Source organism: Engystomops pustulosus, chromosome 4, assembly GCF_040894005.1.
Source record: "Engystomops pustulosus chromosome 4, aEngPut4.maternal, whole genome shotgun sequence".
Classification (NCBI taxonomy): Eukaryota; Metazoa; Chordata; class Amphibia; order Anura; family Leptodactylidae; genus Engystomops; species Engystomops pustulosus.
The window spans coordinates 133,794,409-133,866,497 of record NC_092414.1 but is presented as its reverse complement, the minus strand read 5'-3'; the positions used below and the strand labels follow the sequence as shown (position 1 = coordinate 133,866,497).

Genomic DNA, 72,089 nt, shown 5'->3' with positions numbered 1-72,089 from the left:
TGTGTCATCTGCTAGTCAGCCCCCTGCCCAGGACCCCGACCCAAACACCTCCCGTGCGAAAACCCCATCTTCGCCTCCACGATCCTCCACAGCATCCACCAGCGTTCAGCTCTCCATACCCCAGACGCTGGAGCGCAAAAGGAAGTATAGCGCAAGCCACCCACACGCCCAAGCCCTCAACGTCCACATCTCCAAGTTGCTTAGCCTGGAGATGCTGCCCTATAGGCTGGTAGAGACCGAGTCCTTTCAAAACCTCATGGCGGCGGCCCCTCGGTATTCGGTCCCCAGCCACCACTACTTTTCCCGATGTGCCGTCCCAGCCCTGCACAAGCACGTGTCAGAGAACATCATCCGTGCCCTGACCAACGCCGTTTCTGACAAGGTCCACCTGACCACGGACACGTGGACGAGTGCTGCCGGGCAGGGCCACTATATATCGCTGACGGCACATTGGGTTAACTTGGTGGAGGCTGGGACCGAGTCTGACCCTGGGGCTGGTCATATACTGCCGACGCCGAGGATTGCGGGGCCTACCTCAGTCAAGGTCTCAAAGGCCTACTATGCCTCCTCCTCCTCCCACCCCTCCTCCACCTCCTCCTCCTCCGCATTACCATCCGTGGGCATGGCTCCATCAGTCAGTAGCTCTAGGCACAGCAACAGTGCCGTCGCTAAGCGACAACAGGCGGTGCTCAAACTGCTGAGCCTAGGCGATAAAAGGCACACCGCCCAAGAGCTATTACAGGGCATCACGGCGCAGACTGATCTGTGGCTGGCACCGCTGAACCTGTAGCCAGGCATGGTTGTGTGTGACAACGGACGTAACCTGGTGGCGGCTCTGCAACTCTGCCTGGCCCATGTGTTAAATCTCATAGTTCAGCGTTTCCTCAAGACATACCCCAATCTGTCTGATTTGCTCACAAAGGTGCGCCGCATCTGTGCGCATTTCAGGAAGTCCAGCACAGATGCTGCCACTCTCAGGGCAGCGCAGCGCCGCCTCCAACTGCCCGCTCACCGACTGTTGGGCGACGTGCCCACGAGGTGGAATTAACCATGTTATCCACAGTTTACCAGCAGCGCAGAGCGATTGTAGACTGCCAGATGTCAACTTCCACCAGTGAGGGGAGTGAATTCTTGCGAGTTGGGACTCTGGCGCATATGGCAGATTTCATGCTAGGCTGCCTATCCCGTGACCCTCGCGTTCAAAGAATTTATTCCAGCACCGATTACTGGGTATTCACTCTCCTGGACCCACGGTACAAGCAAAATCTTTCCACTCTCATCCTGGAGAGGAAAGGAGTGTGAGAATGCATGAATACCAGCAGGCCCTGGTGCACAAGCTGAAACAGTATTTCCCTTCTGACAGCGCTAGCGGCAGAGGGCGTACTTCTGCGGGACAAGTAGCGAGGGAGAGTAGGCGAGCAGGCAGGTTTTCCAGCACTGGCAGGGGTACGCTTTACAAGGCTTTTGCCAGTTTTATGTCACCCCAGCAAGACACTGTCACCTGTCCTTAGTCTCAGCAGAGTAGGGCTGATCTTTACAGAAAGATGGTGAGGGAGTACGTAGCTGACCATACCATCGTCCTAAATGATCACACAGCTTCCTACAACTACTGGGTTTCAAAGCTGGACATGTGGCACGAACTGGCGCTGTACGCCATGGCGGTTCTTGCCTGCCCTGCCGCTAGTTTTATCCGAGCAGGTTTTCGGTGCAGCTGGTGGCATAATCACCGATAAGCGTACACGCCTGTCGACTGACAGCGCTGACAGGCTGATGCTTATCAAGATGAATAAAGCCTGGATTTCTCCGGATTTTCATTCTCCACCAGGTGAAAGAAGCTCAACCTGAATAATGTATGCACTCCTCCTCCTCATTGTCCTCCTTCTCCTCCTCGTTGTACACTAAAGCAGAGGAAACTGGCTATTTTTTGCCAGGGCCAACTGGCTCTAGCTATAGTACTCTATGTATTTAATTTTTCTGGAGGGCCACCTACCCGGTCCTCTGTTTTAAGCAATTTTTGGGAGTGCCACATACAGGCACTCAATCTATTTAATTTTTCTGGAGGACCACCTACCTGCTCCTCTGGTTTGAAAACTTTTTTGGACTGCCACATACAGGCACTCAATTTATTTAATTTTTCTGCGCTTCAGCGCTTCTTGCGCATCTGTTTACATTCCCCTCACCCGTCATAACCCAAACTTATAAGAACGCTACTACACTTGATCTTATACAAAAGGTTCTTAGAAGTGCTGTTTGGGGAGTAACCTAGAGACAGGGGCTTAGATTGGCGAAAGCTCGCCTGGCAGCGGAGTGCCAGCTCCATCTCAAGGTCCAACTAACATAGTTTTAACTGCAGTACCTTTAATCTACTACTAGTTCACTGCCTCCATACATGGTCCCCTTATCAAACGAGCTGTGTCAGGCAGAATTTTGGGTTGTTTTCATGGATTCCACATCAAACTTGTTAACTTTGTCACCACCCTGCTGTGTAATCCACAAAATATACTGGCAAACTTTTATCATTTACCGATATTATTTCAGCGCTTCTTGCGCATCTGTTTACATTCCCCTCACCCGCCATAACCCAAACTTATAAGAACGCTACTACACTTGATCTTATACAAAAGGTTCTTAGAAGTGCTGTTTGGGGAGTAGCCTAGAGACAGGGGCTTGGATAGGCGAAAGCTCGCCTGGCAGCGGAGCGCCAGCTCCATCCCAAGATCCAACTAACATAGTTTTAACTGCAGCACCTTTAATCTACTACTAGTTCACTGCCTCCATACATCGTCCCCTTATCAAACGAGCTGTGTCAGGCAGAAATTTCAGGTGTTTCACCAGATACATAGTGGAACTCGGCCCATCTGTCGCCGCCATGCTGGAGACATGAAGTTGCAATCATAGCAGCGCAATATGGATGCCCCATACTGTCGCTCTTAATCATGGAACCATTTCTGTAAAAACAATTAAAAATAGAACCACTATGCTATTCCATTATTCCTAGGTGAAATATTCAAACGACCCGGCCTGCTTTGAAAATTATAATTTTTTCAAAGTAAACGCTTCTGGCCCCCAGGCCCATTTTGGGTGGGGAGGAGCAGAGAGACAGGGGCTTGGACAGGCGAAATCTCGCCTGGCAGTGGACCGCCAGCTCCATCCCAAGATTAGGCAGCCTCAGAGGCATCCATGCATGCTGCCCCTGCTGTTTCCTGTCCATTTTGCCTCCACGATCCTCCACAGTGTCCACCAATGTCTCATTTCAACTCTCTATACCCCAGACGCTGGAGCACGAGAGGATATGCAGCACATCATCCCCTTATCAAACGAGCTGTGTCAGGCAGAATTTTCAGGTGTTTCACCAGATACATAGTGGAACTCGGCCCATCTGTCGCCGCCATGCTGGAGACCTGAAGTTGCAATCATAGCAGCGCAATATGAATGCCCCATACTGTCGCTCTTAATCATGGAAGTCGTCTCCATGGCTGCCTCCACATGTCGTCCCCTTATCAAAAGAGCTGTGTCAGGCTCATTTTTCGGGTGTTTCACCAGATACGTTATGGAACTTGGTCACTATGTCGCCACCATGCTGTGTTATCGACTAAATATACCGTCAACCTTTTGTTCACATAGGAAATCATTTCAGCGCTTCTTGCTCACCTCCTTTGGTGAAGCCTGAGTCCATTTATGGTATGTCGCCATGACACTCTCTAGCCTGCTGCTGCTGCCTCTGCATGCCGTCTCCTATAGTGTCAGGGTCAATTATTGCATGTTTTAGATGCTATCTAGCCTCATTCGGTCACTCTGTCATGGCCATGCTGTTGCCCATAATTTTGGCATAATGGTACGATTAAGCAGCCTCAGAGGCATCCATGCATGCTGCCCCTGCTGTTTCCTGTCCATTTCCGTGGTGTTTCCATCCTTTTCTGAGGTTCCCAGGTGTTTGGCCAAGCTTCCCTGTGCAGAGCCTTGGTCCCCTTGAAAAATGCTCGAGTCTCCCATTGACTTCAATGGGGCTCGTTATTCGAGACGAGCACTCGAGCATCGGGAAAAGTTCGTCTCGAATAACGAGTACTCGAGCATTTTAATGCTCGCTCATCTCTAGTAGTGACCCATAGTAACTATGTTACTAGTTTGATAAGGGATAATATCAACTAATATTTATGTTTTTTTAACCCTCTCCTATCCAGAACAATCTAAGAACACACTTTCTCTCTTATTGCCTTTTATTTTGGGTTTTTTGCAAAAATTGAGTGATACGATGAACATTTGATCCTCTGTGCCTAATGTCGCTACATACTAACAACGCAACCCAAAATATGTCCATAAAGCTATATGTAACACCAAAAACACACACATGTTCCGAATAAATTATTTCACACCATCCACCATTATTTACACCTATGTTATGGCGTTCTCACTCAAATTCTTATGAACATGAAGGGTTCTGTTATTGTGCGACTAATATAATGGTGCACATCTAAATTGACTATCTCATTAGCTTGGTTTATGGATATATAGTTATTTTTTTCGGGTTACCATTGTGTAATGGAAAATACAAGGAAAGATCTATGTGAAGCCCAGTGCAATTTTCTGCAAAAATAGTTTGGTGTCCCCTGTGGATTTAACATTCCCTTTCCTGCAAATTTTGATGAATATACACATGTGGGGTATGTATGATCTCCTCACATCTTGCTGTTTTAGAAAAGTATGTTTTCTTTACAGAAGTATTCTGGATTTGTACATATTTTAGAGGAAATTTAGAATTTTCATGCAATTTTTGCATTTTATTGCTGTTTGCTGCAAAGTTGCATGAAGGTGGTAGCTTGTATGAATCTAAAAGATATTCTTGTTTACATGGTGATTTCTGGAAAAATTTGATTTTGACAGAATAGGAGCTTTTTATTTTGTGTGTGATATATTTTTAGCACATTTGTGGATAGCAATCAAATATGTCACAGTTTTTGTTTTAGCATTTCTTGTTGTGCATTGTGGTATATATAAATCTGCTCACTTTGTGTTATTAGTTTTAAATCCCTATTTGTGTGTAAACCTCCACTTCAATGTGAGTTTTATGTAAAATCTTTCGTTATCAAGGCATTTTCAATGCACTTTTTGTTTAATAATTTATGTTTGTCACAAAGTTACATGAGGGTGGTCAAATGTTAATCACCTGGTTGTCTACTTTCAAAATTATATAGGTTTTACGGGTGCCTTTACTTTTTAATCTGTTTTATTGATATATTTTGTAGGTTTTGACGGTCTTAAAATTTCTAGCTGAGAAGCAGATATTTAGTTATTTCAGTTTTAGTGATATTATGATTTATTTATGTGAACATACCATAATGAGGCATTTGTGAACTCTACACATGTCCATATAGTACATTTAGGAGATGTGAAGGTAAATATTTTCTGTTGAGAGCATATCTTTTGTCATCAAAGTCAAAGTTTAAGCATTTTTTATAAAATGTTTCAATTTGAATCAAAATTGCATGAAGGCACCTATGTCAATAAACTCTTTAATGCAATTTTGAAAATGGGGCAAGTGTCTGCTTTCAGAAAATATGTGGATTGCTGCGGTTTACTTTATTTTTCTGTAATTTCGATTTTTTTATTTTTTTTTGTAAATGTCAAAATTCTAAAAATTGCTGTGGCCAATAACGCAGCAAAATATACAGAAATGCCTGACAGTGAATAGGTTAATATCCCTTGGTTGAATTCCCGGGTGAAGATGCTTATCATCTATCTCCTGTCTATATCCATATGAGATGGATAACTAGACAGATAATCTGACTATTTATAGATCTCGCTTTTTCACTTTCTATTTTTCAATGAATCTTCTATTTCTCTTCTACTGTATTTATCTCTCATATCTATTTACTGTATATATAATCTACTTTATAGCTCTGCATCTAGAAATCTCTATCATCTTTCATATTTATCTTATATCATAATAATTATAATTAATATTTCTTTATTTATATAGTGCACACAGATTACGCAGCGCTACACAGAGCTTGCCAGATCAGTCCCTGTCCCCATGGGGCTCACAATCTATTCAACCTACCAGTAAGTTTTTGGAGTGTGGGAGGAAACCGGAGGACCTGGAGGAAACCCACACAAACACCGAGAACATACAAACTCTTTGCAGATTTTTACCAGCACTGCTAGGCTGTAGTGCTAGCTACTGAGCCAATGTGCTGCCCATCAATCTCTCTCATCTATCTATCTCCTATAAAATTCTCCCATATTACAGTTTATTTTACCATACTAAAGGGAGCCTCTTATTGACTGCGACTGGTCATAAAATAGTTTTATTTTGGGGCCCCACTTTTAGTTTTACCAGGGGCCCCATTTTGTCTAGAACCGGCCCTGCTGTCAGCCTTATGCATTCTGCTTTTTCAGCACAATCTAACAGGCACAAGCTGAAGGCAACCCTGAGGTCCTTGTAAGGACTGCCATGGAAATGACTGTGGCGCCTTAAGGGTTTAGCAGCCGGAATTGCTACTAATCGCAATCCCAGCTCAATGCAAACAAGTGAGTTTGCATAAAGCTGAGTTCACAAGATGTCATTGAATTTTGAAACACATTTCACGCACATTCAGAGAACTTCTCCTCAAACACAGGTATGCTTAGCCCTAAACGCTAAGCTAACCTAAGTAGTAAGAAGTGTTTTTTTTGACATGGCAACCAAACACAAGTGTTTAGATTTTAACAGATCCCCATTCATAGAGAAGTTATTTTTGGATGTGATTGAAATGTGTAAAAAAAAGCACAATTCAGTCACATCTTGTAAACATGACCTTATGGTCCAACACAAAGCAGGACCATATCCCCCTCATATTGTAGCCCTTCATATTGTGGCCCTCATCTTCCTCTCATATTGTGGCCTCTCATCTGCCACTCGTATTATGGTCTCTCATTGCCCAATCATGTTGTGGCTCCTCATCTCCCCTTATAATGTGACCTTTCACCTCCTCATTATATCTTACATACCTCACATTGTGCTCCCCCTCCTATTTAGGCTCCCTCTCAGTTCCCCCTCATATTGTAGCCCTCCTGCTTATGTTATTGCCACCCTTATGTTGCTAGCCACCTGAAATCCCCCTTATCCTGTAGGCGCCTCTCATCTCTATCTTATCTTGTGGGCCCCCTTCATATTGTGCAAGTATTCACCTTTCCCTATTCTCCTCTTCCTATGTTATGTGCAATGATGTCATCACTGTGCACCTGCTGGCCTCTACTGCATAAAGATGTAGCAGGGGAACAATGATGGTGCAGATTGCTGTAGGCTCCTTGCACCATTATCATATTCAACTCTATAACCATTGATAGAAAAAGACAGCAGCACTCATCCAGGTAAACTCCAAAATCTTTATTCGGTCTGTGCGGTAGTGCGGGGGGATGCCATCCACGGTACAGACTACGGACCACTTTGCACTATAGAGCGCATCCTCAAGCCAATGACGCCAACAGCCTGGGACAGTGAGGTCTAACTACCTCCGTCGTGGCTGGTGTCATTATGGTAATAAACTATACAAAAATGTGCCCTCCTGCATACAAATAGACATTGTGCAGTGACAGAAACTGACACCATTGTTAAAACCAGACAACATTATTGGTAAGACACCTTTAAAAGAAGCTACCACAGGTACCTACTCAAGTACCGTACATACTCATACCCGTACCTAATTTAAACTAAAAAAACTGGGAACACCTATTGACTCAAGTATAAGCCTAGGGTGGAAAATGCATTTGTCACAGCCTCCAACCAGTATATAGCCAGCCAACCCCCTGTCCCCCAGTATATAACCAGCAGCCACTGTCCCCAATAAATAGCCAGGAAGCCCCTGTCCCCAGCATATAGCCTTCCAGTATATAGCTAGCCAACCCCCTGCCCCCCAGTATATAACCAGCAGCCACTGTCACCAGTAAATAGCCAGGAAGCCCCTGTCCCCAGCATATAGCCTTCCAGCTCCCTGCCCGAGGTATGCCTAGCCTATAAGCACCTCCCCCAACACACAGGTCTTCTTCTTTCTCGGTGATGCTCCGGCTCGTCTCACAGAAAATGACTTCAGCAGCGGCCACCGCACCGACCATGATGTCATGTTGACGGCCGCATGGAGGGGCACCAAGCTGGAACATTTCTGAAGACCTGCAGGGGACGCATCGGTAAGGTGAGTACACTGTTTGTTTGTTTTTATTAATTTGAGTATAAGCCAAGTTAGGGTTTTTAAGCACACTTTTTGTGGTGTTGAAAAACTCGGCTCATACTTGAGTATATATTGTATATAAAAACATAAAGTTTTTATCGGCGCTTTCCCCCAGCGTCCTCTTATCCCCGGAGCACCTCTCTGGTTCCCGGCCATGCCAGCAGATGCACTTATATGCAATCTGCCAGCACAGAAACCATGACACGGCAATGTCGCCACCTGCTGACATCAAAGTTTCTGTGCCCGCAGATTTCATAGATGTGCATCTGCCCAGGAACCTGAAGACATTCAGGGAGAAGAGGATTCTGGTGGTCAGCACAGGTGGGTGAGTAGCATTATTTTTTTAAGGGGACACTATGCTGTGTATTAGATTAATGGGGGCACTCTGCTGGCCATTTTATTAATGGGGGCACTCTTCAAGGCATTATACTAATGGGGCATTCTGCAAGGTATTATACTAATGGGGCATTCTGCAAGGCATTATTCTAATGGGTGGCACTCTCTGCTGGGCATTATTCTAATGGGTGGCACTCTGCTGGGCATTATTCTAATGGGTGGCACTCTCTGCTGGGCATTATTCTAATGGGTGGCACTCTCTGCTGAGCATTATTCTAATGCGTGGCACTCTCTGCTGGGCATTATACTAATGTGGGGCACTCTCTGCTGAACATTATATTAATGGGGGCACTCTGCTGGACACTATATTAATGGGGGGCACTCTGATGGACATTTTATTAATAGGGGCACTCTGATGGATATTATATTAATTGGAGGGGTTGCTGTGGACATTTCATTCATGAGGGAGACTACTGGACATTTTATTAGAGAGTAGTGGCCACATTTCCCACCCTAGGCTTATACTGGAGTCAATAAGTTTTCCCAGTTTTTTGTGTTAAAATTAGCTTCCTTTGCTTATACTCTGGTAGGTTTATACTCGAATATGTACGGTATCCTCCTATATGCACATTATTTTGATATAAACAATACGGAATAAGTAAGGAAAGACATTTAAATAGGGTAAAGAGATCAATTATTGTGAGAGATCAAAAAAGCTCTAGTAATACACTCAGGTCATTCCGATCAATAAGACCCATTCGTCCTATGGTGTCGTAATTTATAATGCATATAGCTTCCTGACTTAATAGAGCAAGTGACCTGTCCCCCTTTCCTAATGTGAGTGGTCACCCCTAGTAGTCATATTCAACTCTATCTGCACCACATATATTAAATTCCCACTCACTGATAATTGATAAGCTAGCCCAATTTTCATCCAAATTTTTAAAAGTGGGCCGACTTGTGTGGAAACCCAAAATGTTGTGAAATGTTGTAAAAATCTACTTTACAAAGTGTTAAAGCCAGAATTCGCAATTTAATATCTATCTTACAAAAAATCCTTTTTTAGTCTTCTCAAAGGAGTTTGCACAAAAAAATTTTTAAATAAGGGTTCATCTGCCTAAATAGGAGAAGCCCCATGCATTATAATGGGAAAAATCTGTTGCTGAAAAAAAAATAGTCTTTTAGGGAAAGGGTTTTCTCAAAGCGCTGTTCTATGTCTGATCATGGGATTTAGCCTGCTGTAGAGTTTTATTGTATATACTGTATAGCAGTGTGATGCCTAATATTGGATGGCAAAAAGGATTTACAGCCACATAAGCCAATGCAATTGATTTTTTTAGGCAAACTTTAAGAACTGTACGTTCACTCACAATAGAATACTGTGTACACGATTCTTAGCCATATAACTGTGAAACTTTCTGACACACTAGATCTGTGTCAGTGCCATTTATTTTTAATCTATTCTAACTTGTGTCATACCTGCCTCACATAGCAACCAACATGTATAATAATAACACTAAAACAGGAACAGTTTAAACTACATATGTTACAGACGGTGTTCAGTATCAGGTTCACAATACTCTGACTTCATATTATTACTAAACCACTGTGATATGTGATCCCCTGCTTCTCTTCTTTATAGAAGACGGGTCTGAAAACCCAGTATTAACTTTGAACATTCTTTGTCTCGGAGAGGCCTGAATCCATCCTATCAGACGTTTGCTTCCTGCTGGGCAGAGCGCTTGTACACTTTCTTCTCTTCAGAATGGGCAACTCAGACTAGGCTGTGACTGGATTTTAAATTAAGTTCTATTGAGATTTTTTTTTAAGAGCTTTTCCATGAAACAAAGGATAAATTCTCTTTTATATACACAACTACACAGTTTATTATCACTCTTCATAAGGCTAGGCCACACTTAACGCTTTTCAATCCTGTTAATACATTCATGTTTGTTCTTTTTTTGTTTTTTTTTGCAAAAATTAACTTTTTCTTAGAAAACTTAAATAGTTTTAAAATTTAGTACATATAAAACATTGGAGGGAATTTATTAACCCCTTAATGACCTGGCCTTTTTTTGTTTGTTTTTTTGTCATTTCTATTTTTCACTCCCCACCTTCAAAAATCAATAACTTTTTTTATTTTTACATGTAAAGAGCTTAGTTTCTTAGTTTCTGCATAACAAAGTGCATTGGGAAGCGGGAATAAAATTCCAAATGCAGTGAAAAAACGCATTTGCGGCATTTTCTTGTGGGCTTGGATTTTACAGCTTTCACTGTGCACCCCAAATGACATGTCTACTTTAGGTCGATTATGGGGATAACAAATTTGTATAGGATTTATAATGTTTTCATACATTTGCAAAAATTAAAACCACCTGTACAAAAAAATGTTTTTTTGATTTTGCCATCTTCTGGCACCAATAACTTTTTCATACATCAGTTTACGGAGCTGTGGGTGGTGTAATTTTTTTGATGATGTTTTCATTGGTATCAATGTGTTAAATTTTGATCACTTTTTATTGATTATATATATATATATATATATATGACAAAGGGAAAAAAAGGCAGCACACCAGATTGTAGTGAAAAAAATACCTTAGTGGATTTATTCCATGTGAAAGAGCAAGGTTTCAGCTCCAAACAGTGAGCCTTTCTCAAGCTATATATATATATTTTTTTTTTTCAAAACGGCAAAAAAGTGCAATGGCAAAAAGTTTCCATTACGGAGTTGAACACAGTGAAAAACCGTTATTATATTTTGATTGGGCATTTCCAGATAGCTAATGTGTTTGATTTTGACTGTTTATTTATATTAGTTCTAGGGAAAGGGGGGTTATTTGAATTTTTAGGTGCGCCGCCATCTTTTTGAAGCCGCCAGCGGCGATCGGCAGGAAAACACGGGCAATCGGTGCTAGGTGTTAGCGGGTGTTACCGGTAAGTCTTTGCTGCAATATGCAGCGCACGGCACCGTATCATGTAGAAAGTTAGGACATGTCCCATCTTTCTACGGGCTACGGAGCGGTACGTTAGCTGTGCTGTACCGCTCCCGTACGGTGCCGTGAGCCCATAGAAGTGTATGGGGGACGTATATTGGCCATATATACGCCCCCCATACATGTGTGTGAATGCAGCCTAAGGGTACATTCACACGCGGTATGCCCGCCGTGCGGGCATACCGCCGTGTGCTGGAGGTGAGGAGGAGGTGACCCCTCCTCCCTCCATAGGAAATAGCGGCACACGGCCGCACATCCGCCGAAAGATAGAGCTTGCTCTATCTTTTTGCAGTGTGCGGCCCGGATCGCCGCCCGGATCCCCGCCGTGCCGCTATTGCCGTCTATGGGGCCGTACATGCGGCCGCAAATTTGCGGCCGCATGTACGGCCCCGCAGACGGCAGTGTAAATGAGCCCTAAGAGGAGGTTAGGTGTTTATATCTAAACCACCTCCTCAGTCTGCAACACTGTATCACCATACTCTTATTTAAGAGTTGAAGGATTGAATAGCCATTGCTGCAATTCATGATTGGTAGACACCAGTGTTTAATACAACGCTATATAACACTTTGCCCTATGAGAATGGTATCTAACTTTTTCCCTTGATGAGCCTTTGAGGAGGAGAAACATGACATGTTAGGACTGTTTCGACACTTTGACGTGGAGCTCTTTACCGGGACCTTACCTAACACTAAGGGTGTATGTCGGGGACTGTGTGTTGGTAGGAAAAGGTACCGGTTGCAGTGGCAGCCATTTAGTAAGTCGGTACTGGTAGGTTTTATAGTTGTAGTTCCAGACAAAAATAATTTTGTCCCAGTGAATTTTAAATTTTTTTTGCTGTTATAGGAACATGGATTATCAATAAATCTTCATTAGGCACCTTACAGCTGATCATTACAGCTACAACTAAAGTAAAGCTTCCAGAGAGCTTCACCAGATGTCACAGTGGTCAGAGAGGTCCATCTGTAACTAGGGGGTCATCTATAATCTGTAATCCTTAAATTGAGGACCACCTATACTACTATTTTTGCAGTTGGCTATATAATATTTTTCATCAAAGCAGATCCTGTTTTTTGCTTGGTTTTGCATTACCAGATAGGGGACATTAGACTTCAATCAAGACAGGACATTTAAGGTATGCAGTATATAAATATCCCTATCTTTATTCAATGCAGATTCCCTAATTAGAAACCTGAGCACTCCTCTTTTTTTAATCAATATTAAAAGTTAAGTTTTAAATATTTCACACAAGTTTCTTTCAAGTTTGGCTGCTTGGTGATGTGAGTTGAGAGTCTATACCACCCAACTGGGTGTACTTATTTGGAGTCACTACACTGCAACTGTAATACATCTACAAAACTGCACTGCAATACATTGGCTGCACTGCCACAATGATATAGTTGCTACATTGCCATTGTAATAATTACACTGCACTGCACTGTAATACATCTGCTGCACAGCTATGTTATGTTTTGTTTGGTTATGAGAGAACTTTTACTTGTTTAAAACATAGCAGTAGGAACTGTTAACTGGTAATGGAAACCTTTGAAACATAATAACCCCATAGCTGCATAATAAATTCAGGATAATTCCTTCAAGTGACATTCTTAAAATACCTAACTGACATTAATTCCTTTTGTAACAGGGTGTGACAGGGAGAAATGACACCTGCCTTCTAGTCCAGTATATATTCTTTTCACAGTACATACATTTCCCTTTGTCATGCAACTCAATAAGCAAGAAATGGCAACTACCTGACATCCATGAAAGATTTCCCAGAACAGATTTTATTAAATAAAGATCCTTTATGGAAAAGAAAACCCTTTAATAATTGGGTTCTAGAATCACAGCATAGAGATTGGATTTGCTTAACGGCAGGTTCACCCGGAAGTATTCTAGTAAATATTTCACAGTGGTTTTTATAAGCCAAAATCAGGTTTGGATCCTACAGAGAAAAAGTATAATGAATAGATCTATACTTCTTCCGTGTATAGGATCTATTTCTGGTTTCAGGTTTTTAAATACTAGTACAAAATACCAACTATAATACGGTGAGGCTTTTTCCACTTTGTGTCAAAAATATCTGTATGTTATCCGTGTTGTATCCGCATCTGTTTTTCCATGTATGCAAAAAAATATGTATGTTTGGCTAAAATTAGATGGCTAAAAACCTGGCTCTAGAGCATCATCTGAGGAAAAACTGACATTTGCGTGCTGTCTCTTTTACCGACTCATTGAGGCTTATTTACTATATTTACTGTTCAGCGGAACACACCTTCGATGGATTTTGGAAATTTTCGGGATTTGCGCCGCTGTGACAGCTATTTAGAAGGGGATTGTGTCGCACATGATCGGATTTTGGCGCAGCAGCGCCGGCTTTCATGCAACAGAAATTGGGGGCGGGCCGTTGGACAATCTGATTGATTCGGACTGAGGGCGGGATTTAATATTCAAATTGTGTCACAACCAATGGACTTACATACACCGGGGAAAACCTCCGGCGGACCTGAGCAGGGAAGCAATAGATGCAGGAAATCGGGCGCATGATCTTTGTGAATCGTGGCACAGTACATTGTTGTCGGACAATGCAATTCGGGTGAACTCCGTCGGTCGGGTAAGTAAATGTGCCCCATTGACTTGTATAGAAGGAAATAATACTGTGCATACTGCGAATTAGGGCAGATTAACACTGTCATGGCTGGTGTGGGAATCACAGACAGCGCTGTGTCCTATGACATGGAAAGGTGCCCACACTGCGAGGTGGCTTGTCTTTTCTTTTTGCACTTTTTTTTATTTTGGGGGATTTTATTTGTGCCTATGCCCAGTTGTCAAAAAGTTTACAGGCGTGTGTGTCTGTTGCAGTGTATATATACATATATATATATATAATAGAGGGGCACAATATATATAGATAGTGGAGTGGGGGACAGTATATATTTCTAACAGAGGGGGGCACAGTATATATATATCTAATAGAGGGGGACAATATATATAGCTAATGGAGTGGGTCACAGCATATATATATCTTATAGAGAGGACACAATATATATAGCTAATGGAGTGGGGCACAGCATATATATCTAATAGAGGGGGCACAATATATATAGCTAATGGAGTGGGCACAGCATATATATCTAATAGATAGGGCACAGTATATACAGCTAATGGAGTGGGGCACAGCATATATATCTAATAGAGAGGGCACAGTCTATATATCTAATAGAGAGGGCACAGTATACAGTATATCGCTAATAGAGGGGGCAAATTTGCATTTCTTTCAGCCACACAGGATAGTAATTATATGTTATGTATATTAAGCTGCCATTGTGAATATTCATTGTTTGGATTTGAAGCAAGTTTTCTCCTTGCGGTTACCAGTGCAGCGCTCCTGGCCTGCAGGGGCGATTCCTTAGTGATATACTGCGTGTGATCATTGATATATAAGCAGATAGATAATCAAATAAATACAGTAAATCTACTGTATACTGGGGGCTCAGTATGTATATCTAATAATGGGATCTTGGTGTTTGATAGAGGGGGTACCATATATAGCTATGTTTATTACAGGGTGCACAGTATGAGTTAAAAGGGGAGACTGCATGTATTCATTCATTATGGGTGTACTGTATACATGTATATTCATCTTTACATATATAAAATAATTTGGGATACTGTATATATGTATATAGGGAGTGGGAATTGGTCCAGGTGCTGCGTTTTTGTACATAGCTCTGTACTAGTAATGTACTTTTGTATTGAACATCATACTGTATTCATGTACAAAACTTTGTTTTGGTAAAGTATGTACCATATTTTTCGGACTATAAGGCACACAAAAAATCCTTTGATTTTCTCAGAAATCAAAGGTGCGTCTTATAGTCCAGTGCGTCTTATATATGACCCGTACTTACAGACAACAGCTGCCTTGAACTGTGCCCAAGTCTGCCACCTGCTGGTCATACATTATCAGGTGCGCCTTATATATGAACCCGGACGTTTTAGCAGGCATTTATTGATTGTGTGCCTTATAATCCGGTGTGCCTTATAGTCCAAAAAATACTGTATGTAAATCGCTATAAAAATTCACGACTGCCACAATATTATAATTTGAAACACATTGGGGCAGATTTACTTACCCGGTCCATTCGCGATCCAGAGGCGCATTCTCTGCAGTGGATTCGGGTCTTCCAGCGATTCACTAAGGCAGTTCCACCGATGTCCACCAGGTGTCACTGCTGCGCTGAAGGTCGGCCGGAGTTCACAATCCGTTGCTGGGTGCTGGGTTGCTGGGTTTTCGTTCGGCCACGCCCCCCGATTTGCATTGCGTGCACGCCGGCGCCGATGCGCCACAATCCGATCGCGTGCGCCAAAAACACGGGGCAATTCAGGGAAAATCGGGGGGTGTGAAAAATTAGGGTAACCCGCCGTAAAAACGCGATTCGGGCCCTTAGTAAATGACCCCCATTGTAATTAAAGTATTATAAAAGGGAAAAAAAACAACAATAGCAAGATGTGCTACTTGGTTTTAAGATATGTTTATTGGTTGGTAAATAAAACAACCTGACAGACAGCTTCCTTCATCAGGTCCACAGGACAATATCACACATGTGCTTAATAGATGTAACGTCAAGCGCTATTCTTAAGGGTATATGTTGGGGGGCTCAGAGGAGCAAGACCAGTATCCTTATGAATAGGGTGTATTAAACTGTTTAGATGCCCGGAGCATCGCCAAGATCACTGTGCTCCAGTTAGGATCCTATTGCTATGGGTGACCACCTCAAGGGTCTCTCTTTGTTAGACCTCTGTATTCTATAGATCCCAGTCCATAGCCATTCCCTGACCCACATACTTCCACAGCTGTATCATTTCACACCCCAACACTTGGTCCCACGTAGTAACAGTGCAAGACCATCTCTGCCTGTGACGTTCCCAGGCCCCTTAATGGTACGCAAGGTCAATTAGTTATTGTTTTACATAGACACTCCCTGAACCCGCATGAAGTAAGAGTTGTCCACACAACTTCTAGGATGACACAACGCTTGCCCATAGCTAGGGGCAGACTGGGAATTTAAAGTGGCCCTGGAAAAAACTGTAAAAGTGGCCCCATTCTGTGGACGGGGGTCAAAACAAGTAGGCGTGACCATTTGATGTGGGTGGAGCTACTAAACTCCACATAAACTGTTGATAGATGGTCTAAATCAACATGTACAGCACAGAGAAAGAGACACATTCTGCCTCCCTTTTACAGGAATAAAGCTTCTTTTCTAAAAGAACACAACTCAATACTGCCTTATATATACACGAAAAAATCCTACTACAATAACTTCTCTGATAAACAGGAATGTAACTACTATAATACTGCCCCTACGTAAAATATATTATAATATTGCATTTTATTTACAGGAATATAATTACTATAATACCGTCCCTTATGTACAAAAATATAACTACTATAATACTGCCCCCTAAGTACAATAATATAACTACTATAATACTGCCCCCTATGTACAAGGATATAACTACTATAATACTGCCCCCTATGTTCAAGAATATAACTACAATGATACTGCTCTTATGTACAGGAAAATAAATACTACTACTACGCCAAATAACACCGTGAACCAGTCCCCTGTATATAGCCATCCAGTCCCCCCCAGTTTATAGCCAATCAGTCCCCTGTATATAGCCAGCCCCCCCAGTATATAACCAGCCAGCTCCAGTATATATCCAGACAGCACCCCCCAGTATATAACCAGCCATCCCCCCAGCATATAGCCAGCCCCCCAAATATATAACCACCCAGGCCCCCCAGTATACAGCCAGTGCCCCCAGTATACGGCCAGCCCCCCCCCCTGTACATAGCCAGCCTCAGCCCCCTGTATACAGCCTGCCAGTCCCCTGCCCAGCACATAAAAATAATAAACAATGTACTCTCCTTTCCAACGGTCCGACGGCACAGAGCTGTCACTATTGGCCAGCCTGCATAGCTGATGGGGAGGGTCAGAAAGGGGAGTACAGGTTTTTTTATTTTTCCACCTACACCTGACTAGTTGGCTCACTCGGATTTCCCCTGGTGGGTCCTATGGCCAGTCCGCCCCTGCCCACAGCCCAGCTCTTGTGGATAAAAAAAAAAGAGAAACACATGTTAAATATATATTATTCATTTCTTAAAGGGTTCATTAGACAATACAATACACACAAAAGTAATATATGTACATTTGACAGAGTGTAGATTACAAGCGGAGTACAAGCTATCTAAATAATCCAATAAAAGTTAATTACATTGTGCCGAACCAGTGGGGATGTAATGTGACGTAATGTGTTCTTATTGTTGTTATAATAATCCCCCAGGACAATAACAATGGGAAATGGGGGGGGGGGGTCGTCACACCCCTCCTGCCACTAGGTGGGTTCTAGAAAACATCCTACCTGGACCACACCCCAGAAATGTACCTGGTGTCTGACTGGGGAGGACCATAATTCTATAACTGGTGTATGAAGTTATGACCTTTTATATGCCCCTTTATCTTTCTAGAGGGAAATGTATGAATACTTGTTATATACTTCGATATATTCATCATGCTGCAGAACTTCGGTCCACGATTGTTTTCTTAGTTTCATGGTTCAGGTGTTTGTGTCCTCCTAACTGTTATAGACAAGAGAGCCAACCAATTAGCATGTAGCAGCTTGCCTTTCTTTGGAATGCCTGGGAGGAAGAGAAAACAAATGAGATAACTGGTTTTTGCTCTTATTTATGGATTATATGTGTATTGCCTGGATATATGATACTGCTCCCATGTACTGCTGAAGGGCCATTTCTGGTGATATGTAAATATTTGTGTAATAGCCACATTATCTTACTTATATCTTATGAACTCCAATATAAATAATAGGGGGCAAAGACTCTATGTATCCCCACTAGATTAATTAGATTGTTCCTAAAATCGAATAGCAACATAATAACCAAAATGTATAAAACATAAACTAACACTTTATTTGATCAATTAAAACAAATCCTTTTAAAAAGACAAAATACACAGAAAAAGTCCACCAATGGTCAAATATTTAAAGGAGACCTACCACCACGAATCTACCTGTCCGGAGACAGGTTCCTCAAATGTACATTTGTATAGCCCTTTTCAGGGCTAATTTTTTGGTGGCCCATAACTTCTGTAAATTCTAATTTGCACAATATTCACATTTTCCAAAGAGGCTACTGGGGCAGTGAGTAGCCAGAGCTGAGGCTACACGGCACAGCTACTCCGCGCGCAGTAGCCTCTTGTATTTCGCCTTCAGCGGAATCTTCAGTGCGCAGCTCTTGGTAGCTGCACACACTTGTCTGAGAAGCTGGGTTCTGAGCATGCGTCGAACGCAGGCCACCAGCTGCGCGGTCTTGGCTCTGAAGCCAGAGCTTTTGCGCATGCACAGAACCAAGCTTCTCAGACAAGTGCGCACAGCTACCAGGAGCTTCTCAGACGAGTTTGTGGTGCGCTGATGTAGAACACAAGGGGCTACTGTGGCGTGGAGTAGCCGCGCCGTGTAGCCTCAGCTCCAGGTACTCCATGCCCCAGTAGCCGCTTTAGAAAATGTGAATATTGTGCAAATTAAAATTTACAAAAGTTATGGGCCACCAAAAAATTTGCCCTAAAAAGGGCTATACAAGTCTGTACAAGTGCCACACGTAGCGCTTTGTCTCCGCTTGCAAACGCAGACAAAGTCGCGCCCACCGGGGCGGGCCTCGGCCCGATCGCATCGGCGTGTTTTGCGTTACCGGCGGTTTGTTCACGATCGCAGACGTTTCCATAGAAACGCCGATGCGATCGGGCCGAGGCTTGCCCCGGTGGCTGCGACTTTGTCTGCGTTTGCATTCGCAAGCGCAAACAAAGCGCTACGTGTGGCACCAGCCTAAGGCTGCATTCACACACATGTATGGGGGACGTATGTACGGCCGATATATGTCCCCCATGCAGTTCTATGGGCTCACGGCCCTGTACGGGAGCGGTAAAGTGCATATGTGCGGCACTGTACCGCTCCGTAACCTGTAGAAAGATTGGACATGTCCTATCTTTCTATGTGATACGGCACCGTGAGCTGAATAGTCCTATGGAGAGGGGCGGGGGTGAGCTGCGCTTATCCCCTGCTCCTCTCCGCAGCGCCGATGTATGCCTGCCGTACTACGGTACGGCGGGCATACATTGTGTGCATGTAGCCTAAGGGTGATGCCACACATTAGCGTTTTGATTTCGGACGGCCTGTGGGTAATGGCATATGTGTTTGTATGCAAACGAATGCGATCGGCAATTTGCGCCCATGTCGTGTATTGTATATATGTAAGACACGGGGTGCTGATTGCCGATCGCATGCGTTTGCATATATGCGGTCGTCTGTGGGCCTCCCTAGTACACTTTGATACCGCTACAAAACGGAATCCAAACGCTAACTTGTGGCAACACCCTACGTGTTATATAATGCTTTATACATTATGGTTATTGTTTCCTTTTTTGTGGTGTTACTTATATCTTATACAATGTGCCTTTCTGCTTTATCATGCATAGTCTGAATCATATTCTTTTTTTTACTTATATAGATATGATAAATCTATTATGCCAACAAAAAAATGTCTCCATTCAGGGGTGGTAAGCATTTCACTCCTATTTTATACCGTATAGTATGCTCTCACATTCCACACATAGTTATCATGAGATCTATATTGTCCGTGTAGCCATCATGCAGGCGGCTACCTGTAGCTGCTTTCCCAGTCTTACTGGAAGCTCCTAATTACACGCCACTAGCGCCATCTAGCGTCTTTAGCTCCTCACATCTCCTACAGGAAGTTCGGCCTCACGGGTCTCCATACCCAGCCGAAGCCTCCCCCACCCCCCTCCAGGGGTCCACACGCCTCCTGGACCTCATCCAGGCCTCTCATTCCACACACAGCGCTCCAGCTGTACAGACGCTCCATCCTAGTGTCCTTACCTGTCATCTTCTATAGGTGCCACCCATGGTAGAATGGTGAGTTTGTTGCTGTCTAATGTGTTTTTGTCCTATCTACAGAAATGACAGCATGTAAAATGCATTCATCCAGCAGGAGCACTGAACAATACAGACCTTGCCTTGCTATACCTTGATGTGCATGTCCCCCATGATCTGTATTTTCTTGATGTTTGTATTGTGATGATTATTTGGTTATTGTCATCTTTGGATTATACATCCTTTGATCTATTGTCATATTCTACTCACTGTTTTTAATTTTTTTTTGCTTATATTACAGCTTATGTTTAGCCGAAACGTTATACACAATTTCTGAACACCACGTATATAATTGTGTTCTCACTGCAAACAAAAAAAAGGAGTGCTCATTACTTTATATACGAGGGGCGGGATCCCTAGTTCTGAGCACAAGCGTCGTAATATTGGACGAGCAGCTTACAACTTGAATTTGACAAGCAGCGGTGATCACGTAGTTCCATCTATTCCGGATCAATGATTCCTGTGAAGCCAAGCACTAGAAGTCGCTGTCTCTTTCATTAATGGACACCCCTGTACTCATGTCTTAGGATCTCAAGCTAAATAACCCCCTCCATAGGAGGCTGAGGAGAAACGAGACATGGCGAGGAGAGGGGCTACCTCCGTCACCAGGGATGACTTCTCATTTGTCAGCCCTGTGGTGAAATATCTCCTGTTCTTCTTCAACATGCTGTTCTGGGTGAGTAGTGCTGTTATGTGGATGGCTGTAACAACAGGTGAGGGGCTGTACTGCCTTGTGTCTGAACATTGGTTTAATGGGCTGTAGAAAAATGCACCCTTTCTGTGTACAGGAATTTATGGGGGGTGATATCGGAACGGTACTAAATCTAGTCAGATATGCTATACATGACATTGTATAGAGATCTCAGGACGCTGTGCAGTTTAGTATTTTTCAGGATTGCTGGTTTTGGCAAAATTGATCTTCTAGAAGGATAATGGACATACATTTTCAGAGTTTGTACACAGCTTTTTAGGAATAGATTTGCCAGGTAATGTGAAATAAACTATCATAAACTGTTGAAATGATTCAGAATGCTAACAATGTCATTTTTAAAGTGGCACCTCATTGGCTACTGGAACCTGTCATCAGCTTAAAATTACAATCTTGGTCACAAGTTCACTTTAATTTGAATAACTTCATAGAGCCACAGAACCATCTTAAAGGAAACCTACCATTTAGAATGGCAGGGGTAAGCTGTAAGTACCGAGCACCAGCTCAGGGTGAACTGGTGCCGGTACTTACTTACGTTAGTGTTATAAACCGCGGTATCGCGGTTTAACACTTTTTAAACTCTAGACCGGAACAGGCTTCGGCGCTGCGTGCGCGCGACTACATAGGAAATAGCGGAGATGTTGCACGGTCGCGCGCAGCGCCGAAGCCTCTCCTGCTCTAAAGTTTAAAAAGTGTTAAAACCACGATACCGCGGTTTATAACACTAACGAAAGTAAGTACCGGTACCTGCTCACCCTGAGCTGGTTCTCGGTACTTACAGCTTACCCCTGCCATTCTAAATGGTAGGTTTCCTTTAAGTCATAAAGTGGTATTCATGACCATACTCACTGAGTGGCCTTAGGGTGAAGACACACATGGCGTTTTTGGGCCGTTTTTGGGCCGTTTTTACTAAGTGCGTTTTCAGATCGTTTTTTTAAAACGCATGCGTTTTTGTCCGTTATTCCGAAATTGCGCAATGAAAAATGGACAAAAACGCATGCGTTTTCAAAAAACGGATGCGTTTTTTAACGCATGCGTTTTTAACGATCTGAAAACGCACTTAGTAAAAACGGCCCAAAAACGCCATGTGTGTCTTCACCCTCAAGCTTCGACCTAATGCAAACAAACTTTTTGCATTAGGTTACCTGTTTTTAGCTGTAGGCTACCTGTTTTAACGGATAGCATGTACGGCCTTGGGCTCATACACAAGGCGGTGGCCCCGTGTATGAGCAGATTACCCGAGCCACAAAAAAATGAGCAGATCCTATTCCTGGCCAAGATTGCCTTCTAATTTTATTTGCAAGTGGACCTGAAACACACACACCCATTGTGTGCACATGTTTATAATCGGGAAGCTGTACATGTGGGCAGACCTGCTTTTTCATTGAATACTGGAGTGAGTGAGGTGTACACTTCTGCATAGCTGCAGTGTAAAGCATGTGGCTGTAAAGTTGGAGTCACACAGTATTGTACAATAGCAGAATAGTGGATGAGATTTGCTTTTAAGAATGTCTAGTTTATAGTACTTAATGTAATTGAAAACTAAATAGTACCCCAGTCAATGAGGCCTCATGCAGATGACTATATATGACGCCTTTGAACTGGACGCACAAATTGTGGCCCAGCTCACAGTCACCATTGTCTTGGCTATGCTGCAAAAGATAGGAATGGTCCTATTCCTACCCACCTGGCTCCCTATGGAGAAGGGAGAGTTAAAGAGTGCTCATCCCTCCAATTTCCATTGTGCCAAAGTCTGTACGTTGTTAGTAATAGTAGTAGTAATGGCTAGGCTGGGTATAGAAAGAAACCGAGGCCTCTGTCAGAATTTGGCACTAATGTTTGGTCCACCTTCCCCTTTAAAAGCCAATAGAAGTTTCTAGCATTGCCGTACATGTAACTGGGATCGGATGAACACATCTCCTGGCTTTGTAAGCGATACCCATGTGATCACTGCGTTTTGACCTCCTTTTTTTTTTATATCTGTGCATTGTTTCTGGGTATCTGATACTAGACATTTACAACATAACCTCTTGCTTTTAAATAACAATTGTGACTTTTTCCTATTCCTAATGCTGAGGTGTGCATGCTATATCCATAAAGTTTGACTTTTCAGTAACCTTTAGGATTTATCCAAAGCAGGTTTGTTGCAGGTTTGTTCTTTCCACTGAAATGGGATCATAAACAATCCATTCATGCACAGACATTCAGATGTAGAAATAACTATGACCTTGGTTAATGTTTTAGCACTTAGGACCTGCCTTGAATGTAGACTATAAAATTGGCAGCCACGGTACATTGAGGAATGCAGTTCTCTTGACAAAGGTTCATGATTTTCTATGCCAATAACAAAACTGAGTGTCCTTTACAAATTATCAGATATGACCTGAATGCTGAATAACCCAATAGAGGATTAGAATTAGCACATTTGGGGAAATATGTTAAAGGTTTGTGAACTGTAAAGTTTTTCCCAGCTTGGTTAATGATTTAGCAGCTGCACTGGGGCAGTATAACACTGAACCGGTCTGTACAACAATCTTTCTTATAGGGGTTACCTCTTCTGACATGTCTGTTATTGTATATGACTATTATGGACCTTATTTAAGTGTCTAACCCACCCCAAGTCAAAAAGACGCATAATGCAGATCCCCGAATACCAGCTTCATAAACTACTTGGACTGCTCAGTCAGACACATTGGACTGTGGCATTGTAGTCTGACACTCTGTGCTGCTCTAATTTTTTAGTGTAGTAGTACAAGATGGAGGCAATTTAACTTACAATGAGAGGGACTTTCAATGTGCATAAGTTTCAACACCACAGTTGGTCCTAGAGGTCAAGTTACAAGTCCAGTTTGTATGCTACAAGTGCCATGTAGTTGGAAGTTGAAGGATGGTAGAACGAAAACCCGAGTCTGTTACTGTCTGCAGTCGTATGTGCCCATATTAAGCTTTATGATGCATATTCCCCTTGCTTTAAAGGAAACCGGTCACTAGGGACCTCATTTTCACTAAAGACTGGTTGCAGAGGCCCATTGCAGCTGCATTGCACATATGGGGAACAAAAGTTTTACAGAAGACCTGTTGCCTTTCATCTTTAGTTACCGTTACTCTCTTTAAATGGAGAGTGTAAGAGCCCAGATGGCAGTGTGAACTGGGCCTTAGTCTACCTTATGAGCTCATTATATATAATTTACATGTGTGTGTGAATATATAATGTATATGTATGTGTGGAGAAGTGGTAGATGGGGGGGTATACATTTGCCCAAGGTACCTCACAAAAGCAACCAGGATGTGTCATTTCTTTTGCAGACGTCTCTGCGCTGTGTTTTTTGTAAAACCTACTAGGGACCAGTGTTGCTGGAGTGGGGAAGTGAGGGTGGGCCCCCACTCCAACCGGAGATTCTAGGTTTTGGGCTCTCCATGTTATCAGCCTACAGCTGTGCTGTGCTGTCACAAGCTGAATGGTGCTGACCCACAGGCCTCCCTCTGCACCTGGGGGAAAACTAGTGTGAGTTCACTGCTGTGTATTGTTGGGGCGGCTGTATGTTTAGTTAGTGGCCAGATGGCTTAGGATTTTATTTTTTGTTTGTTTATACTTTGTGTTGCTGCCTTTTATTTTTATTGAAAATAAAACTGGTTTTGGCAGTTGCACCAGACGAGCTCTGTGATTGCCTCGAAAAAGTGCCTGTCGACCCTGTGAGACAACTACCCCGCTACTTAATCCCCTTACAATATATGTGTTTTTGTGTCTGGATCTTAATTTGTCTAAAAATATAGATTTTTTTTTTATTTATTTGCATAGATCAAAAAGTTTTTTTTTATTTAAATATTGTCACATTTATGCATATGTACCATATATTTCGGACTATAAGGCACACAAAAAATCCTTTTATAGACGGGTGGGCCTTATATATGAACTGTACTTCCAGGCAAATGTTATACATTACGTGTCGGCTGTAACTGCAGCTGCCTTGAACTGTGCACAGGTCTGCCACCTGCTGGTCAGTGCGCCTTATATATAAACCTAGACTTTTTAGCAGGCATTTATGGATGGTGCGCCTTATAGTCCGAAAAATATGGTACTCCCTTTATACCATAATAATAATAATAATAATCTAGTAATTTAGCGCCATCAAATTCCGTAGCGCCTTACAAATCATAGGGGACATATAAAAATATAATTTTGCATTATAAAGAACAAACAGTCATTGGGAACAATAGGAGGGAGGGCCCTGCTTGCAAGAGCTTACAGACTATGAGGATGAGGGGGTTGACACAAGAGGTAAAAGAAATTGTATAATGGTTCAGCCATTCTTTATAAGGGAACAATATAAAATAATTTAATAAAAATTCTGCCATCAGCCGGCATATTATATACAGAGCCCAGGGTGAATAAGATTGCAGAGAAGCCTTGAGCTTGGTATATATCTGCTGTTTGCCTAATAACAGACGGGAGAAAGTACATAGAATGGATTAGTAAAGGGAGAGGTGGCATTTCATGCAGTTAGCGAGTGTGATAAGCTTGCCTAAAGATATGGGTTGTAAGAGCAAGTTTGAAGCTTTGGAGGGTGGGTATTCCAGAGAATTGGTGCAGCTCAGAATTCCTGGAGACGTGCATGAGAGGTTCGAGTTAAGGTAGAGATTAATCTTCTATCACTGGCAGATCGAAGAGCATGAGAAGAGCGATAGACTGCGAGAAGAGAGGGGGTGCAGCAGCACTCAGAACTTTGTGGATGAGGGTCATTATTTTAAAGTGAATACGGAATTCTCTTTGTAAACTGCCCCCTTGCTCCACAGGCTCTAGTGCTTTGAAACCTGTTGTGTTGATTGGACTACCAATGAAAGGCAAATTTTATGATAAAATATTTTTGGGATTTAATCGCATTTCTTCACATCTTGTGATTTTGGGGCTACACATGGGGAACATGGCTGTTTCTGCAGTCCCAGCACTGGCTGCAAGAAAATACATCTATTAACCTGTGTTATTCTTGTGTTTTCCAGGTCATATCCATGGTAATGGTCGCTGTCGGAGTCTACGCGCGGCTATTGAAACATGCTGGTAAGCTTACTACTTGCTTTGCTGCAAAACCTGGATAATCTAATGCACATGCCATAACGCATAGTCGTCAGTGCTCAGTATTATTTGGTGTACAGTATTATGAATGGCTTCAAGAACATTGTAGCGCAAGCGCTGAAGAGGGGATCAGTTTCTGTGATCACTGAAAGATTAGAACAAAGAAAGTCCAAAGGATTGTGTTCTTGCAGTTGATCATTCTGAAAAAAAAAAAATTCTTCTATCTAGTACTTCGTCCTGAAAAAAACATACAGAATATTTTCTATACACTGTTACCAAGCAGCATTTTATAGTTGTAGTTTATAGGTTTTCCAGACAGCCCTTAGTGTTAATAATGTAAGACAAACCTGGCAGACTTGTGCTGCTGGAGATCGTCTTACAATATAAATATTGGTTTCATCATAGGGAAATGTACCCATACTCTGCTCCTGAAAGCAGTTGCCTGTCTTCTGTGCATGCCACCTTTACTTTCTTGTGAGATCTGTGCAATGGGCAAGCATATACTGAATTGTATTCTCAAATTGCAATTGTCCCTATGTGTAGCATTTAAAGAGAACCTGTCGGGAGTTTGGGACACCAAACCAACTATTGAACCTGTGGTTTGGTGTCCTACAACACTCCATGTTCTTTTAATCCATGGCAACTATAATAAAATGTTTGTATTTGCCTATATATGGTTGTAATAAGTGGTTTTAAAGTCATCTCTGGTGCTCCCAGTGTCTTAGCAATGCTTCAATGAATCTGGTGTAGTACACAACGTCTTCATTGCCTCAGTATATATACAGGCCCAGCACGTGCCACGTCAGCCCTCCCCCCCGTTCACAGCAGATGCCACCCTTTACATAACCCCTCCATTATTAATGTCCACAAATGATGATTTGATTTTCCGTGGTAACTTGCAGCACTAAATAAGATGGTGTGAATCATAGGACAGGGAGGTATAGCAAGGCACTATTGATGGTGACAGTCCGTATCGAGCACTCCTGCACTTCATCTAGCCGTATGTAAGACGCCACTGGACATGAATAGTTAGACCCATATGTTGACGTCACTCGTTGCATAATGTCATGTGACGGGCTGTGGGCGGCGTTACAGGACTTGGCCATCTGGGAAAGAAGAAAACAAAGACATTCCCGGCCAATCAAGGTAGATGCGATCTCACCTTATGGAATACCATGAAAAAGTAAAACCTGCACTGTTAAAAACAACAACAATATCACAATGTGACAATGCGATTTATACATAGAGCATGCTTTGGATTAAACATAGAAAAATTACTATGTATAAATCGTATTGTGATATTGTTGTTGTTTTTAACAGTGCATGTTTTCACTTACTTGTGTAATAGCGGTGATCGCATCTGCCTTGATTAGCCGGGAATGTCTTTATTTTCTTCTTTCCCAATGGCGTCCTACATACGGCTAGAAGAAGCGCAGGAGTGTGCAAAATGGTCCGTTGCCGACGATAGTCCCTTGCTACACCTCCCTGTCCTATGATTCACACTAAATAAAGAAGAACTGTTCTTTTCCACATTTATGTTCATGTTTTTGCTGGCTGAGCACCCCCCATGAACTTCATAGGCTCCGGGTATGTGCTTCTATCACACACAAGTCTGGTAGTGCCGACACTCTTTTGGGATTGGTCACGTACCAACCCTGAAACCTGTTTTCTTTGATTAAATAAGACGGTATCCTTGCCATGCTGCTCTATACTAATATTGTGATTGTAAATCCTCCACAGAGGCTGCTATGGCATGTCTTGCTGTGGACCCTGCATTGCTTCTTATATCGGTTGGCGTTTTAATGTTCCTTATTACATTTTGTGGATGTATTGGGTCTCTACGGGAAAACATCTGCCTCTTGCAAGCGGTGGGTTACATTGACCAGGAATTTCACATTCATTTCATAATGAGCTTACTAAGAAGCGATGAGCGCCTTGTGTAAGCCCTACCTTTGCGTGGTGTGATATTTGTCTTTGCTTCTTTATTTCTCAGCATCTGTGATCCTTCTATGAGCTCTGTATGATATTCATTCTAAAGCTTCTCTATACTCTATTTGTCTCGCGTCAGAAGTGTTACATGTAAATGGACCTTTAAACTGAAAATATATCTGGACCTTCTACCTTCTAATCTTATTTACTCTCTGAAGTGTGTGTATGTATAAATATGTTTTATTAAACATTAATGTTTAACTTTCCTCTGCAGTTCTCTATATGTTTGACGCTGGTGTTTCTACTGCAGCTGTCTGCGGGCATAGTTGGCTTTGTCTTCTCTGACAAGGTAAACTTTCAATAGTCCAATATAATTTTGACTAACTTTAAACCAGTGAACCTTTTCTATAAGTTGGAAGAAAAACATAAAAAAAAATAATTAAATCCCAGATAGGGGACAGGCCCCTTCTGCAATCCTGGATGGCATGGTTGCTATTGCATGTATGGAATTCAGTAGGCATTGGCTTCACTGCCATACATTCAAATCATAAAATTTTAAGGGAAATTTGCCATCAAAATCAAGCATGATAAACTGGGGACACTTGCACACCAATCCAGGTGCCTTGACCGTGGTAATCTAATTTGTTATCCATAGCTCTTTCTTCTAAAATCAACTTTTACAATTATGCTCTTGAGCCAAAGGGCTTTGGGGACATTACAGCATGGAAGGGCTCTGGTAGTCTCACAGGCTGTTACTGTGCAGGAGCACATCTCATGGTCCCTTGGCACTCCTCTCCCTTGCTCCTCTCCCTTCCTCCCACTGTGTAACAGCCAGTGCAGCTACAGTATTATGGGGCTCTGGCATGGCCGCCATCTTGAGGATAATCTTCGTACTGCAGTCCAGGCCCTGGATACACAAAGGCGTACACAGTGCTGAACAGGGCCAGGTGGGGCAGTTTGATTAAAAAAAATCATTACTCTCCTTTCTGAGTTCCCATGTAGCTCCTCTTCTCCCCAGGATTCCACAGCAGTAGCGTGGGCAGAGACAGGTCAGTACGCTCTGCCCATGCACACATTATGACGTGACATGACGTCATAGAGTGTGCACTGGTAGAGAAGAGGAGCTGTGTCGGTGAATAATTACATTTTTCCATGATTGCCCCACTTGGAGGATGACGTCATGACCTCTGTAGGGACAGGAAGTGAAGTTAAATACCCCACCACTGCATCCATGCTCTATTGTCTTCCTGTCCCTACACAGGACGGAGTAGAAATAAATCTCTCCTCGCTTCCTGTTCCAAGCGGAACAGTGAGGAGGGGAACACTTCTGGAGCAGGGCTTGGTTCCCTTACCCAAACGGCCCGGGCATCAATCGCCGTTGGGGTCTCCCTTCTTTGCCTCCATTGGATCCGGGGATACTGGCTCTGTCCGTGGCCCCGCGGGGCTAACGTCACCCTGCTAAGCAGAATGGTGGGCCGTCTGACTCCTACAATCTTGATATGGTAAAATACTTATGTGGCCGCTTAAAGTTTTTCAGGTAACCTACTGTTGTCTTATACCCTCATTTAGTGTGTGTTGCTAAGGCAGGAAATGAAGTATATGGCCAGACAGAGTTTTATTTCTGGGGACCCTTCCCTTCTTCTAGTCTGCTTCTGCCTTCATCGCTGATGCCTTGGCGGAAGGATTGAGAATTGCGCAAAGGAAGGACCCTTATCTAACGCCAGATGAATGCTCTGGTTAAGACATTGGGGTGGTGACTTTAGATCCAAATCTAAGCTATGCGGACTTCCCTTTGAAGGTGAATATCTATTTGGGCCAGAATTGGACCCAATTCTGGAAAAGGAGGCAGAAAGGGAGCAAAAAGCGACACAAAGAAAACAGCCCTTTTGAGACTCTAAAGAGATTCATGTGCACGATTTATCTTCGAGATGTGAACTACCACGTGCCAATATATGCTTCATCCCAGAAATTTATTTCAGATTTGCGGCGCTCACACCAGAAGGGAATGTAGCTTTCTACCAATACAAGGCTCATCCATTTGGGATTTCTTTAGCTCCAAGGGCAGAGCTGGAATTAATCCAGCCCAGGAATCTCACTGTTGCGAACCTCCAACATTTGGTCTGCGTCATAAATGGGGACAAGTCGAACATGATCCCCCCCAACAAGACCGCTATATTTTTAGGCATCTGCTTCAACTCAACACGGCAGGTGTCTTTTATTCCAGAAGAAAAATATCATTCTGATTCAACAGATAAAGGGTTTTCAGGAAAGGAACGACTGCTCCATAAGGGAAGAGATGAAGATCTTGGGACAGTTAACCGCATGTATTCAGTCAGTCCAGTGGAGTCAGGATCACACTTGTATACTACAAAGTTGGATTCTGGCTTCCTGAGACAAGAACCCTCTTTACTTCCATTGCAAAATAAAAATGACACCTCTTGTCAGATCATCACTAAATTGGGACAAATTTTAAGGAAAGGAGTACCCTGGCACCCCTGGCCACTTGTAGTTGTGCAAGTCAGTCCGGATAGGGTGCGAAGCTCAGAGACTCTTTTGCCCAGGGTCAATGGCCCCTATCAATACAGTCTTGATCCTCAAATTATCAGGAGTTAAGAGCTGTGTGGGAAATCCTGAAGTGCAGCACAGTAGCGCACATAAAAAAATTGTCCTCTGGGCAAAAAGCAATTCCCTTTCCTCATCAGCCGTTCACCTAAAAGGGGATGAGAACAAAATAGCGGAGAGAAGACATTCTTCACTTTTGTATTGGCTCGGGTATTTTGGAGTCCCTCACTCCTGCTTCAGTTGTAGAAAGACTTTGTTGTTCAAGCACCACTCCTTCTGGTTGATCAAGTTTCTGCTGAGATAGGTTGTCCAACAGCGATTCTTATAGTCCCCTAATGACCAAAAAATATATGGTTTCCATCCCTCTAGAGAAACCACTCGTTCATCCTACTCGTCCAGACCTTCCATTCCAGGGACCAGTCTTCCATCGAAGCCCCAGAAGGCTATCGGTTTGGATCCTGAGAGAGAGTTAAGAGCCAAAGGACTATCAAATAAAGTGATATCTACCTTAAAGGCAAGTTGTTAACCAGTCACTTTCTCAGTTTACTCTCTCGTATTTGGAAAAAGTTTCCTTCCTTTTGTTGTCATAATACTCCTTATTGATCTTCTCCTAATATTTCTCAGGTGTTGGATTTTCTCCAAGCAGGCTTCAAAAGGTCTGAAAGGTCCAAATATTGTCTCTTGGCCAACTCCAGAATCAAATAGACTATCCACAATTGAGTTTTATCCATAGTCCTTAATTATCTTACTGGGCCACCACTTACAAACCACTAGATCCCTCAAACTTTAGAGAACTAATGTTGAAATTAACCTTCATATTGGCCATAACATTGCCTAGGCCAGTGGTGGCTAACCTATGGCACGACTGCCAGAGGTGGCACTCAGAACCCTTTCTGTGGGCACTCAGGCCATCACCAGAGATGACTCCTGGTATCTTCCTGCATTCCCAGACAGCCCAGGACTTGCTGTGCACAGAGCTATTTTAAAGTGACAGTGCTACCTGGGACTACTGGAGGAGTGGGATGGTGTGGAAGGATCTGGATTATCATTGTAGCTCCTGCTCCGGCCCTGACAATTCTTCATCTTTATTGGACCCTGGAGGGAAACTACAATGATCATCCAAATTTCTTCTATTTTCTTTTTTATTGGTGTCATCGCTGCTGGTATCAATGAAAACTGTGATAGAGAAGGGAGTATAAATCACAAATTAAATTTCTGTGTTGGCACTTTGTGATAAATAAGTGGGTCTTGGTTGTAGTTTGGGCACTCGGTCACTAAAAGGTTCCCCATCACTGGTATAGAGCATGAGGGGCAGCAGTACAGTATAGAGCAGTGGTGGTGAACCTATGGCATGGGTGCCAGAGGTGGCACTCAGAGCCCTTTCTGTGGGCACTCAGGCCATCGCCCCAGGGAAGAGTTCACAAAACAGGACCAAATCCACCGAATCTTCCTTCAGTCCCAGGCAACTGCTCTCAGTGCTATTTTAAAGCAACATTTCATTGACTGTTTGAAACTGGGAAAAATGAAAAGGTTTTGATCTTTGGAGGTCATCCTGTTGGACCCACAATTCTTCCTGTACAGAAAGACCCTGGGGAGATGCTACAATGATGGGCTGAATTTGCCCTCCTTCTTTCAACTGTATTGGTTGCCTCGGGTGGCTGATACAATTAAAAGATGTGGAATAACAGGTAGCAATAAGTTACTGCTTAAAATGCCATGTTGGCACTTCACGGTAAATAAGTGGATTTTGGTTGTTGTTTGGGCACTTGGTCTCTAAAAGGTTCGCCATCACTGGCCTAGGCGGTTGGGAGAGATATAGACACTTTCTACTAGGAAGCCCTACTTGAAAATATCTGATGATAGGGTAACTCTAATTCTTGATAAAAATTTTGTTCCAAAGATCTCCTCAAGTTTTCATCAGAATCAAGAAATCATCTTGCCAACCTTCTATCAAAATCCAAGGACTACTCGGAAAGAGAAATGGCACTCATTGGATGTCAGAAAAATTCTTTTATTTTAAATTAAGGCGACCAAGTTTTGGCGAAAAGACTCTGTTCTTCCCACTAAATTGCAGCAGAATGTCAAAGGCAGAAAAGCATCTAAGGTGTCTATAGCAAGATGGATAGAGACCGCTATCAAGGACCCAGGGGTTCCAGGGACAGTTGGGGCTCACTCTTCCAGAACCATGGCAGCCTCCTGGGCTGAAAATATAGGGGCTTCTATTGTGTAGGGCAGCTACATGGTGTAGCCAGCTCACCTTTGGCCAGCATTATAGGCGGTACATTAAAAATAATAGGGAGCTAGCCTATTGTAGGAAAGTGTTGCAAGCAGTTGTCCCTCCCTAAATGTCATTATTTGGTATGTCTCCAAGTGGGGCCCTCATGGGGGATGCCATGGAAAATGAGAATTATTCTCACCAATAATTGGTTTCCATTAGTCCACCATGACTACCCATATATATTCCCACCCATAAGTTGTTCTTGCTTTCTATAAAATGTATTTACAGATTTAGTTTGTATGTGAAATTAACATGCAATAAAATGAGTTGCATTCACTGCCGGTGTAGTTATTTGGTAGTCAATGGAGGGTGGATTCGGGGGGGGGGGGGATTTAACATCTCTGCTTTATGTCCCTACTGAGATAATGGGGTCATCTTCAAAGTGGAACCTTCATGGTGGACTAATGGAAACCGAATTAACAAATTTTTTTTATGTGCTTGGGGCAGTGTGTCCAGGAGCTACCTATCTACTGTGGGGTGGGGAGGGGGCAAAAATCTTGTCAGTCAGGGTTCCCAAAATTCCTAGTAGTGGCCCTGGGATCTGGTAACGTCCCCAGAGCCTCTGGCTTATTGGCATACATTTAAAAGTTGATTTTAGATGCAAGGAGGCCATGGATAATAAATATAAGAAGATTACCATAGTCACACTGCCTGGTTTATCATGCTTGCTTTTAATGGTGGATTTCCTTTTACTTCAAAGAAATTCCATTTAAAGCTTAAAAAAAAGAACAGCAAATCTGTTTATTTAACTATCTGCACGTGTGTGTGTATGAAAAAAATTAAATGTATTTATATGTGTAATATCTTTACATTTGTCTTTGTCAGTCTGTGTATATATGTATTGCTCAATAACTGACCTCTAAATCCTAAAAGAGAATTTCTATCAGATTAAGAAATTATTTTCACCACTTTATTATCGTATATACTCAAGCATAAGCCAAGGTAGCTAATTTTAACACAAAAAACTGGGAAAACCTATTGACTTGAGTATAAGCCTAGGGTGGGAAATGCATTGGTCACATGTCCCCCAGTATATAAGACACCATGGTGTGTAGGATGGGACCACGCGGGGAGCCGGAGCTGAAGACGGAAGATGATCTGCAGAGGGCGTTGGAAAGGTGAGTACAGAGGGGCTTTTTTTTTTTCAATGACTTGAGTATAAGCCGAGTTAAGGTTTTTCAGCACATTTTTTTTTGTGCTGGAAAACTCTGCTTATACTCCAGTGTATACAATAGTCACATGTAGTATTTGTTGTATAACTCTTTCTTTGTGATATTGTGAAATTTTAGTCCAATTCTCTCAAAAAATTCTGTTCTTTGATTTTCAAAAAATCAAACCATTTCAAAGATGGATTTTTAACTAAATCCTAGGCCCCCCGTCACTATGCATGTATATTATCATATATAAACACAGCTGTGAAGTAGATACTCAATGAACAGATGTACAATGTCCAAAATCAGTCCTGCATCATGTTTTGTGTACAAGAGAAAATGTATATTTACAGAGTATTTCCTGAGTTACATCACTTTTATATCTGACTGGTTTTGGAGCATTTGTGGCATTTAGAAAAATATTACTGAGACCAATTCATTGTATTAATAAAACAATTGCTTTCAGTCAATTCAGAAGACAGTGAGAGCTTTAACCCCTGTACCACCGGGCCCTTTTTTGTTTTTGCATTTCCATTTTTCACTCCCTCCCCTCAAAAATAACTTTTTTATTTTTCCATGTAAAGAGCTGAGTGACTACTTGTTTTTTGCGTAACAAATTCCACTTAATAGTGATGGTATTTAATATCCCATGTCGTATACTGGGAAGTGTGCAGTGAAAATGGTGAAAAACGCATTTGCGACGTTTTCCTGTGGGCTTAAATTTTTACGACTTTCACTGTGCACCCCAAATGACATGTCTACTTTATTCTTTGGGTCGGTGTAATCACGAGAATACCAAATTTGTTTAGGTTTTATGTTTTTTCATACATTTACAAAAATTAAAACCTCCTATGCTAATAACTTTTTCATACTTCGGTGTATGGAGCTGTGGGTGGTGTAGTTTTTATTGAATTTTTTTATTTTTTTAAAAATGGCAAAAAAGTGGCATTTTGGACTTTAGGCGCTATTTTGATAAAAAAACGTTATTATATTTTGATTATATTTTTGTGCATTTTGGGATGCGGCGATACCTAACATGTTTAGGAATTTCACTGTTTATTTATTTGACTTCTAGGGAAAGGGTGGTGATTTGAATTTTTTTGTGTGTATGACAGTATATGGGGATTTTCCTCCTCATTCATTACAATGTGCCAATCACACATTGTAATGAATAGGTTAAAACCACTTGGAAGACCTGAGGTTGTCATGGCGACTGATCGCCACGCCCTCGATGATGTAACTGGGAGCGGCGATCTTCAGCACTAGCACGTTATCGTCAGTAAGGGGTTAAAGGACCTCTAGCACCGGATGAAGTATTGTAAAGGAAGCACACTGGAATCATACTGGTGTGTGTCCCCTTTGGCAGTTTCTGCTCTTCTTTAAGCTTCCTAAGCACTAGTTTTAACAGTTATAACTAGTTTTAGAAAGGTATGTAAATGAGCCTAAAGAGGCTTCAGGCTCAATAGATGTCAATGGAGCCTGGAACATTTGTATGAAGACTTGTTGCCAAATGGCCAGTTAGTAGGGTTTAGTCCTTGGGGGTTCTAGTTCAGTGACTGTAAGTATGCTTGTTTTCTTGAAGGCTCGTGGGAAGGTCAGTGAAGTGATTAGTAATGCAATTGTTCACTACAGGGATGATCTGGATCTACAAAATCTCATAGACTTTGGACAAAGAGAGGTAAGATAATCTGCAAAAACATAGAAATGTATAATATTGAACCTTGTTTCAGTTTTGTACATTGCACTACAATATGAATTGGTGTAACACACACTTGCATGGGAAATAAAGTATTCCATGGCACCCTTTCTGTAGGCCATCCCAGAACTAACTAGGACAGTTAGAGCATGCACAAAGACCCCTAATCTACTAACTGGGGGTCTGGCCCAAGGGATCACCTGCGATTATCTCTTTAACATAGGATAGAAATTACCCCCTAAAGGCCATGTGTACCATAATCGACAGCCATAAAAATGCATAAAATCTATGGCAATACTTTATGTAACTCTTTATGCTGTAGTTTTTTTTTTTTTTTCTCAAAATTCTATACGAGAATTCAAAATTTGCATGCAAAAAAATGCACATCAGTTCTTGTCCCCAGTTGTTGCCTTTTATTGACTAACTAAAAAACAAAAGTTCAAAGACTACTCGGTTCTCTTCATCAGGCATGGTATAGGACAACCTCCAAATAGAACACAAATTTATACACAAATGGACACGGTTATGCTATAGTTGATGAGACAATAAAGGTAAAAACAACTGTGGACTCTCTGCTATTTATCTATTAAACCACTGGCTAATACAGTACAAAGAACCTTTAGCTTAGATGTCTTGTAGCCAGCAATTGCAAGAACAATGTTTCTGTATCCCAAATGAATGCAGTAGTAGCTCGAGCATGACCCCAGCCATCCATTTACTTGGTTATCTCAGTAGTCCCATAGACAGTAACCGAGCTGCAACTCAAATACTTGGCCTGCCACTCTATTCATTCAGCAAAATGAGACCCCTAATCTAGTAATAAGTGGTGGGCCCCAGCATTTGCAATCCAACTGCTTAACATGTTATCCCTTATCCTGTGAGGGGTAACTTTACAACAAGGGACAACCTCTTTAAACTGTTTGACTTTATCTTTTGCTTTTCAGTTTAACTGTTGTGGGGGAATATCTTACAATGATTGGTCTCAGAACATATACTTCAACTGTTCCTCGGAAAACCAAAGTCGAGAACGTTGCTCTGTACCCTACTCCTGCTGTCTGCATAATGAAGATGAGGTAGGAATATTCCTCTATATATCACTTTCTAATACATATGTGTTGATAAATAGATTCCATCTGCATGATTTGCCCTGTTTTGTACAGTCTTTGAGCATTTGGAAGAAAAAGAAATTTTGTACTCTCCTCATCTCCCCGTTCCCTTAGCTCGTGTGTATTTTGGCAAGTGAAGCATGCGTATTACGCCCCGGCTTGACCACACAAAGCCCTGTAGCTACTGTGCATGTGAAGTGAAGCTGGGATACTGTCCCGGCTTCACATCCTGCATCGCGAAAGGATGTGAGTCTGATGTACCTTATTGGACTCGCATCTAGGTGAGCATAAATGTTTTGTTTTTTAAATTAAAGACATCAAAAAGGTCAATTTGGGACTCTAAACCACAGATCCAGAAGGACCTGTATTTGGTTTAAAGTCCCAAATTGATTGGACAGGTCTTCTTTCAATGTATATATACTTGTAGTAAGGAGGACATTATTGGTCTGTTATGTATTTTTTTTTTTTCTTGTAGGCTGTTGTGAATACCATGTGTGGCTATAGAGTACAGACTCTTGACTATTTAGAAGCAGGCGAGTATATACACACCAATGGCTGCATTGACAAACTGGTTAACTGGCTGCATAGTAACCTTTTCTTGCTTGGAGGAGTTGCACTAGGACTGGCTATCCCACAGGTAACTTTTTATAAGGCTTTTATGTAGGGCCTTGTGCTTGCATATTCTACTGTTATAATGTAAATCTAATATACAGTCCTAACTATTTACATTTTCACTAAGATTTCTTATACCAGCTGTCCTGGGTGAAATCTCCTTATCTGCACTGCTCTGAGTAACAGCTGTAGATTACAGGGTTTGTGGAGAAGTTTGAATGCAGAAAACAAATAACCAAGCAGTTTTCGGAGACTCCCCCAGTGTTCTAGGTCAAGCTCCCACAAAAATAAAATTTAAAGTGCAACCAAATGTGGGGAGCATGAAAATACTGGGGCCATTTTGTGCCACTGAGCCCTTCCTGCTACCCCCAAGACTATCTCTAGACATGTAAATAAAGTTACAGTCTGCACATAGAACATTGTTTGCAGTCTTTTTAAACAAGTACCGTATATACAATGATGTTCTATTCCTTTAATGGCATTGTTCTAGCCAATCACTGATCGCAGCAGTGGAACATGGTCTCCATGTGCCATTTGTACCACTGAAAGTAGATCTTGGCTAGAAGCAGAGTTGTTTTGGTATTATATACTTTTAAGGGTAAGCTTCTTTTGTTTTTTTGTATTGTTTTTAAAAGAAATTAGCGAAGAAAATCAAGCATGATAAACCAGAGACACTTACTCTTAAATCCAGGGAATATGACTATGATAATTATGCTAATAAGGCTAATGAGCCAGAAGAATTCTGGTGGTGTTGCTAGAACACTTTCATGCTGTAACTTCACAGACTGTACACTGTACACAGGATCATCCTAACCCCGCCTGTCCTCTACCTGCTGTAACACAGTACAGGCGGTCCCCTACTTAAGGACACCGACTTACAGACAACCCATAGTTACAGACAGACCCCTCTGACCTCTGGTGAAGCTTTCTGAATGCTTTACTATAGTCCCAGACTACAATAATCAGCTGTATGGTTTCTGTAATGAAGCTTTATTGATAATCTTTGGTCCCATTACAGAAAAAAATGTTTAAACTCCAATTGTCACTGGGGCCACAATTTTTTTTTGTCTGGATCTCCAATTATAAAATATACAGTTTTGACTTAAATACAAATTTAACTTAAGAACAAACCGGACCCTATCTTGTATGTAACCCGGGGACTGCCTGTATATCTAGACATGGAGGGGGACTGAGAAGGGGTGAGTAGTGAGTAAACCAATATGTAGCTTTTAATTGTTAGAATATATCAACCTGTGAGGTTGGATGTATAAATATTCTGTATTAAGATTGCTCTGTGCACTTCACATTAACCCCCACTGCAGAGTTCCTGTTTTTGTCATGTTTCTGGGATAGTATTTCTACTGAGGCGTCCTCCTCTGCGTGGAAAATAATAGACAGACAACTAATCCCCAGTAAAGGTCAGTAGATGCCGGTTTTAGGAATAAGCAAGCCATTGCTCCATGCAGGTATACAGGGACACCATCCGTGAAAGAGGCAGCAGTCTTTGCAAAAGAGCAGTTTGTTTACCCCCCTCCCCTGTGCTGTGAATTCTAACAGCGCCCTTTACCTTGCCAAAGCTCCTACCGCGAGTTACATACCTCCCAACATTCAGCCACACCCCTAATCACACCCTGGCCACGCCCCAAATTTTTATTACCAATAATCATCTCTATTATAATAATAATAATAATCTCCATAATAAGAAGAATAATAATCCTCTCCATAATAATAAAAAAAGTTTTGCCCAGCATGAGATTCGAATTCACAAACTATACTCCACATGCATTAGAGATGGAGGACTCTATCCACTAGGCTATATGCTTAATGGTTATCAATGGGAGGATTTTATGTAACTAAGTCTTTTACTGTTACACAGTGACACAGGCTCCATGTACTGGTATATAGAGATACATCTTCTCAGAGATTACTATTGTAATTATTGAGACTATTATTATATTTTTTATTATTATCATGGAGACAATCATCATCATTATAATTATTATTATTATTTTAATAATCTCAATAGTTTTTTCTTTCTTTTTTTTTTTTTTCAAAAAGCTGGTTGGAATTCTCCTTTCTCAGGTTCTGATTAACCAGATCAAAGACCAAATCAAGCTCCAAAGATATAACTTGCAACATCAGTCAGACCCCTGGAACTGACAGAAGGATAGGCGTATGTGCCCAACACTGCTCTGAAAATGCAAGCAGTAGACAAGAAAAACATGCACAGCAACCTGAATGCTGGTTAATGATGAAGACTGATTCCAAATGTGTAGAGGAAATGTGCTACAGGACATCTGCCTGGATCAGAACTATAACCAAGGACTTTTAACCAAGATGAACACACTTGAAGCCAAGCTTTTGTACTGTTACAATGAACTCATTGGTTACATTACATATTGAACTCAAAGATCATGATGATTTTGGAAATGTTCATGGATTAGTTAGTGTATTTCTGGTACTGGCTAATGCATTATTGCTATGACATAGTATCAGAACTAAATAGGAATTTGCTTTCAAACCTTAGAGACCTGACTTCTAGATAAAGAAGCCTTCAACAAGTTTGATCCCATATAATACTGGGGCTTAGGGTACATACACACCGTGGTACATACACACCGTGTGCTGGAGAGAAGGAGGTGGCCCCTCCTCCCTCCATAGAAATCAGCGGCTCACGGCTGCACACACGGCGAAAGATAGAGCATGCTCTATCTTTCTGCGGTGTGCGGCCCCGCCGCGCCGCTATTGCCGTCTATGAGGACGTACATGCGGCCACATGTACGTCCCCGCAGACGGCCATGTTAATAAGCCCTTACACACAACTGCAGTAAATATGGAACCAGGTATAAAAATGGGTGAAGTGGCCTTCTACAATCTTTCTACTCTATTTTACGTAGGTCCATCCTGTTATTACAGTAGCCATGTGCAGGGCAGGATATTTACTACTGATTGTATTTTATTACTTTTAAGTTATGTATTCATATATTACACCACAGAAGGCAGGATTGTACTAGTGAGTGTTGTTTTGATTGATCATATCTTTCAGATAGTTTTATTGTTTTGTTATTTTATGTGTCAGTTCCCTGAAGTAGTGTGCAAATCTTTATTGAAACTTCTAAAACATAGAAATAATGGACATTTACAGAGATTTTACAGGCCGTAAAAAAAAAAAAAGTAGAATAATGCTATGTTTCATGAAACATGCATCCAAACCGTAAGATTCAGAAGAGCTGATTGAGCCTTCCAATGAGGAGCAGAGTCCGGAAGTGGGAGATTCATCAGGACTTAATAATAAAATAATAGCAGTAATCATAATTATTTCCCACTTAACGCCACCTCCATGCTAATGGAAACGTCGGCACATTCGCTTTAGCTTAGGAACATTCAGGACTGAACATTTTGAAGGTTATAATGCAAATCTAGAATTGTATGTAAGCCACTTGCTGAAAACATCAGAACACATCATACACTACAGTGTGATAAATTCCCCCCCCCCCCAGCTTGTACCATGTTTTAACATCTTTCGACAAAGTTTTAACTACAGAACCTTATCATTTTGGTGGCCTAAAATGATTGTAAAATATTGTTTATATTTATATGGTAATGTATGTACATAAAGTTAAATGTGAAACATTGCTGCTTTCTAGATCTAGAAAAATGATTGTGCCTGATCCCACTAAGAAAATCTACCATTAAAATCCACCATGATATACCATGGACACTTGCTCATAGATCCAGGCACCATGACTGTGGTAATCTTCTTATGTTTGATATCCATGGCTTTCTTCTAAAAATCAACTTTTACAATTATGCAAATGAGCCTGAGGGGGTATCGGGGTGTTTCCAGAACCCTTCAGTGATGTCTTTACCCTCATTGTTAGAATGCATGGGCAGGTCAGCCCCCCCCCCCTGCACTTCCTGCTGATGCTATATTACACAGGCTGAGGGAGAGAGTAGGGGGGGGGGGGTACATATTCTTCTCATTGTAACATCCTGTGATGTGGCTGCCTGAGTGCCTCTGAAAACATCCACCAGAACCAGACTCATCAGCACAATTTTAAAAGTTGGAAGGAGGTCATGGAAAACAAATATAAGAAGGTTACCACTGTATCTATAAGTAAGTGTCCCTGGTTTATCATGCTTGATCTTGGAGATTTCTTTTAATGACCCGTGATGTAATAGCACGTCACGGGTCAGCTGCGGGTGCATGGAGAGAGGGCTCACGGGCTGAACCTTCTCCATAGCCAGTATGTCTTTGCTGCATATCGCAACCAAGACGTACCGGTAACATCTAGCACCGATCGCGGGTGTTAACCCGCACATCGCCACCGGCGCCGCCATCGTGTTGGAGATTGTCAGTCCCCGTGGATTTAATCCGTTCACTACTATGTGCTAATTGCACATTGTAATGTATGAGGATGAAAATCTCCATATAATGCCATACTGTATGGCAGTATATGGTAGGATCAATCAGACAACCAAGGGTTATAGTATCCTAGGGAGTCTGAAAAATAGTACAAATAAAAAAAGTTCTTAAAAAATGATAATAAAAAAACAAAAAATTCAAATCACCCCCCTTTCCCTAGAACTGATGTAAATATAAATAAACAGTAAAAATCATAAACACATTGGGTATCGCGGCGTTTAACCCCGTAACGGAAAATAGCGCCCGAATATGAATTTTGAAAAATATAAAATGTTTAAAAAATAGTGATCAGAAGGTTGTACAGCCCTAAGAATGGTAGCATTGAAAACTTCATCAAAAGTCGCAAAAAATGACACCACCCTCAACTCCGTACACCAGAGTATTAAAAAAGTTATTCGCGCCAGAAGACGGCAAAATCTAAAATAAAAACCTTTTGTACAGGAGGTTTCAATTTGTATAAATGTATGAAAACATTTTAAAACCTATACAAATTTGTTATCCCCTTGATCGCACCGACCCAAAGAATTTGGGGCGCACAATGAAAGCCGTAAAATCCAAGCCCACAAGAAAATGGTGCAAATGCATTTTTTCACCAATCTCACTGCATTTGGAATTTTTTTCCCCACTTCCCAGTACACGGCATGGAAGAATAAATACCATCAAGTGCAATTTGTTACCCAGAAAACAAGGCGGCATCAACGGCAGGTTCATGCTGGGCGCACAGACTCGGCATAATATTCGGAAAGGTGAGTATTCAATTACTTTTTTTTACTACATACGGTGGCTGGCTGGCGGTATAATGGGTAAGGACCTGTATAAAACACTTATCCACACGCTCAGTAAATCACACTCCAAACTATACACCATGGCTGAAGGTGCTGCCACACGTCGCGTTCTGGGACCGTTTTTAAATGAACTGAAAACGCATGTGTGTTTGTAAGCTTACCATGTCTTTGGCTGGTTTTAATCTGTTTCACAGCTGCCTACACTTCTAGAAACAAGTTCAAAGCAGCCAAACACATGGTAAACAGATTCCCACGTTGGGTTTTTCTTGCCTTTTTTTTTTTTTTTTTTTTTTTTGCAAACACACAATAAATACTCGTGCAAGTTCCAAAGAACTGGGGCATAAACTTATATTATTGTGTCTGCGTCATAGAGATTTGTTTTCTCTTGCTGGTTTCATTGATTTTTTTTTTTTTTCACTGACGCTTTACTAAACCATTTTAATGTGCTTTTTCACACTTTGTTGTTGTGGTGTTTTGTTTTTTTTCTCCCGTCCCACTGATCAAATGTTGTCAGTGAACAAAAAAGGACAGGGCTCGAAATATTTTTCCCTGAACAGTGGGAAAAAAAATGAAGTGGGAAAAAGCCTGATGAAAACAATGGTTCAGTATGACATCGGTGATAAATCATTGATGTGAATAAAAACACCAATGTGAGTCCACCCTGTGTGCGGCTACACGCTCCACTTCTATCATGTTTGGAGAGGGGCTTCTGCCGATCACATCTTCGGTTCCACTGAAACTCATTCAATCGGTAACATTTTCTGTATTGTTTACATGCAAATGGCACAAGCTCCTCCCCAGTAGGGTGCAGTCACAATGGGGCACATTTACTTACCCGTCCCATCACGATCTCCAAGGTGTGATTCACTAAGATTGCGCGTCAAATTTCCTGCATGAGTCGCTTCCACGCTGAGGTCCGCCAGAGTTCACCATCTTCCTCCCGGTGCATGTAAGTGCATGTCTTGCGACACAATGTTGAATGTTAAATCATGCGCTTAGTCCGAATCAGTCGGATAGTCCGACGGCCCACCCCCTGATTTGTGTCGCATGAAAGCCGGCACCAAAGAGCCAAAATCCGATCGCGTGCAACAAAAAGCCCTTCTAAATGCAGTGCACATCGGAAATCGTTGGATATTCCGACGATAGTGTGGTCTGCGGACCTTTAGTAAATGAGCCCCAATGTGTGGTCCTGGACCGCTCTTGGTGTGTTCTTAAATGCACTGAAAACACATTAGTAGGTTCAAACCAGCCAAACGAATAGTAAACATGCAAAAACGTATGTGTTTTCAGTGTGTATAAAAACGCAGTGTAATCGCACCCTTAAGGGTTGCATTGCTTTTCAAAAATTAATAGAAACGTGATCACAACCTAAAGACCTTTTTAAGGACAATAGGGACAAAATTGTAGACCTGCACAAAACTGGGATGAATGTGCAGTGCAGGACAAGAAGCTTTGTGAAAAAGCAACAATTGATGCAATTATTGTAAAATAGAACAAAAATGGGTCTCCATGCATGATCTCGCCTTGTGGGGTAAGGATGATTCTGAGAGGTTCAGGAATCTGCCCAAAACTACACTGGAGTAAACTGGTTGATGACCTGAAGCAAGCTGGCTTTTAAACACATCTAAAACACATTTGGGAGAGGCTTGGCCAAAACTTGTTTCAGAATAAGTACTACATGTTTTGTATTTGTTGAAACGTATATACATTTTGGGAGGGAGAGGAGAAAAGAAAGTCCAATAGCCGGCACTGCTCACACCAAAATTAACAAACACCTTCTGCAGACCAAAGGCAGGAGACTGGGCATTAGGGAAATCAAACCAGGGTGCACTTCCAATATATGCAGACAAATGAGGCAAAACCAGAGAGGAAAATGCGGCACTCACCGGAATGATGTAAAAATGCTTCTATATTTTGATAGAGGAGCTGCCTTGCCAAGGCGATGGGCCGTTTCATGAGGGGGTCGGTCCGAGGCGCTGCCTCTTCCCCGGACCGACCCCCTCATGAATACATCGGACTGAGGCGCTGCCTCTTCCCCGGAACACCCCACTCGCACCATAGGCTGGCGGTGACTGCCGCGACTTGGGTGACAGGTCCTCTTTAAAGGCGTGTGGAGACTTAAAGCCATAGATGCTCAACTAGGGAATTCTGGGAAGTATGATTGATAATACATTTCCAAGGTGTTAAATGGAAAACAATGCCTCCTTTTGCTACCTTGAAAAGCAGCCCCCTTTTAAGAGGCTCCTTTAGTATGTTAAAACAAACTGTAATTTGGGAGAATTTTATAGGAGATAGATAGATGATAGGGAGATTGATGGGCAGCACGGTGCCTTGCAGCACTGGTCAACATCTGCAAAAAGCTTGTATGTTCTCTCGGTGTGTGGGTTTCCTCTGGGTCCTCCAGTTTCCTCCCACACTCCAAAACATGCAAGTTGATTAGATTGTGAGCCTCCATGGGGACAGGGAACGATGTGGCAGCTCTGTGCAGCGCTTTGTAATCTGTGTGCGCTATATAAATAAAGGAATTATTAATTATAATTATTATGATAGAAGATAAATAAGAAAATGATAGATATTTCTAGATGCAGAACTATAAAGTAGATGATATATACAGTACATGGATCTGAGAGATAAATACAGTAGAAGAGAAATAGAAGATTGATTTAAAAATAGAGAAAAAGTGAGATATATAAATGGTCAGACTATAGGAGATAGATATATAGACAGGAGATAGATGAGAAGCATCTTCACCCAGGAATTCAACTAAGGGGTATCAACCCTTTCACTGTCAGGCATTTCTGTGTATTTTGTCGTGTTATTGGCCAGAGCAATTTTTGACTTTTACAAATAAAATCGAAATTACAGCTAAAAGAATTAAAGTAAACCGATTTTGATTCAAACTGAAACATTTTGTAAAAAATACTTAAAATTTGACTTTGGCAAAAAATGTGCTCCAAACAGAAAATATTTACCTTCACATCTCCTAAATGTAATTAATGGACAAGTGTAGAGTTCACAAATGCCTCATGTTGATATGTTAACATGAGTAAGTCATCATAATATCACTAAAACTGAAATAACTAAATATCTGCTTTTCAGCTAGAATTTTTAAGACAGTTACAACCTGCAAAAAATATCATTAAAACAGATTAAAAAGTGAAGGTACCTATGAAGCCTATATAAGTTTGAAAGCAGACAACCAGGCGATGCATTTGGCAATTAACATTTGACCGCCCCCCCTTATGTAACTTTGTGACAAACACAAATTATTAAACAAAAAATGCACTGAAAATTCCTTCATAAGGTACGTTTTTACATAAAACTCACATTGAAGTGGAGGTTTACGCACAAATAGGGATTTAAAATAACACAAAATGAGCAGATTTATATATATCACAATGCATAACATCAAGAATTTACACTCCCAAAAATGCTAAAACAAAAACTATGACATATTTTGTTGTTATCCACAAATTTGTTTAAAAATATATCACACACAAAATAAAAAGCCTCTATTCTGTCAAAACGTTCTTAACTTTTTAACTTTTTTTTTTTTTTTTCAAATTCCTTTATTGTAAGTCAAGTGAAAGACATATATACAGTTGTAAATTCATACATACCACCACCTTCGTGCAACTTTGCATCAAACGGCAATAAAATGCAAAAATTGCACGAAAATTCAAAATTTCCTCTAAAATATGGACACATCCAGAATACTTTTATAAAGAAAACATACTTTCCTAAAACAGTAAGATATGAGGTGATCATAAATACCCCACATGTGTATATTCACCAAAATATGCAGCAAAGGGAAGGTTAAATCCACAGGGGACACCAAACTATTTTTGCAGCATTGTATGTTCCCTTACTCAACGGTAAACCAAATAAATAACTATATATCCATAAACCAAGCTAATGAGATAATAAAAGTCACTTTTAGATGTGCGCCATTGTATTAGCCGCACAATAACAGAACTCTTAGAGCTTCATAAGAATGAGTGAGAACGTCCTAACATAGGTGGAAATAATGGAGGATGGTGTGAAATAAAAACTTTATTCCAGAACATGTGTGTGTTTTTGGTGTTTTATATAGCTTTATGGACATGTTCTGGGTCGCGGTGTTAATTTAAAAAAAATATCACTAAATAAAAGGCAATAAGAGAGCAAGTGTGTACTTAGATAGTTCTGGATAGGAGAGGGTTAAAAACATGAACATTAGTTGATATTATTCCTTATCAAAATGTAGTAATATATAAAGTTAATATTTCCATTATCTGTGAGGTGCAGCAGCTCCTGTGTGCAGCAAATTCTCCCTGCAGCCTGATGGCTAAGAATCTGGAGGGAGGTACACTTCAGGGGGCTGCATTTCTGGCACCTGATATTCTCACTTTAAACCTGAATATCTCTGGATCCATGGCACCTAGAAAAACAATTTGAATTGTGTTTCATTTGAAAGAAGATTCATTTGAAAGAAGAGATTCTCTAGGCAAATGCCCACTTTGCCTACCCATAGCGCTGGCCCATATACACTCACCGGCCACTTTATTAGGTACACCATGCTAGTAACGGGTTGGACCCCCTTTTGCCTTCAGAACTGCCTCAATTCTTCGTGGCATAGATTCAACAAGGTGCTGGAAGCATTCCTCAGAGATTTTGGTCCATATGGACATGATGGCATCACACAGTTGCCGCAGATTTGTCGGCTGCACATCCATGATGCGAATCTCCCAATCCACCACATCCCAAAGATGCTCTATTGGATTGAGATCTGGTGACTGTGGGGGCCATTTGAGTACAGTGAATTCATTGTCATGTTCAAGAAACCAGTCTGAGATGATTCCAGCTTTATGACATGGCGCATTATCCTGCTGAAAGTAGCCATCAGATGTTGGGTACATTGTGGTCATAAAGGGATGGACATGGTCAGCAATAATACTCAGGTAGGCTGTGGCGTTGCAACGATGCTCAATTGGTACCAAGGGTCCCAAAGAGTGCCAAGAAAATATTCCACACCAGGACACCACCACCACCAGCCTGAACCGTTGATACAAGGCAGGATGGATCCATGCTTTCATGTTGTTGACGCCAAATTCTGAACCTACCATCCGAATGTCGCAGCAGAAATCGAGACTCATCAGACCAGGCAACGTTTTTCCAATCTTCTACTGTCCAATTTCGATGAGCTTGTGCAAATTGTAGCCTCAGTTTCCTGTTCTTAGCTGAAAGGAGTGGCACCCGGTGTGGTCTTCTGCTGTCTGTATGGGGGACGTTTATACTGCCTCAAATTTACAGCCGCATATATATCCTCCATAGTTGTCTATGGGCCTGGGCTCGGTACGGTGAGCACAAGTCTCCTGACCTCCTGCCTGTACCTGACTACGATTCTGCTCTACAACTCTGTACTTCACTTTGGCCGCCAATGCAGACAAAGTCGTGCCAGTGGAGCAACCTGGTGGTACCACGCCGCAACAAGCTCTGGTGAAAACCGGGTACTACTTAGACTCCACTCCCAGGTGTCGGCATACGTCGTCTGCGGTTGTACATAGGGTTCACTATCACAGATCCTGATATGTTGTCTTCAGCTGTGTGTGGGAACATTTCTGATTAAACATTCATTCTGAATGTGATACTTGGAGATGCATATCTTGTAGAATCCAGATTACTGGAAGCTGATATTTATTACAATATCACTTAGTGACTATATTTTTCTAGCTTGTATATTTCAAATATATCAGGATATTTGTTGTACAGAGTAGGATACAGTAATATATTAAAAGAATGAAGAAAACAAAACTGTCCGTTAAACAATTTATAAAGGTTAGAGTATCAGGGTCTATCCAGACTCCTCCTGGTTCTAGTGTGCCTAATGTACATTGTAACTGAACAATTTGATGAATAGAGTGCAGTTCTCCTGAATAGCTGGAGCTCTTGGAAGTAAAAGGGTTTTCCCACGATAGACATCAATCATTTATTCGCACAAATAAGGATAAGTGATCCATGGAGCACAACTTGCTGGAAAAGTGTAGTCCATCGGCTGCACTAATCCTTCAGCAGCAAAGCCCCAGAGCCCCACTTACTTGAATCTAGGTGGCCATGTGTCCGCTGTGAGGATGAAACTGCTCAATAACCCTTTTTACCCAACAAAAAACTCAATATTTAACTCATGTTAGTGGTTCTGTTAGAATTGCAGTACTGATAAAACTGTAGGGGGCAGTAGCGCCTCTGTGAAAGACATAATGCAGGTTTCTTTGAATTGAGGCCAGATTTTCCTCCCTTTCCTGTAGCTTGATACTGCACGTTTGTAAAATTGTGTTTACATGTGAGTCACACAAGAAAAGATGGGAGAAGAAGCAGGTAGCTGGCAGCAAAAACAAAGGGCAAGGCAGGACAAGTCTAAGCTTCTCTATTCAGTTTTGATATCTTCTCCTGAGTTTCTAATGGTAATAATCATAATAATAATAACAATAATTCCTTTATTTATATAGCGGACACAGCACTGCAAAGAGCTTGCCGATTCCGCCCCTATCCCACTTGTCCAAAAATAATATGTATACTGCAGCAACATTTTTTTTATTAAGAAATAAGAATCATTTCTGTAAGATCATCAGAGGTGAACCTTTTAAGTATAAGTGCTCATACCCATACATAGACATTTTGCAGCAATAATAAGGACCTATGAGCATATATGGTGGCACAGTGGCTTAGTGGTTAGCATTACAGCTTTGCAGCACTGGGGACCTGAGTTTATGTCCCAGGGTCAACAACTGCAAAGAGTCTGTATGTTCTCTCCGTGCTAGCGTGGGTTTCTTCCGGGTCCTCCGTTGATTAACTTGTGAGCCCCATTTGGAATAGGCACCGATTTGGTAAGCTCTGTGCAGTGCTGCGCAGTCTGTGTACACTATATAAATAAAGGAATTATTATTAATATTTTTCTGTACGCTGTTTAATGATATTAAAATCCCCCAGGGATTAACTTGATCTGATAGGTTTTTTAACTATCTTTAAAGTCAAACAGAAGTGTTCATCAGCCTTTCATATTGTTTTGAGAGAATTATGTCCCTATATTCTATAGAATGTTACTTTATTGAAGTTTGTAGGCATTCATTTGCGCTCTTCTAAGGGTCAGCCGAAGCATTTCCATTGGAATGAGGTCTAGACTATGACCTTGATTCTTTTCTTTTTCAGCTACTCTGTTGTAGATTTTGTGGTGGCTTTTAGAAAGATGTCTTCATATTTGGTACACACTTTGGTATACAGAGGAGTTTTCCTTTATAGCAGATTAGATGCCTACAAGGTGCTCTGATCCTGTGGCTCCAAACAACCCCAAATAATCACCACTTCACCAATGCCGTGCAAAACGGGTAAATGATGCTTACTGCTGTGCAGATGTCAATGGGGCACATTTACTTGGCGTCCGGAGGAGTTCACAGAAAGTGCATTGTCCGACGCTTCTGCACTCTGCTGCGATTCACTAAGATTGCGCGCTCGATATTGTGCATGTGTCGCTCAGGTCCACCGGAATTCACCTTCTTCTTCCGGGTGCATGTAAATGCTTATTCTTGCGACACAATTTGAAAGTTAAATCCCGTGCTCGGTCCGAATTCGTTGGATCGTCCGACGGCCCGCCCCGCAATTTCTGTCGCATGTGACACAATCCCCTGTTAAATACCTGTCACAGCCATGCAAAACCCGAAAACGTCAGAAAGTCCGACAAAAGTGCATCTGCGAACCCTTCGTAAATCTGCCCCATTGTGTCTGATCCATGCCGTAATATAGTACTGGCAAAGTAAATTACATGATTAGATTTAATGGCCCTGCAATGTGAAGAAAGTTTCTGTGCATATGTTGTGATGCAGGTTTTCTAGAATGTATATTTCAATACTTTTAACAGGTTTTGATGATAGATTTAGCTCTTTTCAATGCATGAAGTGAAAACCACAGCAAATCTGCACTGAATCAGCAATAAGAAACAAAATTTGTTCAGTGGATTTGTTGGGAACATGCAGCAAAATCTACATTTAAATCTATGCAAAAACCCAATTTGTATGTATTCACGTGTACAGGTCGCCGCATGAATGATTTTTAGTATGCAATTTTAACATCTTTCTTTCACCTGTGATCATACAAAATAAAAATAAAACTAAATAAAACTTTATTGCTGAAGTATTACCCTGCAGCATTCACGCATGAAAATACAGCTTTTTAACATCGATTGATCCAATCAGTTTGGTGGTTGTCTATTGCATTGGGCAGCAGAATCAACACAGCTTTGTTCTATGTGTATTTTCTAACACCTCTTCACCGTGCAAGTTCTGTCTTCAAGTATCCGTCATCATTTTAAAGCTATGTAAGCTATCAAGAAGGGTATCACCCTTGTCACCTAGGCCAAGTAAGAAAAGTCACTAACTTCATAAAGACCGTTGTATTTTCCTTTAGCCCTCTAGGTAGTTGGTGCCTACAAAAAAAGCAACTTTTAACTTGTTACTTAAAGTGCTGTGGAATTTGCTGGTGCTCTATAAATAAAGATTATTATTATTACTTGTATATTTTTATGGGGTTTATTTTATTTGTATTTTAAGAATGTTATGGCTGAATGAAATATTTGCATGGGCTAGGTACAAGGGATAACTTGTGCAAACTATAAATATAACTATTAATCTAAAATGTACAGCAAAGCTTCGAGTTTTCATATACACCAAAGAGTTAAATATTACAGCATGACTTAACTGTGAGGGTGGGCACTGGGCCTATGAGACAGGAGGAGGTACAGGGGAAGGGATGCAGAGCAGACCACACACACAGTCTCCTGCTTTTGGTTCTAATCCGCTGTGTTTGGAGCAAGCAGGGCAGAAAGCAGCCAAAAGAGGGAAAAAGAAAAACACCCATGTTACCCCACACTGCCAATGCTGAAGAACTGCTCTTTGGGTCGACTTTAACCCTCGCAAATGGCAAGAATGTCAGGAATTTTGGAAAGAGAGCAGAAAAACAACCGTGCATTATTGTAGCTGAATGTTTCTTAGCACAAGGTATACCATACTTTAGAACTGTGTATTCTTGTGCAGTAATGTTTTTACATTTACTTCATTAAAAAATTAACAACACATTCAAGATATATATCTATATTTAATTTATAGATTAGCTATACTTGTAATTGGGCTATAATTCAGTTCTGTAATACTTACATGTGTCTTAAATATTATGGTTGACGGTCCATCGGATTTTACATCAAAAATGCAGTATACACACATTACAGAATTAAACATGACAACAGAGAACACAGGCTCCACAAATAATGTAATTCTAAAACAATATGCCCAATTTTCTGGGGAAAAAAAACTATTCTACATTAGGATATACAGGTGGTGAAGACATGACTGCTAAACCTGATTATACCATAAAGCTTCAGTGAGGGTAATGTTTTATTTTTTATCTATTAAGTATCAGCTGCAGTCCACAAACAGCTCTAAGTTTTCATTTGTACTAAAAATCAATAGTTTTAAATCAACCTTTGTTACTATGAACAGTCGCAGTGTAGCCCTAGTCTTAAAGGTCTTAAATGTGTCCCCTGGTCATGATAATTTTCTGCTACTACTCAAAATGCAATGGTACACTGCTCCAGCACATGCTTGCACATATTGGGGCTTATTTACTAAGGGTCGAGGATCGCACTGTCGTCGGATTATTTGCCGTTTTCGGGGACTGCCCAGCTTGGACAGATATTTAACAGGTGTCTGTGCTGGGATTGCACTGCACGCAATCACTTTTTGGCGCAGCTGCGTTGGCTTCCATGCGACAAACTGGTGGCATGCCATCAGACGATCCGACTGAGCGCAGGTTTTAACTTTCAAATTGTGTCGCAAGACCAAGCACTTACATTCACCAGGATAAATAAGGTGAACTCCGGCGAACCAGAGCAGGGAGGCGACACATGCAGGATATCGGGCGCACGATCTTAGTGAATCGCGGCAGAGTGCATTAATGTCAGACAATGCACTTTCTGTGAACAACTCCGGACGGGTAAGTAAATGTGCCCCATTAGGTTTTTGAACTGCTAATTCTAGGAAAAATTTAGCTGCTCATTTTAACCTTTTCTCCAGGCACCCAAAATATTTGTCTAATGTACCACACATTATCCTCCTTTAATATCATTACTTAATCGTAATAATTCTTTATTTTATGGTTACATAGAGCTATAATATAGTTATTGAAATATGTTTTTATTGATGTAAATGTTGCATATAAAACTTATGCTGTGGGGTATAGTACAATGAGGTTTTTCATAATATTCACATTTGGTTTGAAGACTTTCAAGTGTAATACTTTCCGTTACTCCTACAATTTTAACTAATATAGAGTATATATTGCATCTCTGGTAGGTCTATCAGGGTGTTCCTGGCAACACAGTTTATGACAGTTCACTTCATCTTGATGCCAGAACTTGCCAAGCTTCTTTTCAGTGTTGGCCAGAAAACACAGCCTGATGTTCCAAGCATGTATGGGAGCGGTTACGGTTTTGAGGTGGTTAGTTGTCTTTTTAAACTTGCTGAAGGCAACATTTAGAGATGAGACTTAGAAGGCGACATTTTGCATCCACGAGGCAAGTTTCATGACCACGCTTAGAGAGACAATGACAGGAGCAAGATGCTGCATTTATCCATTTTCATTCTGAAACAATCATAAAAATTATGTAGTATCCCTAAACTTTGCAGTAATATAAAGAGCAATGACAACATTAGTGTCTGTCCTCACTGGGGTACCGCTGCTAAATTCCATAAGGTCACCATAAGGAAGACAAAAATATGAAAACAGCAAGAGAGAAATCATGACGTCATCTTGGTACCAGTTCATGCAAAAAAAAAGATTGGACTATAGTGAAATATAGTAGAGTTGAAAGGGTTTGTGTGGTTTTAAAAAATTGATCACCTACCTATAACCTCCACTGATCGAAGGAGTTGCAATGGGCCAGTAAGCACAGCTTCTTTATTACAGGTTAATGACAGGCAAGTCCATGCATCACGTGCCCTGGTTAATGCTCAGTCTCAAGTGGAGGAAGCTGAATGATTCAGAATCAAAGAATAACCAGCATTCATCTTCACAATTCATGCCCCAGACAACCCTTTAAGTAGGAAGTTGTGCTTTATGGATTTATGCTCAAAACTGGTAAATACACAGAAAAGGGCACTTTTTATAGTTAAAGGCAGGGCCGTTTCCATGTTTCCATGCAGAGCCACAGTAGGCTCCTTTGCAGTGAACTCATGTGGCAGCATTAACAATTCAGGAACTAAAACAGTTCTCTGTTCCCTAAAATATTCCCATAGTTTATCATACCAAACAGCCATGTCATGGTTAGAGCAGTTTTGAGGTTATTTAACCAACAGGGCGAACCTAAAAATGTGCGCCCTCCCCTCTGCCAAGTAGTAACTGAAGCTTCAACTCAGCTGCTGCAGAACCTCATAATACACAACTTTGCTGCTGCAGAACTTGATAAAACATAACTTTGCTGCTGTAAAATCTCATAATACACATCTCATCTGCTGTAGAATTTCACAATACACCTCTCAGGTGCTGCAGAACCTCATAACACACATCACTGCTGCTGTGGAACCTTATAATACACTTCTCATTTGCTGTAGAATTTCGTAACACATATCTCAGGTGCTGCAGAACCTCATAACACACATCACTGCTGCTGTGGAACCTTATAATACACATCTCATCTGCTGTAGAATTTCGGAACACACATCTCAGCTGCTGCAGAACCTTATAACACACATCACTGCTGTGGAATCTCATAATACACATCAATGATGACCAGCTGCTGCACACGGTAAGGCCCTCTGTGTGTGTGTCTGTGTGTCTTTCTGTACTGGGGTGGGGGGAAAGGCCCTATTTCTATCCTGGGGTGGGGGGTGAGGCCCTATTACTATCCTGGGGTGGGGGATGAGGCCCTATTTCTATCCTGGGGTGGGGCATGAGGCCCTATTTCTATCCTGGGGTGGGAGGGGAGGCCCTATTTCTATCCTGGGGTGGGGGGGGGGGCTATTTCTATCCTGGGGTGGGAAGGGAGGCCCTATTTCTATCCTGGGGTGGGGCATGAGGCCCTATTTCTATCCTGGGGTGGGAGGGGAAGCCCTATTTCTATCCTGAGGTGGGGGTGAGGCCCTATTTCTATCCTGGGGTGAGGCCCTATTTCTATCCTGGGGTGGGGGGTGAGGCCCTATTTTTATCCTGGGGTGGGGGGGGGGTGAGGCCCTATTTCTATCCTGGGGTGGGGGGTGAGGCCCTATTTCTATCCTGGGGTGGGGGATGAGGCCGTATTTCTATCCTGGGGAGGGGGGTGAGGCCCTATTTCTATTCTGGGGTGGGGAGGGGGGTTGAGGCCCTATTTCTATCCTGGGGTTGGGGGGGGGGGGCTATTTCTATCCTGGGGTAGGAGGGGAGGCCCTATTTCTATCCTGGGGTGGGGGGGGGGGGTGAGGCCCTATTTCTATCCTGTGGGGGGAGGGCTCTGTCTCTATACAGCCACAGTACACAGCCATACTCATAGCTACAGTCGCAGTACACAGCCATACATGCAGCTACAGCCACGGTACACAGCCGTACATGGAGCTACAGCCGCAGTTCACGGCTGTACATGGAGCTACAGCAGTACACAGCCATACATGGAGCTACGGCCGCAGTACATGGCCATACATGGAGCTACAGCCGCAGTACACGGCCATACATGGAGCTACAGCCGCAGTACACGGCCATACGTGGAGCTACAGCCGCGGTACACAGCCATACATGGAGATACAGCTGCAGTACACAGCCATACATGGAGCTACAGCCGCAGTACACAGCCATACATGGAGCTACAGCCGCAGTACACAGCCATACATGGAGCTACAGCCGCAGTACACAGCCATACATGGAGCTACAGCCGCAGTACACAGCTGTACATGGAGCTACAGCCGCAGTTCACAGCTGTACATGGAGCTACAGCCGCAGTACACAGCCATACATGGAGCTACAGCCGCAGTACACAGCCATACATGGAGCTACAGCCGCAGTACACAGCCATACATGGAGCTACAGCCGCAGTACACAGCCATACATGGAGCTAAAGCAGCAGTACACAGCCATACATGCAGCTACAGCCGCAGTACACAGCCATGCATGGAGCTACAGGCACAATACACAGCCATACATGGGGCTACAGGCACAGTACACAGCTGTACATGGAGCTACAGCCGCAGTTCACAGCTGTCCATGAGCTACAGCCGCAGTACACAGCCATACATGGAGCTACAGCCGCAGTACACAGCCATACATGGAGCTACAGCCGCAGTACACAGCCATACATGGAGCTACAGCAGCAGTACACAGCCATACATGCAGCTACAGCCGCAGTACACAGCCATACATGGAGCTACAGGCACAATACACAGCCATACATGGGGCTACAGGCACAGTACACAGCCATACATGGGGCTACAGGCGCAGTACACAGCCATACATGGAGCTACAACAGCAGTACACAGCCCTACATGCAGCTCCAGCCGCAGTACACAGCCATACATGGAGCTACAGGCACAGTACACAGCCATACATGGAGCTACAGGCACAGTACACAGCCATACACGGAGCTACAGGCACAGTACACAGCCATACATGGGGCTACAGGTGCAGTACACAGCCATACATGGAGCTACAGCCGCAGTACACGGCCATACATGGAGCTACAGCCGCAGTACACGGCCATACATGGAGCTACAGCCGCAGTACACAGCCATACATGGAGTAGCTACAGCCGCAGTACACAGCCATACATGCAGCTACAGCCGCAGTACACAGCCATACATGGAGCTACAGCCGCAGTACACAACCATACATGGAGCTACAGCCGCAGTACAAAGCCATAAATGGAGCTACAGCCGCAGTACACAGCCATACATGGAGCTACACCCGCAGTACACAGCCATACATGTAGCTACAGCCGCAGTACACAGCCATACATGGAGCTACAGCAGCAGTACACATCCATACATGCAGCTACAGCCGCAGTACACAGCCATACATGGAGCTACAGGCACAGTACACAGCCTTACATGGGGCTACAGGCACAGTACACTGTAATATAATAAGATGTTTTCCCATGATTAGACAGAGTTAGTGTGGATTCACACTGCCATTGTGGGGATGCATATTTGGCTGCGAGCTTGGCTGAATGCTGACCTCGGTTCTAGCTCTGTATCTAATGTTTGATAGAACTTGTTTTACACTTCAATTAGGAGTAGTCTGGTAGTATTTCTTATTACATGAAGGGTGCCCCATCCCCCCCCGAAATTTTCCCTGGTGGGCCCAAGGTACTCCAGTCCGACACTGATGATGAAACATAACCCTCTCTCCTTCTCACGTACATTTGAGGTGATTAATATTTTTAGTCTATAAACTAGTACCTATCTATACATACAGACATATATACAGGCAGACACAGACAGGTACAGCTACATGCAGACAGGTAGACATAGATACATGCAGTCACACATGCATGCAGGCAATCACAGATACATGCAGACAGACATGCATGCCTGCAAACAAACACACACGCAGGCAGATATATGCAGCCAGAGATACACGCATGCAGGCAAACACAGATACATGCAGATAGGCATGTAGCCTCTTGTTCTCCAGCCTGATCCTGTAGCCCTCTGTCCTCCTTCCTCCTCTTGTAGCTCCTGTACTCCAGCCTCCTCCTGTAGCCCCTAGTCCTCCAGCCTTCTCCTGTCCTCCAGCCTTCTCCTGTCCTCCAGCCCCCCCTGTTGTCTATCCTCCTCCTGTCCTCCCATGATATTAAACAAAAAAACCATGTTTCTTACCTTCCCTCGTTCCCCTGCAGTCACTCTCTCTTCTCCCAAGCTTCGACTGACTTGTGGAGGGGGCCGGGACAGCTGAGGGGCGGAGCTACCGCCTCACATGACTTGTGCAGACATCATGTAAGGAGATTTCATGGGCTGATCCCGCCTCCTCCTTGGTCCTATGCTTCGGCTGCTCTGCAGCTCTAATGTACAGGATCAGGAGGAGGCGGGACAATGCGGGGCAGACAGGGGGAACCCAGGACAACCCAGCTGCCCATGACCGCGGGACAGAGCCCAAAAACCGGGACTACCTCGCTGAATCCAGGACGGTTGGGAGGTATGAATGCATGCATACACACACATGCAGGCAGATACATACAAACAGACACACATGCATGGAGGCAAACACACACATGCTGACAGACATAGATGCATGTAGACAGACACACACAGGCAGACACACACAGATATATGCAGACAGACACACATGCAGGCAGGCAAACACAAACATGCAGGCAGATACATATCATTGAAAGCAAATTCACACATGATGACAGACAATGATACATCAGACAGACAAACATGCAGGCAGTGGCGTAACAAGACCCCAGTGGGCCCGTTGTGCAAACTTTGGATTGGGGCCCCATGGATCTAAATCCTTCCTACCGCACAATATACTATATATGCTACACAGACATAAACACATACAGTATATATGCATTACATACACGCATCATATATAGACATACACCATTTAATTGCTACAATTACACAAGCATATCATATACACGATAAACACATTTACAAATACTATATAGGTATTATAATAGTTATGTATACATGATACCATAAATATATACTTGTACAATACTGAATATATACCAGCAATGAATACACAATACATAATACCAACAGTGAATATACCACACAAATATATACCAGCAGGGTATATATTGCACAAAAGGTCTGCCGTCAGGCAGGGATAGACATTTCTTACTATATAAATCATACAAGCTGCCTTTTATCTCTGTGCTGGCTTTGTCCGTCCTGGTCTTCATCCTGATGGACCCGCAAAGAGATGATAATTCTTTCCCATAAGATATAGAACAAATTCTTCTGGCCATTATTTATTAATGATTGCTTCCCTGATGTCTTCATCTCCATGCAGCACATCTTCACACTGTCTCCCCCTAAAGATACCACAGTCACTTACAGTATAGTGCCCATAATTATTTTAAGCACCGGAACCCCCTTACTAATTCCTATGCAACATCAGCACCCCCTCATTACTATGTAGTACATCAGTACTCCAATTCATTAATATTAGGCACTACATCATTAAATAATTTTTGACCCAATTTTTCACCCCTCAGTAGTTAATATGTAGCACAGAATGGGGCAGATTTATCAAGCTGTTTGAAAGTCAGAATATTTCTAGTTGCCCATGGCAACCAATCACAGCTCAGCTTTCATTTTACCAGTGCTCATTAATATTTTAAAGGGAAGCTGTGATTGGTTGCCACGGGCAACTAGAAATATTCTGACTTTCAGACAGCTTGATAAATCTGCCCCAATATATAGGATAGAAGAAAACCTCCACCCATTAAATTATTTGTAAGGGTGCGTTCTCACGTGGCATTAAGGCATGCATTTCAAATCTCCTCTTCACAGCTGTTGTGATGTGTTTGAAAATGCATGCAATAATGCCACGTGTGAATGCACCCTTACACAGAAACCCCAGAAATTAGTACGATGCTCCCTTATTAATTAATAGTGATTTCAGTAGCCTCCCTTGTTAATTTTTATTACATTTAGGAGGACACCCTTAATTAATCCTGAGTACATCAGCACCCCATTTAAAGCAAAGTTCATCAGCTCCCCCATAATAATAAAAGTAGAGTGCAGCAGCAGTCCCTCTGTCCCCCACCCTTATTACTTAATGCAGAGGCAGAGTTTGACAGCAGACTCCCGAACAACCCCTCCCCCTTCACTTCCTAATATTTAGGGCAGAGTTTAGAAGCAGGTACTTGAAATCAGCACCCCCCCCCCTCCCTGCTGAATACTTGCCAGCACACCTCCATCACTCTAATTGAATAATGCAGAGTTTAGGAGGACCCATTGAAACAAAAGAAACAATTATCATACCTCCAGCAATGTCGGAGCTCCCATCTCTCCTGTCTCCAGTCCCCCGCGGCTTCTTCCTCTTGCAGGCAGAGATACAACAGTGCACTGTTCCTGCACACATTGGGGCAAATTTACTTACCCGGCCCATTCGCGATCCAGCGGTGCGTTCTCTGTGCTGGATTTATTAAGGTAGTTCCTCCGACGTACACCAGGTGGCGCTGCTGCGCTGAAGAGCATCGGAACGCACTGGAATACACCGAGCCGGGCTGAGTGAAGGTAAGTGCAATTTTCGCAACACATTTTTTTTTTTAATGCAGTGGTTTTTCCGAATCCGTCGGGTTTTCGTTCGGCCATGCCCCTCGATTTCCGTTGCGTGCATGCCGGCGCCGATGCGCCACAATCCGCTCGCATGCGCCAAAATCCCGGGGCAATTCAGGGAAAATCGGCGCAAATCGGAAATATTCGGGTAACACGTCGGGAAAGCGCGAATTGGGCCCTTAGTAAATGACCCCATTGTATGGCGCAGGGGTTATGTGTCCCCCTCCATCATACAGCGCACTGTAACAGTGCACTGTTGTGTCAGGCACGCCTACAATTGATTATCTATTCCTCCTCATGGACCCATGATTTGCCGCCTGGCAGGTGCGGGCCCTTGCCTGCCCTGGGGCCCGGTGGATGCAGGCAATCACATCATCATCTTTTGGCTGGAGTGACACTTGGGAAGCCAGAAGCTGAAGTGGCACTTGGGAAGCCAGAAACTGGAGTGACCTTCGGGAGGCCAGAGCAGCGCCAGGAAGCTGCAAAGATTGGGCTGGTTCTTGGGAAGCTGCAGGTTGGGGCGACTCTAGGGAAGCCGCTGGAGCAGCACTGGGAGGCTGCGGAGGCTGGGGCGCCGCTGGAACAGCACTGGGAGGCTGCATAGGCTGGGGCGCCGCTGGAGCAGCACTGGGAGGCTGCGGAGGCTGGGACTGCTCTTTGCACACCGGAAGCTGAGGCGGCTCTTGGCACACCGGAGACTGGAGCGGCCTCTGGGAAGGCTGGAGGAGACTCTGGAGCGGCCTCTGGGAAGGCCAGAGGAGACTCTGGAGCAGCCACTGGGAAGGCCGGAGGAGACTCTGGAGCGGCTTCTGAGCAGGCCAGAGGAGACACTGGAGTGGCTTCTGGGAAGGCCAGAGGAGACTCTGCAGCAGCCTCTGGGAACGAACCGTACCGAGGAACGTGGGTGTAACCGTGACACATGTGTTGGGATAATACCCAGTATCCTCTTTACAAAGGATTAATAAAATAAGATATAAAAATATATAACCTTAGTCTTTTGTCAAAAGAAAATGAAATATATTTGAAACATGTATCTAGCTTACACAAAATCTTGTAGCATCAGATTGATTGGCTTTAATCTATTTAAGATTATAGCTAAAAAGTTCACCATTGTCTTGTTTTCTGCAGTGTTCCCTGATTTATCACTTGAATTCAGTTGGAAAAAAACTTTTTTTAATAGAAGTTGTAAAAAGGTTGCAATTTTTTTTTGCAAATCCACACCTGCCCCTTACCAGGTGTAGAAAATAACTTAGATCTTGTTGCAACTTTTGAGACATTTTGCAACCTTTGTTTTAAAATGTTGTAAATTCTCTAAACTCCTCAAACACCACTAAGATACACCTGATCAGAAAAAAAAAGAAGAAGGTTCACAAAGCAAAACTTGTGATACATGTGCCCCACAGAATCCTGAAATGTACCAAAGATGACCATAGCTACCACGTCTTCTCCTATCTGTGCTTAAAGAGAACAATATTAACCCCTAGGCGCACCAGGACGTTATAGTACGTCCCCGGGGCTAGATGCTTAGCGCACGGGGACGTTCTATAACGTCCTGCTTCTGGCACCGGCTCACGAACGGAGCCGGTACCAGAAGCAGCGGCTGTCAGCTGTCTAGTACAGCTGACAGCCTGCGCTAACACCCGCGATCGGAGCCGGCTCCGATCGCGGGTGTTAACCCCTTACACGCCGCGGTCAAACATGACCGCGGCGTGTAAGGGTGTTTGCGTTGTGGATCGGATCCCCCGTGCCGCTTACCGGGAGATCCGATCCACTTCTGGGCAGCTCCGAGGACTGGCATGTGCCCCGGAGCTGCCCGGTCTCCATGGCAGCCAGACCCCTTCCGGGTCTGGCTGTAAACTGTCTGAGCATGCGCAAGCTTGCTCAGACAGTTTACACTGCTCTACAATAAAATAGTATTGTAGAGCAGTGTATTGAACTTAAACCAGTGATCAGAGCATCACTGGTTTAAGTTCAAGTATGTATAAGTAAAAATATGCAAAAATACTTAACACTACACATTATAATAAATAAAAAATAAATACATAAAAATATAAGCCCCTAAAATGTCACTTTCCCATAAAAACACTTAATAAAGTATAAAAAACACAAAAAACCCCGCATATTTGGTATTGCCGCGTCCGTAACAATCTGTATAATAAAACAGAATCGTTACTGGACCCGCACGGTACACGCCGTAGAAAAAAAACCGCAAAAACGCTCCGAAAAAAGATAATTTTTAATTATACCCTATCAAAAAATGCTCTAAAAAGTAATTTAAAAAATGTTATGCACTCCAAAATAAGCCCACTAAAAAGAACAACTCTTCTCGCAAAAAATAAGCCCCTAACCAGATTTGTCAGCCGAAAAATAAAAAAGTTATGCATATGAAAAGATGGTGATGCTAAAATGAACAAGATTTTCTCCAAATTGGTTTTTATTCAGTACAATTGAATAAAATACACAAAACCCCACATATTTGGTATCCCTGCGTCCGTAACAATCTGCATAATAAAACGGAATCGTTATTAGATCCGCAAAGTGAACCCCGTAAAAAACAAAACAAAAAAAAGCTCCAGAAAAAAGATCATTTTCAATTAATACCCTATAAAAATGCTCTAAAAAGGGATTTAAAAAATGTTATGCACTCTAAAATAAGACCACTAAAAAGAACAATCCTTCTCGCAAAAAATAAGCCCTTAAACAGATTTGTGAGGCAAAAAATAAAAAAGTTATGCATATGAAAGACGGTGATGCTAAAATTAACAACATTTTTGCCAAATTACTTTTTATGCAGTAAAAATGGGAAAAAAATAAAAAATCTATATAAATGAGGTCTTTTTGTAATCGTGGCGACCCATAGAATAAAAATAATATACTATTTTTATGGTATGGTAAACGGGCAAAAAAAAAAAACCCATAAAAATCTTCCTGAAAAGTGATGATTTTCATTTCCTCCACCAACAAAGAGTTAATAAAATCTCACCAATTAGCCTATAGATTCCCCCAAATTGCGTACCAGAAAAGTGCATCTCATGTGGCAAAAGAAATAAGCCCCTATAGGTCCACAATAAAAAAAGAAAAAAAATTATAGCCTGTACAATGTGACATAGAAAATCTGCTCTGGATGGCGCCTCCTTCCCTTCTATGCCCGGCCGTGCGCCCATACAGCAGGTTACCACCACATATAGAGTATCCGTGTACTCGGGAAAAATTGGGTAACAAACTTTGTGGAGCCTTTATTCATTTAATCCATTGTAAATGTTTAATTTTCTACCCAAAATGGGTGTATTGTGAAAAAATATTACAATTTGCAGACTGCACCTCCATTTTGTTTTAACCCCTATAAAACACGTAAAGCGTTAACAAACTTCTTAAAAGTGGTTTTTCATACGTTGAGGTGTGTAGTTTCCACAATGGGGTAATTTACGAGTCTCACTATTATTTAGGCCTCTCAGTGTCAATTAGAAGTTGAGCAGGTCCATCTAAATGCGGGTTTTGGTGATTTTACAAAAAATGTGAAAAATGATACCTAAATTCTGAGCCTTATAACATTCTAGTAAAATATGTGGAATCTTAAAAAACCATGCCAACATAAAGCAGACATTTGGGAAATGTAAGTTATGAATTTATTTGGGAGCTATGACTATCTGCATCAAAAGTAGAGAATTTAGAACGTTGAAAATAAAGAATTTTTCCAATTTTTTTCCAAATTTTGTTTTTTTTCATAACTAAACACAAAAGATATCATCCAAATTTTTAAACTAATTTGAAGTACAATGTGTCACGAGAAAACAATCTAAAAATCCCCTGGATATCTCATAGCGTTCCAAAGCTATAACCACTTATAGTGACACAGGTCAGATTTGAAGAATGGGGCCGCGTCCTTAAGGCCAAAATAGGCTGTGTCCCCTAGGGGTTAACAGTATATTAGTCTCAGCTTACAACGTTATGAAGGGTTGTTTACATGGCTTGTACGCCTTGTACACCATGCCAAGTCTATTTCAAATGTGAAACAAAAAATCTGATTAACGGGAGAGCCAGATTATCAAAATTTAAGCTTTTTCTATAAATATAATGTCTTCGAAGGCAGAATTTTCCAACTATGGATCTATGGGTTGTGTGGACTAGAATTATAGAATGGTTTGGCTATCCTGATACCATGCTTCTAAGAGGTTGGTGAAAGAAATGGTGGTTATTGGTGTAACACCTTACTTTGAGTCATACCTACCCTTGTAGATAGGTACCAGCAGGTCAAGTGTTTTTAGCTCTCTAATTTAATATTGTGTCGATAAGAAGTACCAAAGTATCTACAATGAAGTAGCTCAATAACTAAGAGGTACATGATGTACTATGGCTGAATATAGCTGTAGGGCTCATTCAGGTCAGACTGCAAGTACTGTTGGTGATGTAACTAAACTTATGATTTTTAAGATACTCCAACTTTATGACCCTTTATGAATGATTTCATTCCCTGCAAAGCTTAAAATAATTTACCTGCCTCACACACACATAGAAAACAAATTGGGGGTCATTTACTAAGGGGCCGATTTGCGTTTTCCCGACGTCTTACCCGAATATTTCCGATTTGTGCCGATTTTCCCTGTATTGCCCCGGGTTTTTGCCACACGCGATCGGATTGTGGCGCATCGGCACCGGCATGCACGCGACGGAAATCGGGGGGCGTGACCGAACGATAACTCGACGAATTCGGAGAAACCGCCGCGTTAAAAAAAAAAGAAAGTGTCGCGGGACACACGCTTACCTTCACTCAGCCCGGCTCGGTGAACTCCAGTGCGTTCCTATGCTCTCCAGGGCAGCAGCGACACCTGGTGGACGTCGGAGGAACTGCCTTAGTGAATCGCCGGAAGACCCGAATCCACCGCAGAGAACGCGCCGCTGGATCGCTAATGGGCCGGGTAAGTAAATCTGCCCCATTATGTCTGCTCCTGGAATGTGTAAGAAACCTCATGTGAACAAAGGAAGAATGTATGGTGCTCTGCAAGCTATTTTGCCACTTCTAAAATCTTAAAAAGAATGCTGAAATTGGATTATAAGATCATCTATGGTCAATTCTGTTATCCAGCACTGTGCTCTAAAAGCAAAATTTTTTCTTTATTGCTATGCATAGATTTTTACATTATAGAAACTGTTCAGTTCCCACATATTTGAAAAAGTACCTTCAATGCATTTCAAAGCTTGAAATGGCTTTTAATTTCAGTGAATGTGACCTCTCAGTGCTGCAAATTCAATAACTGACCATTTTAATTTCTTAACGACCTTTAAAATGTTTTGAAAATCTGCTGTGCATAATAATTTAAAACTGAGCATTTTGAGTTTTATTTACATTTTGAAGAATATACTGTTAAAATTGGGAAGTTTGTTCAATTAAATTGGAGTTATACTCTAACGGGTGATGCCTTTTATTATACTGACTGTCATTTGCATCGATCATTTAGGAACATCAGAGATAAATATCATTTGCATAATAATTTTGAACGTGGTTAAAGTGCCAATCAAAATGTACAAATTTTGAGCAAAAAAATTATTTTTGACATCTTCCCATAAATATTTATATCTGAAAATGAATCATGAGCACTGACTATAGTCTTGGGTCAGTCCTCATCCAGTGCAACACCTTACTTTGAGTCATACCTACCCTTGTAGATAGGTACCAGCAGGTCAAGTGTTTTTAGCTCTCTAATTTAATATTGTGTCGATAAGAAGTACCAAAGTATCTACAATGAAGTAGCTCAATAACTAAGAGGTACATGATGTACTATGGCTGAATATAGCTGTAGGGCTCATTCAGGTCAGACTGCAAGTACTGTTGGTGATGTAACTAAACTTATGATTTTTAAGATACTCCAACTTTATGACCCTTTATGAATGATTTCATTCCCTGCAAAGCTTAAAATAATTTACCTGCCTCACACACACATAGAAAACAAATTGGGGGTCATTTACTAAGGAGCCGATTTGCGTTTTCCCGACGTCTTACCCGAATATTTCCGATTTGCGCCGATTTTCCCTGTATTGCCCCGGGTTTTTGCCACACGCGATCGGATTGTGGCGCATCGGCACCGGCATGCATGCGACGGAAATCGGGGGGGCGTGACCGAACGATAACTCGACGAATTCGGAGAAACCGCCACGTTAAAAAAAAAAGAAAGTGTCAGCCCGGCTCGGTGAACTCCAGTGCGTTCCGATGCTCTCCAGGGCAGCAGCGACACCTGGTGGACGTCGGAGGAACTGCCTTAGTGAATTGCCGGAAGACCCGAATCCACCGCAGAGAACGCGCCGCTGGATCGCTAATGGGCCGGGTAAGTAAATCTGCCCCATTATGTCTGCTCCTGGAATGTGTAAGAAACCTCATGTGAACAAAGGAAGAATGTATGGTGCTCTGCAAGCTATTTTGCCACTTCTAGATTTCCCTTAATGCTGCATATTTATTCTGGAATTTTTCTGCAATGTGTATTTGGAATTGTCATCAATCCTATACACTATGTCACGGGTGCCCCTGCGACCCAAAACCCAGGTCGCAGGCACACCCGTGTACCTCTGTGTGCCATGGCGAGCCTGCACGGAAACTCAACTTTCCGGGCTCCAGTGGCGGTCTCCGCGATGCCCGCACTCCAGCGCATGTGTCCTCGTCTCCTAGGGCGCCAAAAATTGACAGCCCCTTCCTGTGTTACCTACCGGATCTTGGTGCCTCACAGCCTTAGAGAAGGGTTGTTTCTGATGCCCTGTGTTATTATCCTTATTTCCCGTTGTGACCTCGATTCCATTCCTGACCTCGCTCCTGTGCTGCCCGTCCTGACCTTGCTCTACATCCCGACTCTGATCCTGTGCTGCCTGTCTTGACCTCCTGCCTGTCCCCGACCTTGCCTTACGATTCTCTACTTCATCTTGGCCACCAGTGTGGAAAAAGTCGCGCCTGTGGAACGACCTGGTGGTACTACGCCGCAACAAGTTCAACCTGCTTTGCGGCGGGCTCTGGTGAAAACCAGGTACCCCTTAGACCTGTCTGCGGTGGTACAGAGAATCCATTACCGCTGATCCAGACACACTACAATGTTACTGTATTACACCGTGTACAATGTTACAGTAGTACGATCCACATGTAATATGTTTTGTGTGCAGTCACCATAAAAGACCATTTAGAATAGCGAAACTAAGGCCCCATGCACTCAACCACGATTGTGGCTGTGATGTGCTTGCACCAGATCATGGCCACAATAAAGGTCTATGGCACCCACAGTGCAATAAGCATACAGTGTGCTAGGAAGCCGCCCTGCAAAAGATAGCACATATGGTGGGGCATTAATTAATGTGGGCACAGGGTGGCACAGGAAACATGCTATACTTTTCAGTGGGATGTAAGTTTTTGGCTCAAGAGATTAATGATTCGGTGCACAAACAATACGGTTTAGAACTGTCTCCACATTCATGAAGGTTAAATAGAACTCCCTAGACCAGTTCTTACTGTGTGGCAAAAATTGTGCCACACAACAAGTCAGAAAAACAGAAGCGCTGAAAAAGTCTCAGATTCCAAGCTGTACCACACTTTTGCACCCCTCCAATTGCCCCACATTTCCAATTTTTATATATAAATGCCAAAATATCAACCAAAGTTTACCACTAGCCTGAAGTACACCATATCACAAAAAAAAACAATCACTTTAGTAAAATTAAAGCTTTCTAAAGTTATTACCTCATAAAGATTGAAAAATTGGGCTTAGTCCTCAAGGAGAAAATTAGCTTGGTCCTTAGGGGGTTAATAAAATATACTACATTTACTCAGTGGGTCAGTTTGATTACAGTAGAGCCAAATCTAGTTTGTTTGGTTTTTTTTCAATACATATAAAAAATGAAGCAGTTGAAAATCTTAACTATACTTGTACTTTTCTTTTACCCATAATTTATTTTAATATAGAGCTCCAAGCAGGTCTCAAGGGGAGAGGGCTTTCTCAGATTCCTTGGTCATATTGAATGTTGTCATCTGCTGGGTTACTTGTCTGTAACCTCCAATCCCTGACAGCGTGGTCAGTTCTCTGCTGTCTAAAACAAATGAGACCTACAAGCTATGGAAGCACAGCAGATGTTGGCAAAATTTTAAATAGAACCTACCTCTCCAATTTCTCAATGTTTTGGTTCTCCATGACTCCAAAATACATTAAATAACATTGGTGAAACGCCTCTGCAGTTGATTGGTTGGGCATGCATTTCCTATGTATTTTTTTGCTGTAAAAGTTGTTCTATATATTCTTTACAGGAATACAAAATGCATGACAAAAATGTCTGGACAATATAAATGTCACCCATAACACTCTTGTAAAAATATACTATGAAACATATTTATTTCCCTTCTCAAATAAAAATTTACTGTAAAAGCTGGAAGAATGTGTTTTTATATAAGATTCTTTAGCAGAATGGCATATTTCAATGTGTAGTGCCTGACCCCTCTCTCTCTATGCTGTGCTTGTATTCCATGCTTTCTAGGCTGGGGTCGGTCAGTATGTAGGACAACTCTCAGCTGGCTGACAGTGCTGTAAACATTGCTCTATTACAGTAAACACTCACTGTATGAGGAAGCAGTCAATCACGCAATGGTATTAATGTGTCCCTCTGAAATATACTGTACGGTATATATCTTCCTTATTTTTTGGACCATATAAACCTCACAATTACAAAACTTACTGCCATGTCATAAGCATTTCTTAGGCTACAGTCACAGCGTTGATGCAACTTTTGTGACCCAAAGAAAGAAGTGGTCACACAATTTGAAAAGAATTATCATTCTTTCATTTTACCCTTCCTTCATCTTTTTGGATCTCTTCCTGGTTCTATCTGTGTGTGCATCCAGCCTTGAGTCCTACTTGTAATGTATTACTGAAATTGGGGCAAAGAGAGTATCAATAAAGAATAAAATTTAACTTTTATTAGATATGTACTAAAAACGTAAACGAATGTGTAGAGGTATGGAGCCTCCACCACAAAAATGTGTCTAAAAGGTCAGAACAGGTCTGACCCCAGCTCAAGCACAAATCTGGGCTGACCAAGGCTGGGACCAGAACCAAAAAGAAAACAGCGGGGGTATAGGCTACTAAATATTACCATAAGCCCTGCAATAAGCCGATAACGGGCATATGTAACAAAGCCACCCCTCTCACAGATGGTTTGATATCTTGCAGAGAAATAAAGGTCGACACCAGTATGACAGCCGTGAATTCGGCCCGACCTGGAGTCGACCTCGGATGTTTTGGAGGCTGATTGCTCATATAATGAGTGGATAGAGGACTGCTCATAGGCCTAACTGGAGTCTAAGATAGTATACTCCAAGCTACTCGGCCGCTCAAGCTGTCAAGTACACACTATCCTGAGCTAGCACTCCTATGATGGTTTAGACCCAACGCGTTTCCTGACTATAAAACATTCATCAGGGATCAGATGTATTGTAGAGAATTGTACACGTATTGTATGATAGTACACATTCACATAGCGTGTCCCCGCATTGATAACAGCGGCAGCGCGCGCGAGGGGACGCTAGGTATTTAAAGCCTAAGTCCCACCCCTTCATGAGCAGAGGAGTGGCTCGAGGCCAATCACGAGGGCCAGAGCAAACCCGGCCTACGCAAAAGGAGACACCCCCAGTGACGTAGGTGTACCGGCCACTTGCAGAGCCGGAGGCGGCGGACCGCCCACAGTCACGTGATCGCAGCGCGAGTCACGTGAGTATAGGGGCGGGGCACGCCCCCAGACTCAGAGTCACATGATCGCAGGATCAGAGCAAGCCGGACGACCGCCCAGACCGCGCCCCTGTGTGTGGCAATAGGTGGACTGGAGGTTGGTATAGCAACGATGCAACAATATGGAGCCATTCCCTATGATAAAGTACAAAAAGGGGGACCAATCAGCTAAGATATGGAAGTAGGGATAAAATAGGATGCTCGTCACCTAGCATCCAAGGACGGATCTGTGAAGAGCATAGAATCATCAAGGACGGTAGGACAAGTGTGGAAGCAAAGAGGTAAAAAATAATGTAATGTAATTTTGTAATGTATTATCAGGATCCAGAAGCGAGTGCATGCTGTGTGAGGCACTGGGAGGCAGTACCCTGAGGAATCTATGTGCCTCCATGACTACTCTACTATTTTGACATTCCACAGCTGCCGACTTTTTCTGTTCTGTCAATCCCATATGTAAAACATGAGACCAACTGCAGGTATATAAATTATTTTAGGCATAACAATATATTGTTGTATTACCGGTGCCTGAGGTGATTTATTATTGTTACAGTAAAGAATTGCATTTTCTGTAAATATTTCTACTTTCACAATGTAGGTTTTCTGCCTCAGTATTTGGTGTTCTCTGGTGTGATACTTATTGTGCAAATGCGGATGAACTCACACTTCTGAAGTATTTCAAAGATTTTCACAGTGTTTTTTGTGACACATTGGGCTAGTCAAAAGTTATGAAAGTTTCTGGGAAGGGGGTATAGATAGGGAAAAGTGACAAGATAAAATATAACTTTTATTTTCTGTATTCAAAATTACACACACAAATAAAAATAATAAAGACTTATAGGGCACAGTACCAGGTATTGGTATCCTGTCTCAGTGTTCACATTCTGGACCCCTGTCGTAAGTGATGTATACACTTCCCAAACAAATTAACGGATGATGTCAGGAGTAAGTAAATTGCACTCTTTCAGAGTAGGATTAAGACACAGTTCACACTTGTTTTTAATCCACTGTTGTGTACCTAATAATAACAGTAGAAGAATGTTCAGGTGAAAATCCGTGGGAACTCCAATGCCATCTCTAACCCGTCTCCCTGGGGCCTCCGTGTTCCTCCACGACTGGGCAGGATGACATTCCGGGCAAACCGAAAGTGATGTCACGCGGCATCGCGCGACTTCCGGTTTCGGCAGGTATGTGCGTCTCCCCTTGTGTTCCCCCTGCAGACATGGCAGAAAGGTTCCGGATCAGCGTGGGACACGCTCAGTATGACCGGAAGTGAGGGGGAGGAGCGGTAAGTTTAAAAGCTCACATGAACCTGGTCTCAGGTTGCACTCTGCCATCAAACCGGACCCCTCTGCTGCTGTGGTTAGTACATGGTGAGGGTTCTGTGCACCTTTATTGTGGATTTATGTGCATATTTATCTCTGTGGTACTGTCTATGCTTTTTTGTTAGATGTCAGCCTCTAACTCAGGCAGGAAGAGATCCCGCAAGTCTCATCATAGACTCTGCTCCAGCTGTCAACAACCCCTGTCAGATGACACGGACGGTGACCTATGTATCAGCTGCATTACTCCACCACCTCCCACTGGTAACCTATCAGCAGATTTCTTTGCATGGTTCAAGCATCAGCTTGCAGGAGCATTCAATGATGCAAAAAGGGAGAAGATAATGGGGAAATTCCCCTCTGATTCAACTGTTTTGTATGATTCATCTTATCATGATTCTGATATCAATGAGTCTTCCTCTGATTTCGGAAGATCCAGAGGATTATTTTTTGTTGGATAAGGATAAATTCCCAACTTTGCTTAAAGCGGTGAAAGATACAATTGAATTGGACAGAAATGTAGATCATAAAACCAAAAAGGAGCAATTGTTTTATTTTCCTGTATCCAAAAATAAGCTTCTCCCTAGTCATCCGGTCCTATTAGAGTGGATAGGGACTGGTCGAAACCGGACAAAAGGATAGACCTAGGTCCGACATTTAAGAGTCTCTACAGACTGGAAGAGTCCGCATACAAAAAGTGGGAAAATATCCCTAAAGTGGATTTAGCAGTCGCTCAATTATCCAAAAAAGCTATCTTCCCTTCAGAAGAGTCTTCCCTCTTGTCAGATCCAATGGATCGCAAAGCGGATTCTAGGTTAAAAAAATTATACACATCTACGGTGGCCGCTTGGCTAAG

General features: G+C 42.3%; 1 protein-coding gene across 2 annotated transcripts; it reads left to right on the top strand.

Annotated features, from left to right (window-relative positions):
- Positions 1–20,331: 20,331 nt before the first annotated feature.
- On the top strand, positions 20,332–40,887 carry TSPAN33 (tetraspanin 33). Of its 2 annotated transcripts, XM_072147527.1 has the most exons (10): positions 20,332–20,543; positions 20,803–21,237; positions 26,269–26,326; positions 28,082–28,209; positions 28,545–28,619; positions 35,844–35,939; positions 36,902–37,030; positions 37,539–37,700; positions 38,998–39,093; positions 39,734–40,887. In XM_072147527.1, the coding sequence occupies exons 2-9, from the start codon at positions 21,139–21,141 to the stop codon at positions 39,064–39,066; spliced, it is 816 nt and encodes a 271-aa protein (XP_072003628.1). In that variant the 5' UTR covers positions 20,332–20,543; positions 20,803–21,138; the 3' UTR covers positions 39,067–39,093; positions 39,734–40,887. The 2 variants fall into 2 exon arrangements, with proteins under 2 accessions (XP_072003628.1, XP_072003627.1); XM_072147526.1 differs by lacking the exon at positions 38,998–39,093 and having other exon boundaries at positions 20,335–20,543.
- Positions 40,888–72,089: the final 31,202 nt, after the last annotated feature.

Excerpts from the sequence above, each read along its gene's own strand:
- TSPAN33 (XM_072147526.1), top strand. The coding sequence starts at position 21,139 with ATGGCGAGGAGAGGGGCTACCTCCGTCACCAGGGATGACTTCTCATTT. Across the intron at positions 26,327-28,081 it reads GCGGCTATTGAAACATGCTG|AGGCTGCTATGGCATGTCTT; the intron begins GTAAGCTTACTA and ends AATCCTCCACAG. Across the intron at positions 28,210-28,544 it reads ACATCTGCCTCTTGCAAGCG|TTCTCTATATGTTTGACGCT; the intron begins GTGGGTTACATT and ends TTTCCTCTGCAG.